The sequence below is a fragment of the Spermophilus citellus genome (assembly GCF_964194105.1).
Source record: "Spermophilus citellus genome assembly, chromosome: 14".
NCBI lineage: Eukaryota > Metazoa > Chordata > Mammalia > Rodentia > Sciuridae > Spermophilus > Spermophilus citellus.
Genome location: NC_138194.1, coordinates 26,943,521 through 27,015,609, shown reverse-complemented (window position 1 = coordinate 27,015,609; position 72,089 = coordinate 26,943,521). Strand labels below are relative to the sequence as shown.

Here is a 72,089-nt window from a genome sequence, read left to right as displayed (position 1 = left end):
TTTTTTCTTCCTCTTTTGAAACAATCATATGATCTTGGTTCTTTTTTCCAGTCTTATGGTATATTATTGACCAGGTTTTGGTATGTTGTACCAACCTTGTAATCCTGGGATAAATACCACTGAATCATGGCATATAATTTTTTAATATGTTACTAGATTTGCTGAATTAGTGGTTTGTTGAGGATTTTTCCATCTACATTCAGAAAGGATATTGGTTTATAGTTTTCTTTTCTTGCAGTATTTTAATTTACTTTGATATAAGCTAATGCTGGCATCATAGAATGATTTGGGAAGTGTTTCCTCCTCTTAAACAGTTTTGGAAGAATTTTTGAAAGGTCATTATTAATTCTTTTTTTTAAGTGTTTCATAGAAATCATTAGTGATGTCACTTGTGCCCAGACTTTTCTTCATGGACGGTTTTAAATTATTTATTCATTCTCTTAATTTGCTATAGGTCTATTTAGATTTTCTATTTCTTCTCGAGTTTTCTAAGTTGTGTATTTAAGGAATTTTTCCATTTAATTTAATTTGTTGGGATGCAATTGTTCATAGTGTTTTTCTTTAACCTTTTTTATTTCTGCAAGACTGCTCATGATATTTCCTCCTTTATTTCTGACTTTAACCATTCAAAGCCTCTCTTCTTGGTCAGAATGGCTAGGGGTTTGTCAATTTTTATCTTTTCAACCAACTTTTGGTTTTGTGGATTTTTTTTTTTGAAAATGACTCTTCTAGAAATTTCCATTCCTTCCCTCTGCCCCCACTCAGGGCATCGATTATGGCACGTTTACAAGATGATTAGATTGGATCACATGCCTCCTCTATATCTCAGGTGTGTCCCCCAAATCCTATAACTGAAGAGAAATGAACTGCAGGCCCTACTGCTTAACTCCTTCCTTCCCAGGTGTTATTATCAGACAAAATTAATGTCTGATAACTAAATTAATGATACTAAGTGAAATTTGCAATAAAACATAAAAGTTATGAACAGCAATGCTCTAAAAATATGGCAGTAACATTCATTAAACAGAAATTACAGAATGAAAAAGAGAAACAACAACAAAAAAGTGAGTGGATTTAATATATCTCATTCTTATATGACACATCAAGTAGACAGTAAATAAGGACATAAAAAACTAAAATAACATGGGTAATAAGTGCAATTAATTGACAGCTACCAAACTATATATTCATATTGGAGAAAATAAATTTTTTAAAGGGTCATAGAGTTATTCACACTGACCTTTTATTAAGCCACAGAAGCAAATTTAACATATTTCATAAAAGAAGAAAAAAAGAAGTGAAAATTCAGGCAACATTTTGATCGTAATACCAAAAGGACAGAAATAAATTTTAAATCAGGAACCATAAATTTTCTTTCTTATAATTTTTCTTCTACAAAAAAATCATCTCATTTAAGCAACTTCTGGATCAAAAAGGAACTATAAATAGAATTTCCTGAAATCAAGATAATGAACATTATATTTTAAGAACCTTTGGAATAAAATAAAATCAGAGCCCAGAAGAAAAATTCATAACACTAAATACTTTCACGTATTTTAAGAAAAGAGGAAATAAATTACTCTCCAATGGAAAAGTTGAAAAATGGCACGGATTAAACTGAAAAGAAAAAATTAAATATGGTTGTACAAAATAATAACAAGAAATAATAAAATAGCAGTTCATTTTTGAAAATGGGAAAAATTTCAAATATAAAAACTAAATAATCATGAGGAAGGAAACATGACATTAGAGGTAGAAATTATATAAAAGATTCCCCAATTTTTTCAGTTTTTCCAATTCTATTCTGGTAAAAAGTGCAAATACTTATCTTGCTGTGAAAGTACGGAGGCCTGGTAAGAAAAATGAATCCTATGAAGAGTGAGAATCAGATGTCAATTGAAAATGTTTAATATCACTTTACAAAAAGGAAGTCTCCTAAATTGTCATGGATTGCAAATACCTTAAAGACATTTAATGTGATTATACAGATAAATGCTTAACAACACACTTTCTAGAGAAAAGAAAATCTGGACTTGGCACTTGCCAATTTCTGTGGTGTAAATTCTGTTTTATGGTTGATTTAGCCTTGATGCAATGTTACTGAACAAGGAGTAAAGATGGACAGGCATACACCACTGTATAGTTTCTCCCACATCCAAACAATAGACATAAACTTGAGACCATGGATTATAGCAAAACTTAATAAAATAAGTAGGAGGTGATCCATTGTTTTAAGTATGTATTACCTTCATTGAGAGTTTATTTAAAGTTTATATGAATTTAAATTTTTACAGTGCCTGTTTTTAACATTTAGATCAAAAGATCCCCATAGTTTTAACAGCTAATTCTAGCATGTCACTTTAATTTTTGATTAAAGCAGCTCACCTCTGATAACTTATCTTAAAAGATAGACTTCCACTCATGCATGAACTGCAGCATTGTTTGTGCTATCAAAAGACAAAAAGAAAAAAATTCAAGTTTCCACTTGTGAGAGACTAGTTAAATAAACTCTGATATACCCACAAAGGGGAACGCTCTGAAGAAGTTAAAAATTTTAATTATGCTATGAAATGTAAAAACTGTATCTTGCTATTAAAAATACCTCCAGTATGTACTAGCTACAAGAACAACAAATAATGTGGAACACTGGATATTTTTGTATAAAAAAATGCAGAGAAAGCAATTTCATAAAAAAGTGTATTACATATGAAACTCAAAAAAGTAATTTACTTACATAGGATAGAGGTAGAATGGGAGGATAAAAATAGAATGAGAGGGAGAAACAACTTCTAATTCTATGAGAATTTGTTTATGGTAAATAGTTTATGGTTCATGTGAATGTACTACTAAAAATAATTGACAACCTTTTTAAACCCATTAAAAAACCCTTTGCTTATTTTCAATTATAAATGGAATTTTCTTATTGTTTACTATCTAACCTTAATAAATTGTACTACACTTATAATTTTAGATGGGGTGTATCATCCAGTTCATATCAATTGTTTTCCCCCAAATACATATTTTTGTAGCATTTGATTACACAATATCTTTCTTTTATTTATTTTTTTCTAGTAATATATTTTTTTATTGGTTGTTCAAAACATTACATAGTTCTTGATATATCATATTTCACACTTTGATTCAAGTGGGTTATGAACTCCCATTTTTACCCCGTATACAGATTGCAGAGTCACATCAGTTACACTTCCACTGATTTACATATTGACATACTCATGTCTGTTGTATTCTGCTGCCTTTCCTATCCTCTACAATCCCCCCTCCCCTCCCCTCCCCTCCCCTCTTCTCTCTCTACCCCCTCTACTGTAATTCATTTTTCCCTTTCCCCTCACTTCCTCTTGTATGTAATTTTGTATAACCCTAAGGGTCTCCTTCCATTTCCAAGCAATTTCCCTTCTCTCTCCCTGTCCCTCCCACCTCTCATCCCTGTTTAATGTTAGTCATCTTCTCATGCTCTTCTTCCCTACTCTGTTCTTAGTTATTCTCCTTATATCAAAGAAGACATTTGGCAATGGTGTTTTAGGGATTGGCTAGCTTCACTTAGCATAATCTGCTCTAATGCCATCCATTTCCCTCCAAATTCTGTGATTTTGTCATTTTTTAATGCAGAGTAATACTCCATTGTGTATAAATGCCACATTTTTTTTATCCATTTGTCTATTGAAGGGCATCTAGGTTGCTTCCACAGTCTTGCTATTGTGAATTGTGCTGCTATGAACATCGATGTAGCAGTGTCCCTGTAGCATGCTGTTTTTAGGTATTTAGGGAATAGACCCAGAAGGGGAATAGCTGGATCAAATGGTGGTTCCATTCCCAGCTTTCCAAGAAATCTCCATACTGCTTTCCAAATTGGTTGCACCAATTTGCAGTCCCACCAACAATGTACAAGTGTACCCTTTTCCCCACATCCTCACCAGCACTTGTTGTTGTTTGACTTCCTAATGGCTGCCAATCTTACTGGAGTGAGATGATATCTTAGGGTGGTTTTGATTTGCATTTCTCTGACTGCTAGGGATGTTGAGGATTTTTTCATGTACTTGTTGATTGATTGTATGTCCTCCTCTGAGAAGTGTCTGTTTAGGTCCTTGGCCCATTTGTTGATTGGGTTATTTGTTATCATATTGTCTAATTTTTTGAGTTCTTTATATACTCTGGATATTAGGGCTCTATCTGAAGTGTGAGGAGTAAAGATTTGTTCCCATGATGTAGGCTCCCTATTTACCTCTCTTATTGTTTCTTTTGCTGAGAAAAAAACTTTTTAGTTTGAGCAAGTCCCATTTGTTGATTCTAGATATTAATTCTTGTGCTATGGGTGTCCTATTGAGGAATTTGGAGCCCGACCCCACAGTATGTAGGTCGTAGCCAACTTTTTCTTCTATCAGATGCCTTGTCTCTGGTTTGATATCAAGCTCCTTGATCCATTTTGAGTTAACTTTTGTGCATGGCGAGAGAAAGGGATTCAGTTTCATTTTGTTGCATATGGATTTCCAGTTTTCCCAGCACCATTTGTTGAAGATGCTATCCTTCCTCCATTGCATGCTTTTAGCCCCTTTATCAAATATAAGAAAGTTGTAGTTTTGTGGGTTGGTTTCTGTGTCCTCTATTCTGTACCATTGGTCCACCCGCCTGTTTTGGTACCAATACCATGCTGTTTTTGTTACTATTGCTCTGTAGTATAGTTTGAAGTCTGGTATCGTTATACCACCTGATTCACACTTCCTGCTTAGCATTGTTTTTGCTATTCTGGGTCTTTTATTTTTCCATATGAATTTCATGATTGCTTTCTCTATTTCTACAAGAAATGCCATTGGGATTTTGATTGGCATTGCATTAAACCTATAGAGACCTTTTGGTAATATCGCCATTTTGATGATGTTAGTTCTGCCTATCCATGAACAGGGTATATTTTTCCATCTTCTAAGATCTTCTTCAATTTCTCTCTTTAGGGTTCTGTAGTTTTCATTGTATAAGTCTTTTACGTCTTTTGTTAGGTTGATTCCCAAGTATTTTATTATTTTTGAGGATATTGTGAATGGAGTGGTTGTCCTCATTTCCATTTCAGAGGGTTTGTCGCTGATATACAGGAATGCCTTTGATTTATGCGTGTTGATTTTATATCCTGCCACTTTGCTGAATTCATTTATTAGCTCTAATAGTTTCTTTTTAGACCCTTTTGGGTCTGCTAGGTATAGAATCATGTCATCTGCAAATAGTGATAATTTAAGTTCTTCTTTTCCTATTTTTATGCCTTTAATTTCTTTCATCTGTCTAATTGCTCTGGCCAGTGTTTTGAGAACTATGTTGAACAGAAGTGGTGAGAGAGGGCATCCCTGTCTTGTTCCAGATTTTAGAGGGAATGCCTTCAGTTTTTCTCCATTCAGAATGATGCTAGCCTGGGGCTTAGCGTAGATCGCTTTTAAAATGTTGAGGTATGTTCCTGTTATCCCTATTTTTTCGAGAGTTTTGAACAAAAAGGGTTGCTGTACTTTGTCGAATGCTTTTTCCGCATCTATCGAGATGATCATATGGTTCTTATTTTTAAGTCTATTGATGTGGTGGATAACATTTATTGATTTCCGCATATTGAACCAGCCTTGCATCCCAGGGATGAATCCTACTTGATCATGGTGTACAATTTTTTTGATATGATTTTGAATCCGATTCGCCAGAATTTTATTGAGGATTTTTGCGTCTAGGTTCATTAGAGATATAGGTCTGTAGTTTTCTTTCTTTGAAGTGTCTTTGTCTGGTTTAGGAATCAGGGTGATGTTGGCCTCGTAGAATGAATTTGGAAGTTCTCCCTCTTTTTCTATTTCCTGAAATAGCTTGAAAAGTATTGGTATTAGTTCCTCTTTAAAGGTTTTGTAAAACTCTGCTGTATACCCATCCGGTCCTGGGCTTTTCTTAGTTGGTAATCTTTTGATGGTTTCTTCTATTTCCTCAATTGATATTGGTCTGTTTAGGTTGTCTATATCCTCCTGTCTCAATCTGGGCAGATCATATGACTTAAGAAATTTATCGATGCCTTCACTGTCTTCTATTTTATTGGAGTATAAGGATTCAAAATAATTTCTGATTATCTTCTGTATTTCTGAATTGTCTGTTCTGATATTGCCTTTTTCATCCCGTATGCTAGTAATTTGAGTTCTCTCTCTTCTTCTCTTCATTAGCATGGCTAAGGGTCTTTCGATCTTATTTATTTTTTCAAAGAACCAACTTTTAGTTTTCTCAATTTTTCAATTGTTTCTTCTGTTTCGATTTCATTAATTTCAGCTCTGATTTTAATTATTTCTTGCCTTCTACTTCTTTTGCTGTTATTTTGCTCTTCTTTTTCTAGGATTTTGAGATGAAGTATGAGATCATTTATTTGTTGGTTTTTTTCTTTTTTTAAGGAATGAACTCCAAGCAATGAATTTTCCTCTTAGAACTGCTTTCAATGTGTCCCATAGATTCCAATATGTAGTGTCTGTGTTTTCATTTATCTCTAAGAATTTTTAAATTTCCTCCTTAATGTCTTCTATAACCCATTGATTATTCAGTAACCTGTTGTTCATTCTCCAAGTGATGCATGATTTTTCCTTCCTTCTTTTATCGTTAATTTTCAGTTTCATTCCATTATGGTCAGATAAGATGCATGGTATTATCTCTACTCCTTTATATTGTCTAAGAGTTGCCCTGTGACATAATATATGATCTATTTTTGAGAAGGATCCATGTGCTACTGAGAAAAAAGTGTAACTGCTTGATGTTGGGTGGTATATTCTATATATGTCAATTAAGTCTAGGTTGTTAATTGTGTTATTGAGTTTTATAGTTTCCTTATTAAACTTTTGTTTGGAAGATCTGTCCAGTGGTGAGAGAGGTGTGTTGAAGTCTCCCATGATTATTGTATGGTGGTCTATTAGACTCTTGAACTTGAGAAGAGTTTGCTTGATGAACATAGCTGCACCATTGTTTGGGGCATATATATTTATGATTGTTATGTCTTGTTGGTGTATGGTTCCCTTGAGCAATATGTAGTGTCCCTCTTTATCCCTTTTGATTAACTTTGGCTTGAAATCTATTTTATTTGATATGAGTATGGACACTCCTGCTTGTTTCCGAAGTCCATATGAGTGATATGATTTTTCCCAACCTTTCACCTTCTGTCTATGTATGTCTTTTCCTATCAAATGCATCTCCTGTAGGCAGCATATTGTTGGGTCATGTTTTGTGATCCATTCTACTAGCCTGTGTCTCTTTATTGGTGAGTTTAAGCCATTAACATTTAGGGTTATTATTGAGATATGGGTTATCCTTCCAGCCATATTTGTTTATTTATGTTACTGAATATGGTTTGTTTTCCTCTTTGATTATTCCCCCCCTTTACTGTCCTTCCTCCCACTGTTGGTTTTCATTGTTATTTTCCATTTCCTCTTCCTGTAATGTTTTGCTGAGGATTTTTTGGAGAGATGGTTTTCTAGCTGCAAATTCTTTTAACTTTTGTTTATTGTGGAAGGTTTTAATTTCATCTTCCATCTTGAAGCTTAATTTTGGTGGATACACAATTCTTGGTTGGAACCCATTTTCTTTCAGTGTTTGAAATATGTTATTCCAGGATCTTCTAGCTTTCAAAGTCTGTGTTGAGAGATCAGCTGTTATCCTGATTGGTTTACCCCTAAATGTAATCTGCTTCCTTTCTCTTGTAGCTTTTAAAATTCTCTCCTTATTCTGTATGTTGGGCATCTTCATTATAATGTGTCTAGGTGTGGATCTCTTATGATTATGCACATTCGGCGTCCTGTAGGCTTCTAGGATTTGGGATTCTGTCTCGTTCTTCAAGTCTGGGAATTTTTCTTGAATTATTTCATTGAATAGATTGTTTATTCCTTTGGTATGGACCTCCATGCCTTCCTGTATCCCAATGACTCTTAAGTTTGGTCTTTTAATGTTATCCCATATTTCTTGGATGTTCTGCTCATGGTTTCTTAACAGTCTTGCTGAGCTGTCTATGTTCTTTTCAAGTTGAAATACTTTGTCTTCATTGTCTGATGTTCTATCTTCTAAGTGTTCTACTCTGCTGGTAGTATTCTCAATTGAGTTTTTAAGTTGGTTTATTGCTTCCTGCCTTTCTAGGATTTCTGTTTGTTTGTTTTTATAACCTCTATCTCCCTGTATAGTTGATCTTTTGCTTCCTGGATTTGTTTGTGTATTTCATTGTTGAAGAGATCTTTCATTGTCTGATTTTGCTGTCTCATGTCTTCCTTGAGACTCCAGATCATCTGAAGCATGTATCTCCTGAATTCTTTATCTGACATTCCATCTGCTGCAGATATTACCTCTTCTAACGTTGAGTTGACCTGCATTGCTTGTGGTTCTTTCTTTCCTTGTCTCTTCATACTGCTCGCGTTTCTTTCTGCTTACTGAGACTGTTGTGTTGTTGAATTTTCCCCCTATATATTTGTATTACTCTTGTATATTTGCAAAGTCTCCCGCGCAGGCACGGGCAGGGGCTCTGCTCCTCCTCCAATTGGGGCACTGTGCCTACCACATCGGCAGGCTGCTGGGCCTGTTCTCCTGGTTGGTAGCAGTTGCGCCTACCTTGGAGGCGCGTAGGGCGGCTCTGCCACTCCCAGGTTGCTGGGCCTGACCTGCTGGTGGGTTGCAGGTCCGGCTACCTTGCAGGCACGGGGGGAGGGTGCACACCTATTTGTATTTAGACAGTTACGCGAAATGGAGGATGTAATGCTTGGGATGAAAGTTGGGGGGAAGGGGAAGGTAGGTGTTCTTGAAAAGAAAGAAGGAGAGGGAGATAGATAGCATAGAGGAGAATGGAAAGAGCAGTAAAACTTGGAAGGGGAGAGAGAGAGGGAAAAGGGAGAGAAAAAATTAAAATGAAATAGGAAATAAAATTAGGTCTCTGAGATCCATTTTCTTCTCTTCCCGTAGGCAAAGCTGTGCCCTCCGGGCTGAGTTTTGCCCTCAATGTGTCAACAGCAATCCCTGTAAGGCGGTTCCTGGGAGTCTCTCAATCCTGTTGATCCAGAGCCGTTTCACTTCTACGGCCCCTCCTCCCCTTCCTCCTGCCAGCCAGCCAGGTCCTGCTCACTGGAGGCAGTTCCCCAAGGATTTGGTTACACTTTCAGCCCCACCAAGTGCTCTATTTCCCTAACTACTGAGCACTCTCGCTGTCATTCATCTAAGCCCCAGTGCTGTGGAGCTGTGGTCTGGGAGTCAATTGTTTAATTTTTCCAGACCCCTTTGGTGGGCACACCTTCAGAATCTGGCAGCTAAGACCATTGGTGTCGCTGCTGGTGGTAATAGGAGTTGGGGGTCGAGGATCCCCTCTATTTCCCTTAGCCCCTACAGTCACAACCACACTGCTGGCGGTAGGAGGAGTTGGGGGTCTGGAGTGTCCTCTGTTTCCCTCCGCCCCTACCGTCACACCCTCTCAGTTTGCAGTTGGGGGATTTGGACGTGGGGAGTCTTCTCTGCTTCCCTCTGCCCCTACAGTCACGCCCTCGTCACTGGCAGTAGGGGGAGTTGGGGGTCGAGAGTCCTTTGGCCCTTAGGGTCACGCCCACGGAGAGATTTTGAAGTTTCCCGGTTGTTTGTATCTGGTGTGGGTGGGAGTCACACACCTGCTAAAGTAGATTCCGCTGGGAAGGAATCTCTTTGGCCGAACTTTGGTGACTTCCCCTCTCTGCTGTGGCGGGCCCCTGGCTCCTTGCCGGAGTGTCCGAAGGGAGGGGTGGAACTGGCTTGTCTCTGGTCTGACACAATCTCTGGTTTTAGTTCCCAGTTCGCTATTTCGTAAAGGGTTGGTTAGATTCCCTTCACGCTATCTGGGTGGGGGAGCCGTTCGCCGGGTGGGCGGGGCTGTTAGTATAGCCGGGAGGGCACGGGCTGTCTGCTGGGCCAGGCGGGGACACTTCTCGCTTTGCCGGGCCGCTGGGGGCTGCCTATAGAGCCGGGCAGCTGCTGCCACGTGGCTAAGATCCAGGACGGCGAGATGGCGGGTGCCGTCTGCGGGTTCGGGCGGGCCGCTTTCTGAAGCGGCTGGTGGCCGCGGGATTGTACCTCTGCACCCACCGGGGGGCCGCCTGTAGAGCCAGGCAGCTGCGGCCGCGTGGCTATGAGCCTGGCAGGCGTGGTGGCCGTTCGCAGAGCGAGAGCAGGGCCTCCCCGGGACGGTGGGATGGCGGGTGCTGTCTGCGGGTTCGGGCGGGCCGCGTCGCTCTGGGCCGCTGGCCGCTTGCAGAAGCGGCTGGTGGCTGCGGGACTGGACCTCCGCGCCCGTGTGGCCGGCCAAGATCCACTTGTCTGGGACAAACTGACACTTCTAATAAACCTACCAATTCCCGGCAGGTCCCCTCTTAACGGAATTTTGCTAGAAGTTCCTCAGTAGGTAGACTGCCGCTGTTCCAATGGGTCTTTCTGATCCCGTTAATGTGGAGACATTGGAATCGCTGCTTCCTCGCCGGCGGCCATGTTCGATCCCCAATATCTTTCTTTTAATTGTGGAATTGATACTTGCTTTAGTGTCTAAATATACCTCTTTTATAAATGAGCTTAACACACTGTACTAACATTAATGCAGTTTCTCAAAATAATTTCTACTGTGACCATTTGTCTGTTTCATAAAATGTGAGCTAGCTCTTGCACGATGAAGATAATAAAGCCACAGTTCATGCTTCAACGTTGAAGTGAATACTTGACATTCTTCTCACATTTTAATTTTATTCTTATGACTCATCTCTGCTTTCATTTTAACTAAAAATTTTGTGCACCCTGGGAAGGTGAAGAGATCACTGGGTTGGAATTCAAAAGAACTATTCAATTCCTACTTCCTCCACTTATTAAATGATCATGCTTATGGAATTTAACTTCTTGGATTTTGCTTTTTAAATTATATAGCTGATATAGTCATGATTTTTTTTTTTGCACAAAATACAGGAATTTATCATGACCAAATGAGACATTATTATCAGAAGTGCTTTGATGAAATCAAAGACTAACATAAATGTATGATATTCTTATTACTATGACCTCAAAGAGGTGGTGTAATATGATGCATAGATTTTTGAAAAGAAAAACAATGTTTTTGAAATACAGCTGGATTTAAATTTTGCTGTATTACTGAGAGTATTTATGTCATTTCTATCTTTGTTTACTTTTATCTCTTTACCAAAAAATATTACTTTATAGCACCTACTCCCTCTGCTGTTCATATGTACTTGTTTTCACATTTTGTTGAACTGGGAGCAGAAAAAAAAACAGAGATAAAATCAAACAGAATTCACCTCTGTGTTATCTGAATTATTCTTGTAATTATATCATTCTTTCTTAGATTATTCAAAGATTATTAATTCTTTCCAAATTATTCAAACATTCTCTCTCTCTCTCTCTCTCTCTCTCTCTCTCTCTCTCTCTGGCAGTTTGTAGAGGTATCCTTTGATTTTTTAAAATATTGCTCTTTGACTGCAGTCTAAAGCTTTTAATTTTAGTGGCACATGCAGTAAAATGCTAGATATTGAAGTTTTTTTTTTTAAGACAAAAGAGTCAGTTAGAAATGGCAATCCTGGACTACTTCAGGGGACTTTTGTTTCTAGTGCTAACTAAACAGTTGTAGAATCTAGTGCAAAATAAGTATGTTTGGGGCACACACTGCCTTCAGATACGTAGATGATTCTGAATCTGACACCTCTGAAATTCTGAATTCATAAATTTCATTAGGCTCACTGAATTTATTCTATCTTAATGAACATACACAGAGCTCTGTACCACTAAACGGAATCCAACAACTTGTTTTCTCTAGATTTATCATCCCTTGAGTTTTATCACTTAGGTCATAATTTTGCTTTAGGATGTATGTAAAAAAAAAAAAGGAAAAGAAAATGCTATCAAAGTTGTTAAGTCAAATATAACTACTTTCTCAAGGTAATGCCACCTTTCAAACATAAGCTATCAGTCTGTAAGCACTGTCTCTGGCTCCTAGCCCATCCACTCTCACTGCTTCTCTGCAAAATGTAGTATAGGATCTGATGTTATTCTTAATTTACTCAGACAACATAAGTTTAGCAGGTGCCAGAAACTGTATTATAAGTAATCACATCAATGTGAACATTTATTAAGTCAAAATGCTTTTTAGTTTTTGTATAAAGGACTTAGGATTTGGGGAATTTAAGGGTGGTAGCAAAAAATTCTGGGTGACCTTGTGTTTTAGGTTTGGTACAAGAACTGGCCAGCCAGCATGAGGTCTGTGTTCCCTCTGCAGAGCTGAGAGTATGCACCACTGCCTTGTCCAATAATTTCTGTATCAAGAATCGGGGGGGGGGGGGGATGAAAGCCAGGGTATTTGCTTGGGGTTCTGTATAGCCTTGGCTGGGCCATTTAAAGGTGATGAAGAAAGAAATCATTCAGGGACCGAGGAGACCCTCAGTTCCAGGGAAACCAGTTATCCTCTGAACTAGCAGTCAGTCACTCCCTCAATTGTCAGAACTTTTTCCTTCTTGCCCTAAATGTCCTTGCTTGCTGGGTTGCACACTAGTAGTTATGATAATTCCCGGAGATGAAAAGCTCTTGACCTTCGTGCTCTCCCCTGACACTCATGTCTTTGTACATCAGATGAAATCCTACGATGTTCGTATGAACCATGAGCAACACTTTCGCCTAAAGAATGTGCTCATGCCTTTACCATGGCATTTCCCATTCAGTTCTCAGAGGCTGGAGAACTTCAAGCCAGTGTTTTCCTATACACCCTGGACAGTAATGATGGTAGTGGCAAGGCATCCATTTGTCCTCTAGACTCTCTTGGGTGGATTATATCAGAGCTAGAGATGTGGATGTTAGTGAAAATAATCCCAAGGACTTTCCCAATGCAAACCAGGAACATACACACACTAGGGAAGAGAACATAATTCCCAGAAACACTCAGTAATGATTAACATATTTTATTGTTTGTGGCTTGGGGGTAGGGACAAGTGACTCTATTGGTCATGACAGAAAACAAACCAATAAAGAGGATAAAAAAAATGGTGAAAGAATTCCTCAGAAATCCAATATGTCTCTATAAAAGAGTTTAGATAAATAAAATGATCTGAGATATGATACCAAGAAAAACTCACAAAATTTTTCAACTTCCTACAAACAATGTCCATAGAAGCTAAGTAGCTGAGATGCAAAGTGGCTTTGATATGTGTGAGCCCATGGCCTGGCAGAATTGAATCAACTGACCAATCAGGAGCCTTCTCTCTTCACAGTGGCAAATGAGGATGCTGTTTAGTCAATATTCAGCCTAATCATGACCTATTGTATATGAAGTATATTGTCTATGACCTATTGCATATATATTTTAAAAACTCAAGGAAAGCATGGACTTTGATGATTAAAGGTTATAATGAACCTCTGCTTAGGGCCCTACTGTATCAATGTTGTTTTGTGGCACTAATGAATTATTTTATCCATACCAAGATAACTTAAAGATAAGCTCTTTCCTAAAAAAAATGAAGGCAGGGTGTGACAACATCATTTTAAGTTCAATCAGGGCATTCTGAAAGACATATGATCAAACATAAAACTGCAGTCTTTTGAAATGAGCTTAAAGAAAACCACAATTGCCAGGCATGGTGGTGCATACTTGTTAACCCAGCACCTCGGGAGGCTGAGGCAGGAGGATTGCAAATTTAAAGCCAGCCTCAGCAAAACTGAGGTGCTAAGCAACTCTGGGAGCCCTAAATGAAATACAAAATAGGGCTGGAGATATGGCTCAGTGATCGAATGTCCCTAAATTCAATCCCTTGTAGTCTCCCCTCCCCCCAATAAAGAAAACCACAATCAATTTCCTGCTCTGTAAACACAGGTGAACAATGCCTAGGGCACTGGGTGAGTTGCAACATTGTCCAGCTCCTTCTTTGCAGTAGGGTGAGCATAGATTCCACTTAAACCAGGAAACCCAGATCCTCAGGTAGGACAGATCACTACCTCAAACTCAGTAGCTAAGGAAGGTTTAATAAAGAGACTATATAAGGTATGGAAACAGTTTGGGGAAATCAGCAAGGATTTGATTCGGCACCCCAGAGAGAAATAGAAGAAAATTTTTACCTGAAGCAAAGAAAAAGCAGCATATCTTGGAGTTTCAAGAGAATAGTTGTGCAAAGAGGACTTTGTAGCAGGAGCTGGGCTCTTTGAGGGGGACACAGGTCCATGACAGAATCCTGGGGTCAGGGGAGAAAAGGGAGACAAAAACACAACTCTACTCTCCACCTGCCCTCTGGATTCTTATCAGGTGTCTCCCATTGTCCGGAGCTAATGAGAACCTTCCTGGACACAGAGCAGGGTGAAAAGGTGGAGAGTGGAGAAACAGGCAAACTGAGGATATCCAGCCCACATGGTTCTGGGGAAACTGGAAAAATGGTGCCCTCCTGCCCCAGAGCTGAATTTTAGATGCCCAAACAGGACAAAGGCTGAGAACTGGACATTGAAGGAAAGAGAAAGCAAATGCATCCTCCCCAAGGAGTGCAGTTCTCCTATCCCAATGCTGGCCACAGGGCTGGGCTTTTCTCTTCCTAAAGTTGTGATATAAACTGAGGAATGGCCTCTGGGCAGAATAGAGAGACAAGGGTCTTTCACACTGGCCATCTAGCACAGCCTCTGTCCTCAGGTAAGAGTTCCTTCCACAGAGAACTTGAAAGTCACAGGGGTCTTCAAGTTTTCATTTGCTTTATTGTCTGTACATTTCTATCTTAATGACATCCTCTTTGCCAAATATTTGTGTTTTCTGTCCTGAGGGTACTGGCGATCACCCTGTACTCCCTGAAATTCTCTCTCTCTCTCTCTCTCTCTCTCTCTCTCTCTCTCTCTCTCTCTCTCTCTCTCTCCTCTCTTCTCTCTCTCTCTCATCATTTATGCCAGCTCTCTTTACCAGTCTTCTTTGCTAGGTCCCTATGAAAGGGTATGGTTTCTTCAGCCTTTTCTCATCAGTTTGATTTCTCTCCCACACTCACCTCGGGTGCCTTCATTCATTTCCATGGCTCTAACTGCTCAGTGTCTCACCTACACTGAATCTCATCACCTCCACACGATGTACACAAACAAATACCTCCCTGGTGCCTCAAACACAACCTTCCAAAACCAAACCTCATTATGCTCTACTCAAAGCTTGCTGTGATTTCCCTCAATGTTGTATTTCAGTTAATTGTCTTGTCATTCACTTGGTCACCCAAGCATACGCCTAAGGTAATCCTAGGCGTTGCCTCCTCTCTAACTTCCACATTCATTCAAACTGCAAGTTGTGCCAATTTAATTTCCTAAATGGCTCTCCAAACTACCATCTCTCCATCCTCTCAGCAGCTATGTTGCTTTAGTGTTGAGTCATCTCTTACCTAGACGACTAGGAAAGCTTTAGCGCTGCTCTTTGTCTAAAGGCACCCTCTTCCAGTCGTCAACCTTACCTTTCTTGGAATAGTCCACTCACAGCCCCACTGCCACTCACTCCCCTCCCTGGGCGAACCACAGTCCTTTTAGAGCTCTGCTTCTGGACTGTGGCTTCCTGTGCCCCACTGCTAGCCTCCACGTGTGGTTCTCTCTACCCTCCGCAGGATCTCATCTTCTCACCATTCTGTGTTTGTGACACAGCAAGCTCCCCACAATGGGTCCGGCTCCGATACTACTGCCTTTGTGCCTCTGTGCTTTTTCATCCTAGTAAATTCTTGCTCACATCGAATCCCTACCTTCATGCCATCTTTTCTTCATTACCAGGGATAATCCTTTCCTCCTCTGGATGAATTTTGCACAGATATTTGATAGACTATTTATTGCCTTGTGTTACCAAAATTTCTTACTCCCTACCCTGGTGCCTGGCATGTGACTGTCAATGAATTTTCAAATTGGTTGGTTCAGTTCAGTGACGAGTTTCAATATAAAACAAGTTCCAGATTTAAGTCTATGACCATTTGAGTTTTTATTTTACCCCTCATTTATACACTGTATATCATACGACGGTGGCTTTTAGCAATAACAGTGAACAATGCTGATTCAATATGGAACTCCTCTCTTCTCTCTTCCCTTCCAGTACCTTCACCACACTAAAGACAAGCGATGTCAAAAACTCAAATCGGAGCTTGTCTCCCTCCTGTCTCAACTTCTTCAGTGGCTCTCTCTTATTCTGTCACTGAAGTCAAAATCGTTGGCAAGCCAATAGGATGTGCCATCTTACTTTACACCATGCTGTTCTTGACCATCAGGCTCAGACACCTTGACTGCAGTGCCACAAACAGACTCAATTCCTGCCCACCTATCTCTTTCACAAGTGCTATTCCCTGTTTGGAATGGTTCTCTACCTCCCCTCCCTCCAACACCTCTTCACTTGGGTAATAACAATTACAACTACATGTCAAGTTCAATGCCACTTCTTCAGAAAGAACACCCCTGATCCTGTCACTGAGTGTGGTTACCTGGCATCTTCAGGCCTTCAGTACGTATGTGCAGATGGTACACCAGCCACATGTACAATTTCTCACAGGATATTTGCACTCCAAAGAAGTCTAACTTAAATATTTGTGATGACAACTTACCCACAAGTGTATGTAACATGTCTCCAAGAGGCAGAATTGTTTTTGAAATGTGCACAAACTTGATGCATTGACTGTCACTCTGATTTATTTTTTTTCTTCTTAAAACTTTGCCTATATAACAGAGACCAGAGTTGCCTTTATTTAATTTTTAATTAATTATTCATAAAATTTTGAACATTTAGATTCTCTCTCTCATGCCTGAGTGCACCTTCCCTTTGAGAAGAGATCGACTTTGTCTTGGATGTTGTTTCAACTGCACAGCCTGCCTTTAATTCTGCCACTTGGGCCCAGTTAGCAATATGTGTTGAGACTGGCTGTGTCCTGGCTTAGTGTCCTGTGGTGGCTGAAACTGGGGTCTTAAGCAAACAGGGCTGCTCCTTTCAACTTGACACACATTTGCATCTGTCCACAGAGCCACAAGAAAGCAGATAAATCATGGTTGGCTGGTGAGTTATTTAGTCCTCTGACAGAAATGCCAGAGCTGCTCAGCACCTAAGATGCTTGGTAGCATTTACCAATAAAAATCTGTCAACATTTTTTGCTTTTTAAAATGCTTTCCTTGTAGTTAGAAGCTATTTGTATTGAGTAGAATGGCAAGCAGACATAAGTCCTACTGAGTTTATCATCCAGGCTCTATATCAGTATATAATAGTGCATAGCATTTTAGTAGTTTATCTGACACCACAGAAACAGCCAAACTTAGCAAACTCGGAGACTCTGGCAGGTTCCCCTGGCAACCAGAGTCGCTTCAAGGCATCTCAATGCTCTGCCCATGTTGACTTCAGTTTATTTTGGCCATTAGTTTGGTTAAGAAAAAGGGAGAAAATTAGGGGTACATAAATTAAACAAAACCACTTTTATTATAATCAGTGTTATTTTATCTTCAAAAGACTATCTCAACTAGTAGAGTTTTCTTTACCAATGATCAGCATTAGGACATCTTCTTACATTTTAGAAGTCCTGGCTGAGTTCTGCATCCTGCTTTAGTTATAGAAATATATTCCAGAGAAACCCTTTCATACTCATTATGTACAGTCTGTCTTCTCTATACATGGTTGCTGTATCTGTGGATCAACCAACTGCAGATTGAAAAATACATACTGCCAATGTCTTGGCTGGGCACAGAATCACGAGCCACCACACAGCTTTGTAGATTCAAACAGCAATTCTTTATTCCTGAACTCACACCGGCTTCCACACACGCTCTGGGGCAATCCCAGTTCTCCTCCGCCCCATTCACCTACTCCACGAGGCTTTTTTTCCAATCTCCTTTGAATCTCACAAGAACTCAACGGGAACAAGCAGCAGGAACACCCTAATCCCGGCAGCAATAATCTTCAACCTCCAACTTCCCTAAAACCCCTATTGTCTTAAACCCGGAACGCCCTAAACCCAAGGACCGGGATACTTCCTCAAACCTGATCAGCTCTAAACCCGGATCCGCCTTCCTTGAGCAAGGTCACCTTACATGCAATGTCAACAGCGAAATCCATTTAACATGGGGTACGCGGGCTGGGGATGTGGCTCAAGCGGTAGCGCGCTCACCTGGCGTGTGTGCGGCCCGGGTTTGATCCTCAGCACCACATACAAACAAAGATGTTGTGTCTGCCGAGAACTAAGAAAAAATAAATAAAATATTAAAATTCTCTCTCTGTCCCCCTCTCTCTCACTCTCTCTAAAAAAAAACAAACAAACAAACAAACAAAAAAACATGGGGTACGCTAGCAAGGAAATTTCGATGCGTCATTTCTACTTGGCAATGGCCCTCAGCAACATACATATTAAATTGTGGTTTTACTAAACACATACAGACTTTTTATTTCTTCTCTTTATTCCCTAAACAATACAGTCTGTTTGCATAACAGTTGTATTATGTCTAATATTGTATCATCTAAAAATGATTTAAAGCTTAGAAGAGGGCATAGCTTATATACAAATACTATGCCATTTTATATAAAGGTCTTAACCACCTGTGATTTTGATATCTGTGGAGGTTCTGGAACAAATCTTCAGAGAATACTGAGGGACAACTATATACATGAGAAAAGGAGATAGAATTTAAATTGATAGAATTGTATTGTCCGACTCTTAGAATTTTTTACAATTGTAAAACTTTACTTAAATCATTTAAAGTAGTACATTTTCCTTTCTTCTTTTCTTTGTTAAATACCTCCCTCCTAAATTTGTTTTGCGCTTGGGATATATGGGGTCTGCATTTGTCTCCTTATATGAAACAGTTCTGTTCAATAGGCACAAGGCAAGAACCTATTGAACATACGTGTTTGAACATATGGAACATATGAGTTTGAACCCAGATCTAGCCGTGTGAACCACCTATCTGTGTGCTAAATAAAGAAAACAACCACTGTGGAAAGTGAGTGCAATAGGAAGATAGGCACACTTTCAAAAGTGTGTACCACAAAGACAGTTGTGTCTTTAATGCATGAGATCATAGATAAATAGATAAGTAATAGATGAAAAGATACATGGGTAATTTTGGATTTCCCAATAGTTTTCATTGACAAACTATTTTTACTTTCTTTTCAACTCTAGTACTATTCAGTTTTTGCTAATTCCAAATAAAACGTCTTTGCTTGGCTAGTTTGGTGATAGCATAGGATCATTCTAGCAGGAAGTTAGTCTTTAGCCATAGGAGGTAAGATTCTGTTTGTCATCTTCCTTTTGGAGAAGTCATCCCTAGATACATGGAGGTTCCAGAAGGGCTGATTATTTTTCAAAAACATGGTACTTTCCAGTAAGAATTTGTACATAGGCAGGGCACCGTGGTGCAGGCTTGTAATCCCAGCAGCTCAGGAGTAACCCCCTCCCCCCACACACACAAAAAAAAGAATTTACAAACAGACTTAAAGGATACAAGATTTGATAATCTTGAAACTCAAAGTTGAAGTGATACCATTGGCCAAAGGGAAGCTTTTCTTTTGCTCTTCATATCATACTTCTCCAAAGAGTTGTGCATTTTAAGGCTGTGGGAAACTTCTGGTGACCAAATCTCCTTTGGGGTCAGGGTGTCTTGAAAGAACTAGGAGCCCTCTTCTACTGTGAGCTGATGAAGGGAAGGTCTGACGTGCCCTTTAGAGTGCTGAGGTGTGATCTTGAAGTTGAACTATGGAAAACAGTTTGTTAGGTTAAGACAGTGAATTCACTTGGGAAATTCACTGCCTAGTCCTTGTTCTCCTATCCCACCTCCAATACCCAATGAGAAAGGGGAATGTCCCCACTTTCTTTGCCGATCTTCACCTTAGTGACAGTCCTGGATCCTTGCCTTTGCCCCAGGGCCTCTTTCACCCAGCTGAATCTGGCAGTAATTCTTGGACTGGCACACTCACACAAGAAATTGTGGTGACTGAGTTTCTCTACAGAGGTTAAATTCTGGGCTTTAGAGTAAAGAAGGACAGTGTGATGGCTTCCAGGATTAATGTAGGGGAGAGAAACACCATCACCCTCCAGGACCAGGAATGAGGACTGGGTAAGGACAGTGTTTTGTCTTGTCAGGTAATAACACGGTATACAGTTAGTACCTATAAGATGCAGTTTAGGGGCAGCCTGCCACTCCAATTGAGGAAGACTGAAAGTTACAAAATGCACAGCCAATTCTATGCATGCACCTGAAATCATTAATATTTTAGGGCCTGGTCTTATTCTAACTGGATTATTTCACAACTTTATATGAATCACTCAAACAAACAAAATACAGATAAAATTACCATAGCTTTTCTCATTTAAAAAAAAAAAAAGATGTGTCAGACAATAAATTCTAAACACATTATTAATTATCCAGATGAACACTGGCACTAAATAAGCATGCCCCTTCCTATTACTGAATGTAAATGACCCAGAGCTCAGACTTAGGTCACGGGGGAGGCTTTAGAAGCATTAAAACAAGGCAGTGTGCGCCTCTAGGCAGTTAGTGCTCAGGGTGAGTCTTCAGGGCTCTCCTTGGGCAGCTGGGCTGCGGGAGGACTAGCTCTGAGTGGGCGGGGCCGAGCGCGATGGGCGGGCCTTGGGCGGGAGCCAGAGCCCAGCTCTCAGCCAGCTGGTACCCAGCGCCTGGCCTCATCCTACCTGCTTCCAATCTCTTTAAACTGCCTCCAGTAGTGGGAGCCCCGCACTGAGCAGTAGAGACGGGGACCGTGTTTGGCAAAACGCGCTCTACTCAGAGCGTCAGAGGGGTCCAAGAGCCAGTGACGCCGGGCGACAGGTGCACACAGACCCCGAAGGCTGAGCCAGACCAGGGAACGCGCGGTTCCACAGCGACTACTTCGTTTGCCACTGGGAACAAGAGGTGAGCTTTGGGCTTAGGAGGCGCAGTCCCAGCTAGGACTCTGTGCTCTGGGAGGGAGGGGGGGGGTCCCTTGTCCTTGGAACTCAGATCAGCAGTCTGCGGACAGTTCTATCGGGGGACAGTACCTAGGAATTGGCGGGGGGTCATCTTAGAAGCGAGTTCTCTCCACCCCTGCGGGTCACCAAGCCGGGCGTCAGCTGACTGGGAAGGCAGCGAGGTCTGTCCTCCCCATCCCGCCCCCCGGGGGAATGTGCGACGGGTTGAGCATCCTTGGGGCTGCTGGTCTCCTGCGCTGCCAGCCTCTGAGCGCTGGCCCCCGCGCGGGCAAAGTTTGCCTCTCCGGGTCCAACGTGTCCTCTCGCTTCCACAGCCGCGCAGGTGCCCACCTTTCCTCGACCTCCAGCTGCAGCCGCCCCGCAATGGAGACACCGGTCCAGATCTTCCGTGGGGAGCCAGGCCCCACCTGCGCCCCCAGCGCCTGCCTGCTCCCCAACAGCAGCGCTTGGTTCCCCGGCTGGGCCGAGTCAGGCAACGGCAGCGCCGGCTCCGAGGAAGCTCAGCAGGAGCCCGCGCACATCTCCCCCGCCATCCCCGTCATCATCACCGCGGTCTACTCGGTGGTGTTCGTCGTGGGCTTGGTGGGCAACTCGCTGGTAATGTTCGTGATCATCCGGTGAGCACCGGGGTCAGGGCGTGGTGGAGACAGGGCGAGGCAGGGAGGGAAGCAGCGGGATCCTGGAGCAGCCAGCCTGGTGGTGGGGGACTCCTCTGTGCAGGGTTCAGGAAATTCTGAGAGAGTGGCTTCTTGAAACAGACGAAGGATTTTTAGTGGGGGACTGCAGGCCTGAAGCGCCTCCAGGATTTAAGAGAGACCTACCCCGCTCCCCATCCCAGGGCGCCAAAACCCTCTGAAAACAGTGTGTGTGAAGGTACCAAGGTTCAGACTGTCTGGTCAATGTCTCTTGATCAAGAAGCCAGTTGGTTTTCGTGGCATTTTACCTGGTTGCCTGCTCCAGTTTGCAGCACTTTGTTTGCCCTTTAAATATTTCTTAAGATGAATTTCAGGCCCACTAAGTGCACTGAAGGCAATTCAGAATTTTCTGTGACTCATCAGACTGATGTTATGGCTTATGAAACAAACAAACAAACAAACAAACAAAATCTCATATTCTATTTAAGGTTATAATACTCCATATAGGAGCCTTTTTAGTACTAAAATGCTTCATATCTTTACACAATCAGTGACTGTTGTAAATTAGCCAACAAATATTCATCCTCTAAACTGTGGACTGTGGCGATATTTTTAAAATTGCTTTGCTGTTTCTTGCCCGATGATGAGATATTGAAGGTTCTTATTTTATTGCTCTTTTGTGGAATTTTGTTGATGTTAACTTCCAATAAAGTTCCAAATATCCACATATGTGCTAAATTTCTGGTAAGTAAACTGATTCTTAATTTTAAATAGACAGAAAAGGGAAAAGATGTACTTTGTTATGTATGCCTTTTGAGATATATGTGCTTCACTTTCTCGAGACAAAATGCTTAGGAAATACACCTTGGAGAGTGTATAAGAAAGCTTACATTCCTTCCTGTTGTCCCTAAAAATGGAGGAGGCAAGTTGCCCTGATTAAGGACATTGAAAGGATGAAGAACTAATTATTTCTTCTTCCTCCTCCTCTTCTTCTTCTCTTCTTCTTATTCCTATTCCCCTTCTCCTTCTTCTTTTCTTCACCTTCATGTTGACTTTAGTTTTGAGGCAGAGCCTTTAATTGTGAACTTTAAAAACAATATCTACAGTAGCATGAATCTTTCTACTGGAAAGTCACCATAATTAAATTTCCTCTTTATCTTTTTGGTGGGGAGGGAGCTTTGAAATGTCAGGTCTTTTATCTCCATCTATACTCAGAAGTTAAAAATCATCAGCTAAGCCTTTAAATACATATTATAAAGCTCACTTTATAGTTAGACTCTGTAGCATGCTACCCTTAGTTTCCACATTGCTTATCACATTTCACAGCAATTTCTATGTGATGAGTAAATAATATGAAAAAATATGTTAAAGACAAATCATTGGTCCAAGTCATTAGTAATTTCAGGACTGGTTTCCATTCAAAGAGAAAATTACACAAAAGAACAGACAACTGTATTCTACATTGTAATTAAAAATTTTAGGAGATCTTGGTATAGAGGTCCTTTTCTTTTTTGGTAATGAACCATTATACAAAAAGAGGACTCTGACAACCACATCTCCTCTGTTTCTACTCATCCCATATTAAGTGCTTAAGTGAAACAGGTACATCTTATTGTTACTCGAATGAGTACCTGAAATCTTGAGTTTGAAAAGAGCTTCCTAGCTGCTCTTCAATGTTTTAAATGGCTGTAGACTAGAATTAAAAAGAATGGAGAATCCTAAAGCAGCACTTAGATGCTCTGTGCAAAGATAGACATGTTGGGAGGAAGAAAGGAATTCTTGCAGATTACATAGGACTTTATTGGATAGACTTCCCAAAGATAGCCACTATTAAAATTTGTTAGATGGAGATAAATTCAGCTAAAAATATTTTAAAAAGTAGTTCACAGAACAATGTCATCCAGTCTCCTACCACATTCTCACTATTTAGAGGTTAAGTATGACAATAAATGAAAATGAAGTGTTACACTGCTACCCTGGAAAGCCAGGTATGACAGTTCACTTAAATTCATAGCCAAGAGGGTAAAAAAAAATGTTTTTAGAATTTGTTCATGCTGAGAGATGATTCAAGACTTGAAAAAATAAAACCTTTGAAGAAAAGGTGATGGGCTTGGGTTTACTTAGCTCAGGAGAAGAATAGGATGATGATTCAAGAGAGGGCAACGAGAAGGAGGTTTGATATGCTTTTCAGGACTGAGCCAAGTCAAGTGTGGAATCCACATGCCATTCTTCTAATGGAAATTGGGGGCTTGACCACTTTGCTTGAAAAGATGGAGGATCGCTTTTGAGAAAGACACTGCTTTAAAATATTATACATAGAAAAAGTTCCTAGTATAACTTAGTCTTAAAGAAAATCCTTTTAGAGGTGACAATTAGGTGCTTAAATGAAGGGCAGTTTATAGGTCTAGGATGGAAAGCTCCAACTTGGGGAAAAAAATCAGAACTGTGGAACTAGAGCTTTGGAAAACTAGAGCTTGATGACTATTTTTAGACCTACCTTACAGATAGTTTTTCCCACCTTGAGCACCTGGGAATGCTGCCCAGTATCTTCTGAAGATATTTAAAGTTTCAAGGTTCTCATCATTTATTGTGCACCAACAATCATGACCCACTAATATTAGGGCACATCAACATTTCACTGTGAACACCCTAAAATCCATGTACTCCGGCCTCTTCCCCTTGCCAGACTTTGGGAGCTGTGATTCTTGGATGTGCCCTTGGGTATGCTTCGCAAGTTCCTAGTGCCATGTCACACTTTAGTAAACACTCTTGTCTACCACACCTGTACCCTGGACCTTGGCAGGCAGCCCTACATCTGACATCTTAAACATCCAGTCTCCTACCTTTACCACAACTTTCCATGCTTAACAAATGTCTCCTGCATTAACAAGGATGATTAAAATTTAATAAATGCTTAATATGTGTCATATAGGAAAATCTATCTACTTCATGGGAATTATTTTATTTAATCTTAATAGCAATAGATATATTATTACAATGCCCATTTAACAAATTAGAAGACCAAAGCAAGGGCAGATTAAACAAACTAAGGTCACTCTTGTTTTTCTATGTCCCTATCCTATTTTCTAACATGAGCCAATTTCTTCTCCCATTTCCTATAAAAATGGAAGCCAGAATTAAATATGCACTGGTTTCCAAACTTTTCATCTGACTATATTCTCTTTTAACAGTTAATGAATGACCTTAACCAGTAGGTCACTGAGGGAGGAGAATTAAGTCTCTGTGGTCTCTTCTCCTGTGTATATTGATATCTACCCTCTCTACATTCTGTTCCATCTCAGGGGAAGAACTTCTTTATTTCTATACCAGTTCCTGTGTTTTGACCCTCATATCCTCTGGAGGCTTTGTTATCCAGTTATTTCCTTTTACTCTATCTGAAATCTCTTCCTGTCCACTGTCTCTTGTCCATTCAGCACATGAACATGCTCAATATCCACCAACCCTCCATTCTTCTGAGTTCCTCTAGCTAATGTCCTTTATCATCCTGTGCATTGCAGATAGGCAGACTTCTTGGAGGAATAATTTATCCTCTTGGTTTCATTGTCTTCCCCATTCCTCTTTTTCGTGGCTCCACTTGGTTGCTTTGCTTGAGACTCCTGTACCAAAGTTATGGCTTTATGTTTCAGAGGCTTGTTGGAGTTTGGCTGGTGCCTGACATCTATGGAGGTCTGGCATGCTTTGCCCAACCTTGGGTTTCTCTGAAAACCCTCATTCCTCAGTTTCCCCCTCATCTTCTGGGCTTCGCTTCACATATTCCTCTTCCTCTGATGTTTTTCCTAGGGTCTTCTCAGCTGTCTTATGTCCCCACTTGACATATTCTTTGTATTAGTCAAGGCTTAACCAGCTAAGCAGAACCAGTAGTGGACATGCATGCTAAGAGATGTCTTGCAAGGAATTGGGTTACATGGTTGTGGAGCTAGCTGGCTGGGCACATCCAAAATCCGTAAAGGACAGGCTTCAGAGAGCTGGAAAGGACAGGCTGATATCCACAAGTAGAATTTCTTCCCCAGCAAACCCCAATTCTGCTCATAAGGGTTATTTTCTGATATATCAAGCCCACTTAGATGACCTAGAATCATCTCCCTAAGGTCTAGAATGATCTCAGCTAATTATGTCCTTTAATCACTTGTAGAAAACACCTTCACAGCAACACTCAGATAGGTGTTTGAAGACCTAGTCACAGCCTGGTTGAGAGGATACAGCAGACTGTCCATCACACCCCCTTTCAATGGCTTGGTCCATTCTTGTGACTTTAACTGTCAGGTACATTCTGAAAAATCCTAAATCCAATCTCTGCCTCCCAGTTATCCATCCCTTCTGCAGACTCAACTAACTTTCTTTCTGGATGACTCTTTGAGAATGCACTATTCAAAGCCCCAGACAAGGCCAGTGTTCAACAGGGAGCATCAAATGGTGAATTATGCAGACACAGCATTGCACATTGGTGTTTTTTTTTTTTTTTTTTTTTTTAAAGAGAGAGTGAGAGAGGAGAGAGAGAGAGAATTTTTAGTATTTATTTTTTTTTTTAGTTCTCGGCAGACACAACATCTTTGTTGGTATGTGGTGCTGAGGATCGAACCTGGGCCGCACGCATGCGAGGCGAGCGTGCTACCGCTTGAGCCACATCCCCAGCCCCCACATTGGTGTTTTTGTTAATACTTTTCTACATGTGGTTTGGGGAACATTATCTAAGATGGGCTATGGTGACATAGCCTACCCTGGTCTGCAAGGACTGAACTTACCAAGTGCCACAAATTGGGTGGCTTAAATAGCCGAAAGTCATTGTCTCAGTTTTGGAATGCCAAAGTCTAAGGTCAAGGTATCCACTGGGGTGGCCTTCTCTGAGTTCTGCTTTTTTTCTTATAGATATCTAAATTCTCCCTGTATCCTAATATGGTCTCTCCTTGTATCCAAATCTCCACTTTTTATAAAAGCAACAATAATATCAGATTAGGACATACCCAGATGTCCTCATTTGACCTTATTTACTTCTTTGGAGGCCCTGTCTCTGAAGTATTGGTGACTAGGACATTAACATAGTAATTTGAGGAGGACACAGCTCAACCCAAACACAACCCCTTCTCCCTCTATTCTCCTTAAGAGAACACTCTTCTCAAGCTTCAAATTCCATAATGTTATGTTTATTTTTGTTTAATTTAGAGGAAAGCTATGAATAAACAAGGAAATTTTTACTTAAAAAAGCAGGATCAGAAAATTCTTTAATTATTGGTCATAAGTTTTGCCTTTTCCTTTTCTCATTAGTTCTCACTAATTAGTTGCTAGAGTTCAGTCCTCCTGACCTTGCCCTGGGAGTAGAAGTCTTATGCCTCCTTCTCCTTCAGCCTTAGCACATTGAAATTTCTCTACAGGGGTGCCTTTATAAGGGACTCAGAGGAAAAGCAAACCAAAAAAGACTATGGAAATTGTTACACTTGCTAAACTCAAATTTCTTCTCCAAAGGCAACAAGCAACCCAAGTTTTCTGGGTGTGGAGCTTGATCTTCATGAAGGCACCTATTTTCTTGCTCATAATTGGAGGAAAGAGCATTTTTCCCTCCGCTGTTGAGTAGAAGTTCCATGCTTCTCTCTCCTAGGTTCTGTGGCATGTTCTACTCACTCAGGGCACTGCTGGGCCAGTCTGGTCCCTTGGTAACTGTATCAAGAGCTGGAGTTGTATGTAAAGGAATAGGGTAGCCCAGAGTGTCTGTCACAGTGCCTGCCTCTTTTCGTCCCCCTCCTTGAAATACTTATTGTCATCACTGCAGTGGTGTGTATATAAGTCTCTCACAGGCTCACAAGTGTCACCATAGCCCACCTTAGATAATGTTCCCCCAAACCACATGGAGAGAGGTATTAACAAAAACACCAAGGTGCAATGCTGTGCCTGCATAATTCACCATTTGATGCTCCCTGTTGAACACTGGCCTTGCCTGGGGCTTTGAATAGTGCATTCTCATTTTTCCTAAATCCTGTTTTGGAATCAGCGTTATACATTTCCTTTGATGCAAACGTCATAGAAATAACTTCAGGAATTAAAAGCCTATCTTTCACTTCTCAAGGAAATTTGTACCTTTTGGACAGCCTCTCAAAAAAGAGAATCAGTTTCATTGCAATTGCTTATATGGATTAGCTAAAATTATTTTCCTACCCTTGGGGTGTGTGATTGCAGAAGAAGTCCAAAACCTGGTGTAACCATTTCAAGGGTCAGAGATCAAGCAAGTGTAAGGAGGAAGGGAGGGAGGGGATTTAGGGGGAGGGAAGGAAGGAAATTCATTTGGAGACCTGGTATAAGCTCTTAAAACTTTAACAAACTCAAAAAAATTTTGTAGCCTCAAAAATTACTTCTCAATTCTATTGGCTTTACAGTTTTTTCTGGTGTCTGCCTAACTCTTCATTTTGAGAGGGGTTTATTTTTCTTTGGAAGAGAAGAGTTCCTCCTTTCATTCCAGATTAACTTTTGGATGAACTCAATTATTGTCCCAGGAGGCTCTGAGCCCTGTATGGCTACAGGACAGATGCCTTTCTAAAGTTTGGCTCATGTGATTTTAGTGGTACAAGTAATATAGACTTAGAACTGGGTTAATAAGAGAAAGTTTCAGAATAACATTTCTTTATTCCTCAGTGGAAAAATCAAACAGTAGTTCCCTCCTCTTGTTTTAGAGGGAATTCCAGTTTATGTCTTAGATAAGAAGAACTTATGTAAGAAGAATAGATTTTAGGAATGGGATAATATTTTAGAAGGCTTGTGGGTTATTATTTGTTTGATGTTTGCTGTACTGGTTAAGCAAATTGGAATTTAAATGAAATATAAGGAAAACATGATGAAATGAGAGATTCCAAAGAAACTAGTCAGAAGCTGGAGGGGGAGGCCTTAAGTTTAGGCATGACTGGAGTTAGGAGCATGTAGAGATCAGGTACCACAATAGGCATGATTTTCTTAGCTCCTATTGAACATTAGCTCATTTAAATTAACAACAAACCTATGAAATAAGGATTGTTAGAGCTTTTTTATTTTTATTTTCCCAGATGGGACATAAAACTGCAGAGTTTCAAGTATCTGTCTGAGGGCCCATGATTGCTCAATGACCAATCTAATATCTGAGCCCAGGGTCTGTCTAACTCTAAATCTCTCTCTTCTTTCTGCCTTACTGTGTTGCTTCCTACCCAGGGAAGGAGCAACTTCATCTGACAGAGGGCATAGCAGGAAGGGTAATCACGGGGCCTCTCTACTAGTTCACACTCTAAGACTTGACCCTATCTGGATCAGATTCATATGTAAAGATATGGAGTGGAATTAAAAAATATCCACATACCTCTAGGCACTAAGTAGCTTTGCACTAGGAAACAACATGCTAATTCATAATTTTAACTTTCTTCTGGGAGCTGGCAGACATGATAACTTTCACACTGCATGCACAACTGGGTGCACTCAAATATTTGTCCTGGGAGTTGAAAAGGTGCACCATGACACCACTGTAACTAGTGAGACAGAGGCATGAGCTGTTCCTGGGGCACTGGGTAGTCCTGTGAAATTCCTACTTGGACAGTCCCTGTATTTCCTGGCTACTGCCCTTCAGGGGCAGACTGCCAGGGTTCAGTGCAGCTGCACACCTGGGATCCTGGCTGTGCATTGCTACTGTGTGCAACTGCAGTACAACGGCTCAGGAACTCAGGTTCCTTTGGAATTCTGCTCAAGACTTTTGCTCTATGCATGTGAAGGAGTAATGCAGGGTAACTGTAAGGGTCGGAATCCTATGTGAATATGACTCTTTTAGGATATTACAGACTGAGGAGATATCAGTAAAATCATTGGAGAAACAATGACTGAATTTCCTTTCTTTTTAAAAAATAAGTAAACCACTGCCCTTTTGTAAACAAACACAATTCCACTAGCAAGTAATCCAGGAGGATATTTAGCAAACTAATGTTATTGAGACAAACCAAAGCTATCTGGAGAATTAGTGAAACAAAAACATGCCTGGTAAAGTCTCTTTTTAAATGTGAGAAGTCACATCAGGACCATAATTAGTATTCCTGATCATTTTATTTTCACTGAAATTTTTAGAATGACTTCTCTAAAAAGTAGTGTTAGGTACACAGCAAAATTGATTGGGAAATATAGATTTCTCATATACTACCTGCCCCTCACAAGCATAGCCTCCCCCATTATCAATATTGACACCAGAATGGGACATTGGTTATAACTGATGAACCTATATTGGCAAAGCATTATCACCCAGAGCTCATAGTTTACATTAAGGTTCATTCCCACCAAAAGCTTTTTGAGATCTAATTGGCAAATAAAAATTGTATGTATCCAAGATGTACAAGGTGATGGTTTGTGCTGTAGTTTAGATCATGATGTCCCATGCATTGAAGGCTTGGTCACAATTATGTGGTGATGTTAGAAGGTGGTGGAGTCTTTAGGTGGTGTGGCTAAGTGGGAGGTTAGTGTCCTTGAAAAGGATATTGGGACTCTGGCTTTTCCTGTCTCTCCTTCTCTGCAATCTCTCTCTCATATCTATCTACTTCTCTCTCTCTCTCTCTCTCTCTCTCTCTCTCTCTCTCTCTCTCTCTCCAAACAAAGTGAAATCACCTCCATTGCCACATGCTCCCACCATGACATATCATTGGCCACAGACACCCCCCACCAAAATAAATGGGCCAAATAACCAGAATCCTCTAAAACTGTGAGCAAAAATAAATCTTCTTTACAAGTTGATTATCTCAGGCAATTTTTTATTATGAAAGAAACCTAACACAATTGAAATGCATATACATTGTGAAATATATCATGTGTTAACATGATAGTGTTAACACATCCATCACCACACACCATTTTGTGCATGTATATGGGTTTGTGTGCTAGGCAAGGAAACTTAAGACTTACTCTCTTAACCAATTTCAAGTATTCAATACAGTATTAATAACTATTGTCTGAACATTAGATCCCCAGAATTTATTCCTCTTATAACTGAAGGTTTTTGCCTTGTCATCAACATCTCCCCGCCTTCCCTCAAACTTTCTGATCATTTTAAACACAAAATCTGGAATGCTATGTATCTGGAAAACATGCCTGGTAAAGTGAATAACCATGTTTGTTGGAAATGCAGAGGATACCCAAAGCTTGTCTCTTACCATGCTGGTCTCCTGCTGTCAGCTAAAAAGGACTGCATTTCCCCGGTGCTGCAGAACTTTCCTCTTACTCAGAGTGGTTACTCATTGTTGGGATACAGCTGCCAGCTCTCGTGGGTTAGTTTGATCACAATCTTCTTTTTAACCAAACAACATTGCAAGTGTATCTCATGGATATTTAGATATTTTGGTATGTTAAAAAAAATCTACTCAGAAAAATGGCCACTAATCTTTAATTTTTTTTTTCTTTTTTATCACATTGGTACTAAGGTTTGACTTCCCACTGTCTCACTAGTTTATAGTTTCAGACAAGTCACCTACTTCAGCCCCTTGGGGGGCTGTCTCTTTGCCCCCCAAATGGGTATGATTGGCTTTCCATGTACCAAACAGGCCTGTCATATTTAGTTTTATAAGTAATCTAGAGATGATTTAAAGTAGATCAAGGAGGTGCTCAGGTTATATGTAAATATGGCACCAATTTATATCAGGACTTGAGCATCCATGGATTTTGATGTCTTTATGGGTCCTAGAACCAATCTCCCATAGAAACCCATGAACAACTAGACCACCTAAGGAAAACCTCAAATACCATAACATATGAGAAAGTGTTTTGTCCATATAGGGTCAGTATGCTAATGTTTTATAATCATATTATCCTCTGGAGCATGCCCTGTTTTCTCATGTTAAATATCTTCCACGCCCATGATGCAGATTTGGCCACACTTATCAGAATGCTTTCCAATCGATAGCTGCAAGAAGTGGCAGAGTTCAGAGGATTACCTTGTTTCTTTGATAAAACACCTGACCCCTTAGGAATCTTTGTCATAAGATGGTCCTGAGTTCCTATATTTATTACATGTGGATTCTAAGAATCCTTGAGAAACATGGAGAATACTTGCTAAGATTTTTTTTTTCTCAGACTTTTCCTTTCCCCAAAAAAGTAGGGTCAATGGCATCAAACAAAATTGCGCTATGGGTTGTTAGGGCTCTGGCAGGTAATTTAATAGCAGCAATAGCAGCAGCAGCAGCACTGTGCTGGGGACAGTGTCATCTGGCACCCACTGCACAACTGTCAAGGACCAGCCCACTGCTAAGTAATTTTCTGTGTGTGCTGTTTGATCATCACGACAACTTTGCCAAATAAAAAGAAGTTTCTGAAATAGTGTCTGTGACATAAGAAATAATAAATGTTAAAATGATTTTTGTCCTTTGGAGTTCAAGGTCTTCTGGGACCTAATATACTATTCCCATCCAGTCACAAGCCACCCCCCCACCCCCAATCCTCAGCAGCATCCCTGAACCCGGAAATCCCTTTTCTCACCCATTCTTAAAGGAGACACTAGCTTCTCTATCCAAATCTTTCTCAAAGTTGAAGGTCCTGCCACATCCTCTCTTCTTTCAAATATGCCCTGATTTCACTGATCTCTCTTTTCTTTCTTTAGTGCAGATGATAATTTGAATTTATATATAATTTGGGTTTGAATGTTGATTTTATTTTTCAGTTATCCTCAAATGATAACATGTTGCTGTCTGTGGGGTAGGCACTGAAAGAACATGTTGAGAAAATGAAGGGATGAAGACAGAGGAGGGGATGTGAATATAAATGGAGAGAGACGAGAGGGTGTGTGTAAGGAAACATGGGGCACGTTGGAGGTAAAGGCTAAAAATAACAGGAATCAATAAAGCTGAATGTGTGCTGGTGATCAGTCATCAAGATTAAAGGCTTATTGTGCTATTGTTGTGAAGGTGAAATAGAGTTCCTGATTAAAAAAGCATCATTGAAATTACAAAACAAAAACCAAGCTCATGCAATAGACAGCAAAGGAGGCCAATGATTCACTAATCATCTCTTCCTCCTGTGTGTTGCCGGACCATAGCAAGCAAATGGAAAAGGACAGGAAGCCCTCATGACTGAGTCATAAGGACAGAGATCCTCCTTCTGGCCCCTGTGTCTAGCGTGGCAAGTGTCACGTCTCCTAGGAACTCTGCCTGATGACCTTTGTTCCTGACACATCAGCAGATAACTTTGGTCCTCTTACCATCACACAAGGGCCTATGGATGTCACGTTAGAAGCTACTACCCCATTCTCTATAAAGAGAACACACTAAGATGTCCTGGGGGAGCATTTCACCTCTCTGAAACACTCTTCCCCTGAGGTTCACACTTCCCCGCTCCCAGGTTGACCCCTTTTCCTGACCTGCCCCTTGCACCTCATCCTGTGCATTGTACTTTGATTTGTAACATTCTCAAGTTTAGTGAGGACAGCCCCCAGACTTTGCTCTTTTAGTGCCATATGCTCCTGCGGTGTGTATGCTTAAAAAGTGCAGCCACTTGCTGCCAACCCACCTCCAGTTTTTCCACACAAGCCAAAGCTTCCCACCCAGATGGTGCCATTTTACTTGAAATGCTTGAGAAATTTTGTAAAGCAACATGGATGAAATAGAAAATAATGTCATCTCCTATCAGAGCCACAAAGCTACCTTTTTTTTCACCAGTGAATATACAGTGAATGACATATAGTCAGAACCGACTCATGTTTTGTGTTTAACTATAAACCTGAGGGCTCACTTGGATTGTCTCTGGGGGTAAAGGTCTACTTTTAGATTCACATGTTCACAGGATTCAGTCCCAGGTAGTCCCTAAGAGATCATCAGCAAGTATTGATTGAACACATAGTTTATTCATCACTTTTAGTTATACCTGGGATTTCTCCTCTTCCAGTGATGTAGGTTTATAAGCATGTGTCTTTAGAACCCTGGAAGTGAGGTTTTGCCCTGACATCTGATACCCCTTCCAGTTCCTCCCACTGAGGTCCCACCTCTCATGACAAAGCACCTGACTTACCTGTGGGGAACTCTTCGGATCCATGAGGGAAAAGTCATACATCTCAAATGCCAACTAGAAGAGAATTTGTTGTGAGAATCAAGTAAGACACATGAAAGTCAAGATACTGCACTCAATTATAAAGTACTGGAGATTGATGGGTTTGAATTTCTGCTATGCCTTTTATAACTCTGAGAATTCTATTTATTTATTTATTTGGTACCAGCGAATGAACTCAAGGGTACTTAACTGCTGAGCCACATCCTCACCCTTTTTTATTTTGAAATGGATCTCACTAGGTTGATTACAGCCTTGCTAAGCTACTGAGTCTGGCCTTGAATCTGTGATCCTCCTGCTTCAGCCTTCTGAGCTGCTGGGATGACAGGTGTGTGCCACTATACCCAGCTAACCATGAGAATATTTGAGGAAATTCTGTGATTGTTAGTTGCCTAACCTATAGAACAGGGATATGAACATCTACCATATGGAGTTACTATGAGGACTAAATGAAATAAAGTCTGTGGACTGTATGAACAGTGCCTGACACAGGGAGCTTTTTGAAATGAGTGGTTATTATGCTTGTTGTCCATGCTCATATTTCTCATTCTAAGACTGGATGACAGGATTTGAATTCTGTATAAGGTCAATTTTTATGCAGTTCTAGACAGTTTTATTTTATGTATGATTCTGTCAGTTTTTCTCCAGTGTATCGGGTCTCAGTCTTCACTTTTACTCCTATCTTTTATATTCACACTGAATTGGGTAAATCTGATTGTGAGCATTACCTATAACTACAGTCCTCTGTTTTCTGTGCTAACTGGTGGCCTCCAACCACATGGATGAGTTTGAGAACAAAAACTAAATTAGACATGTTCTTTGGATCAGATGCATTTCATTGATTATTTCTGGAACTCTATGGGATAAACATTATATTTTTCTATTTTATAATTGGAGAAACTGAGGCTCAAGGTGGACAGTGAGCCCCTCCTATAGTTTGGATCTTGAATGTCTCCAAAAGTCCATCTGTTAAAGGTTTGATCTTCAGGGTGGTACTACTGGGAGGGTAGTGGAGCCTGTAAGAGGTGGGACCTAGTAGGAGGATTGGTCATTGGTGGTGTGCTCTCAAAAAGGACTGCCGGTTCCCAGCCCACTCATTGTACTGGTGGTGAGGTGAGCAGTTTGCTCTGCCATGTCCTCCTGCCATGATGCACTGCCTTGCTGCAGACCTAGAGCAAGAGGTCGGCCAGTTATGAACTGCAGTCTCTGTGAGCCAAAATAAGCCTTTTCCCTTTACAAATTGATTACTTCAGTTATTCGTTATAGGGAAGAAACACTAAACACTAACATGATCCTCTAAAATCTACATATTGTTGGAAGGAAAAATAAAGACTTGAACCCAGGTTTCCCTAACGTTATAAAGCAAGGACTGGTAGTCTAACTTCATAAGAAAGTGGGAAATATAAGGGTCACAAAATCTGAGAGTAGGCACCAAAGGTATTGCCTGTTGGAATCTTGGTCAGTAGCAGGAATTTGGTGGTGGGGGTGGGAGAAAGTTGAAAGAGTACAAGATAGGTGTATAAGCTATATTTTTTTCAAACATAGAATCACATTTTTAAAATTTATTTATTATTTATTTATTTTCGCATTACAATTCTTAATAGAATCACATTTTTAAGAAGACAATATCTGAGAAAATCACATTTCAGTCTTCCCCATTAGAAACTTTTGGCTCTGAGTAGAAATACTTGCTTGATACACAAAACATATTTTTAAATAGAGTACTTATTTTCTAGATTAAATCACTCTTTTAGTAACAGAACATTGAAATGGACACCAACCCAGCCTTTACAATGCTTTTCCATCCAACTATGAGTGTATCCACTTCCTAACACGATGAGAAGGGAGAAGGGGATTGGATGGGGAACGTGGGCATGACTCTGGGGGTGAAGTGTGATCCTATGAGTCAAGCCATCGGCTGCCCTTATCTCATGAACTGCCAGTTAGGTTTTATTGTCCCTATTTATCAGGAACTAAAACTCAGCAAGTCACATAGTGAGTTCAGACTCAGAACAGTAGTACTTCACGTTAGACTATTCTGCCACTAAGGGAAGCCAGGGTTGCTCTCTCACTGAATTTTAAAAGATGTTTCTCATGTGGAAATTTATATATATAGAAGGGGGCCCAGATGAATTAACTGTGAGAAGGTCTACGACATCTGAGGTGTGTAGAAAGCAATGGTTTTACCTCTTGGTCTCTTAATGCTGTATGGATTTTGGAAGAAGCATTCTCCAAGCAAAATAAGCAAAGTTCAGTTTTAAGTGAAAATGGAATTGCTCTAAACTTTTGTTATAATATAAATAATTTGGACTTAAAGGCAATCTTTAAGACCTATGTTGAAAATTACTGTCTCCTTCATTTAAAGATGAGACAAGTATGTGTTGTAAAAAAAAAAGTCTGTTGAGATTGGAGTAGAGATGGATTTATTTCTCCTCTGTTACAGAAGTGCTGTGATATGTGTAAGAGAACTCAGCCCAATTTATTTATAAAATACACTTAAAATGACAAGCTACTGACATGCTGAAAAACAAAAACCAACAAATATAATTTTGTTTTAGACTTTGCAATTGGACATTTATAAGAATCAAAAACCATTTTTTCATGTTCAAAAGATAGGATAATTACAATGATTAATTTCTTAAAAATAACTTTGAGGAGAAATGTTTTATCTTTGTTTTACCTAAGGAAGGGAAAAGGATAAAGTGTTTAACATGCTAAAAGTCAAACACCTCTGTCGAATTAGAATTAATTGTCAGTCACAAAATAAAGACCTTTACTAAGTGCAATTCTGTTGAAAAGATCTACGTATTCATCTATTTATCTACCCATGCTACCTTCATTATCTTTTTTTTATTAAATATTTTAAATAATTATTATTATTAAAATATTTTTTAGAAAAACCTCTAAAATAAAAAACTCAATAAACTCAGAGATCTCTGCCCAGTTTTCAACTACTCTGACTGTCTGGAATACTCCTTCTAGATTTACAAAATGATATTTAAAGAATAAGTAAATAAATAGGCAAAATTAATAACCCAAAGCAGTCACAAGCACATTCACCTTATGACTTTGACTTAAAAGATGGAGAAAAATGCTATTGCCTCTTGTCTTCTAGATACACAAAGATGAAGACAGCGACCAACATCTATATATTTAACCTGGCTTTGGCGGATGCTTTAGTTACTACCACCATGCCCTTCCAGAGCACTGTCTATCTCATGAATTCTTGGCCATTTGGGGATGTGCTGTGCAAGATAGTCATTTCCATTGACTACTACAACATGTTTACCAGCATATTCACTCTGACCATGATGAGTGTGGACCGCTACATAGCTGTGTGCCATCCTGTGAAGGCTTTGGATTTCCGCACACCCTTGAAGGCAAAGATCATCAATATCTGTATTTGGCTCCTGTCATCTTCTGTTGGCATATCTGCAATAGTCCTTGGAGGTACCAAAGTCAGGGAAGGTAAGAATCATCATTTTAATTCCATTTATTAAAAAAAATAACTTCTAATCATACAAATTTTTAATTTGGGAGCAAGTAGGGCACATATCTAGTGGCACATATAAAAGTAAAAAAAATGAAAATATAATGTCTGATTTTATAAAATCATTCTGTGTTCCTTTCCACCTCTAAATGCAGAATGGGATATCAACATTACCAAGACACAGATACCCACCATCTCCTATTCTGGAAATGCTTATCAGAATCTGGATGGGTGGAATGAAGCAAAAATCTACAGGCTTGTGGATTCTGAAAATATAATCTGGCAACTCCATGACACGCTGCTCTTTCCTTTTTTTTTCTCTCCCTAACAAGAAACTGAATCATTAGAGACATATGCTAGATCTCTTCACCTTTATCCTTCAGTGTTAATCTCCACATCATTGTGACAGCTTCATTGGCTGTAGGCCATTCAAAAATCGAGTCCACAGATGGATAGTAGTTACAGATGAGCACAACCATTCAGTTTGGACATATTAGTTCTTGCCCCATGCAAACAGGATAACTGATGTTTTCCCTGTATTTCTGGGCTGTATTTTAGAATACCTTAGGGACTTTAGAATATACTGCCACCCAAGTCCTGCCTCCAAGGTTTAATTGACCTCTAAATCTGGTTGTCAAGATTTTTAATATCTCCTAGGTGACTCTGACCTGAGCCAAGGTGAGAACTACTGTTTTTGGAATAATTTTGCTTTACTAGTAAAAGACAAAGCTATGGAAAATATCTTTGGTTTTAATAGAAATTTGCTGAGCAGAAGGCAGCAGAACAAATCACTTTGAACTTTATAAATGCTATTTAATGTTTCCAGCAAGTGTCTGAATGATCCAGTTTATTAGGGAGGTTTGTGATACCTGTGATTACAGATTATCGAATATGTACAGCAAAGACTTTCCAATAATAGTAAAAAGATAGGTGCTAAAATAATTGTCGCTTATCTTTCATGCACAGTTTGTCTTTGGTTTTAGTCAGTTTTTTTTTTTAAAGAGCAGTTTTAGGTTCACAGCAAAATCGCATGGAAAGTACAGAGTTCCCACTTACACCCTGTCCCTCACACAGGCACAGCCTCCTCCATCATTAACATCCCCACAAGTCCAGAGCTCAAGTTAGGTTCATTCTTGGTGTTGTATCCTGTATGGGTTTGATACATTATAATGACATGTATCCATTGTTTTTAAACAAAGCATGTTTTTTTTTCCTCTAAAACTATAAAATGAATTTCCAGCTCAACCACAGCCAATGAGTGATAAGCTACATGGCAAATTTTAAGAAATGCCTAACTTTCTCTATTAGAGAAGCTTTTAAAAATATGATTAATCACACACAGGATTTTGTTTTTTCTTGCCTACGGCAAATGGAAATAAATTACAAGAAAGTCTTCTGACACTGAGGTGTTTGTATATCAAAACTCCAATTTAAGAGCAGATGCTGCTGTTAAACTAGGAGAGTGAGAAGAATGGCCTAAATAATAAAAGAAGATAGATGATTTTCCCAGGGAAAATAAATAAACAATTTTTATATTTCATGTTACACTTGTAGACTTATCCGCTGTATTCCTTCTAATCTCTGTCGGAAAATGACATCCTAGAAGAAATGGATTTCAATTAGGCTTTTGAAAGAGGAAATGAAGATAGATGCGGTTTTTTCCAGGAAGGAGATGTTGTAGATAAATGTGTGCAGATGCAATGGAAGAAAAGATACACCAATGTCAGCAGAGATTAATTTGTGCAGCATAAAAAAGAAAAATGGGAGAAAAATTAAAGTAGTCTTATAGGAGGGTTCTGTTCTTCCTTTTTTTTTTAAAAAAATTCAAAAATAGATTTTGTTGATGTGATGAAAGACCGCCCCATTTTCTGCATTCATTTTGGAGCATTGTAGTGCATGCATGTTAGGACTCTTAAGGGCAGTCCAGATACGCTCTCTGTACTGGATCAGGGCTGACTGACATTGGTGGTTCATAGTCTCATGTTTGTAGAGAAGGTTCACTGAAAGGGAATCAGTCATCAATCGCATTGGAATGCATACACCTGGACAAACACTGGCTCAGCTAATGCCTCAGAGTTTACAGTATTACTTTTTTGGTAAGAGTACAGATTCTGGAAAAATCTGCCTGGAATTGGATCCTGATTTCACCATTTACAGGCATTGTCCCTGTGGAACTGTCACTTAGATTTTTGTGCCTCAGTTTTCTCATTTGCAAAATAAGGTTAACAGCAGAGCTTACCTGTTCAGGTATTTTTCAGATCTACTGAGTAGATGCATGGAAAGCTGGCAAAGTGGTCCCCAGTGTGAAGTAAGTACTTGATAGATATCAGCATTGTCATCCAACAGAGTGGCCTTTCATAGGTCCAGGCTTATTGCTTATGTTTATCCACCTTTGTCAGGATATTCATTCAATACTGAGGGCTCTTTTATATAGCAACATTTTCACTCTATAAACATAGAGTGATATTCTACATCTGATATTCTACATATTTTAGGTGCATATATTATATACTTTGAGAATTCATACTGTTATTATGATAGCTAAGTATTAGTATAAAAACTGCAAGCATAAATAGCATCGTTATTAACCAAAAAGAATACACACAACAAAATCTTCAGTTTGGCTATAAAATCTAACTCTGTAATTATGGAAGCCATAAGATGTTGGAACATGTGTCAGTAGAAGCTGAGACCCTCTGATATTAATATAAAAGAAAAAGACTGCTTTAATTTTTTGATTCATGCATAATAACTGTACATTCTTATGAGATACAATGTGATGCTTTAATACCTGTATACTCTGTGGAATGATCAAAATGGCATATCCATTACCTTAAACATTCATCATTTCTATGTGGTAAGAAAATAGCTCTTGCTATTTTGAACATGCATTATTGTTCACTATAGCCAACCCACTGTGCACTAGAACACCAGGACTTGTTCCTTTGTCTACTTGTAACTTTGTACTTGACCAGCCTGTCCCTAGCCCATGACTCCCCACTCTTCCCACCTTCTGGTAACCACTTTTCTGCTCTCAATTTCTAGGAGATCAGTTTTTCTAGATTCCACATACGTGGAGTTATGCATTATCTGAGGAAAGACTACTTTCGGAACTGAGGAAATTGTAAAGACAACCTGAAAATGCATAGTTTTTCTGGAAACTGAATTTTTAATGAAAATGGGGGATTTGGACTAGAATTTCTTGATGAGTACCTCTTCTTGATGGTATAAATTCCAGTTCATTGATATTTCTGGGTGATATTTCCAACTCTTATCATCAATACTTATTTCCTACACTGCTGTAAAATTGGCTATTGTTGATTATTTCACCTGTTTATCAAATAGTTATTGAATTCCTCCTCCATGCAAGATGGTTAAATGATCATTCCGAATCATACAATAGCCCTTATATTGCTTTGCTTGACTTAGACAGGTGACTCTGGCATACTCACTACTATAAATCATATGTATTTTCTTTTTTTTTAAGAGAGAGTGAGGGGAGAGAGAGAGAGAGAATTTTTTTTTATATTTATTTTTTAGTTATCGGCGGACACAACATCTTTGTTTGTATGTGGTGCTGAGGATCGAACCCGGGCCGCGCTGCATGCCAGACGGGCGTGCTACTGCTTGAGCCACATCCCCAGCCCATCATATGTATTTTCAAGGTTTTGATATTCACATGGAATATAATTGTTTATTTATTTTAAAACGTATTCTCTATGCATTATGTCTTCCAGGCATCACCCTTTGCTAAGGGTTGAACATTGGCTAGGTTCCTACCCTAAGGTTCTTACATTCTACATTGAGAGAAAAATATTAGGAAACATAACACATAATTATGGATTAAAAAAACTTTTGTCTAGGAAATAGAGTGAGTACAATACGTATGGTAATTTGTAAGGGAAGGACTGAGAGAGACTTCTACCGAACTGCCTCTGAGGTGACATTTAAACTGAGAACAAACATGAGAAAGAGATAATGCAGAATGCAAAAGTTAAGCAGGAAATATGCCCCCCCCCAAATGTATATTTTGACCTTCAAGGAAACCATTACCAGATTCAAGAGAAAAATAAAAATCTATAGTAGGATATTTATATTAAATTGACATTTAAAAAATATTATCCACCAAAAGTTTAATAGATATTTTTCTTTCTATAACAGTGATGGTAAATTAAAAAGACAATATTTTAAATAATTTCCTATAGAAGTTAAAGAAAAAACTGAAATGATTCCTTGTTAGTTTCTGATAGTCTTCATAGAAATAGTACTTTGGAAATGACTTTTTAGGGAATCAAAATGACCACTTACTCTGGGAGCTTTCATTTACTACTTAAAGTTCAAAGATTTTTATGAGAGCCATCTTTATTGGTGTCCAAAGTGATTCCATATTTTGTATTTTACAGTACGTCTACTTGAAATTCTAATAAGAGACATTTAGTTTTGGTAAAGCCTATTTGATTAAGATCACCACAAATTATTTTTGAACCCATTTATAATGTAGCAGTTTTATTAAAATATATTTGTTGTGCTATTTTTTAAACATTTTTTCCTTCTAAATAAAATATTTTTAAACAAAAATGACACTGACAGTTCTGCTCATGACTTCTTCATCTGTGAGGGAGGACAGTGCAAAGTGAAATCCACTTGTTGTGTGTTTCCTGACTGCTCAGGGGCAGAAGGAGGTGGGGCTGTCTGGCCTTGGGGAATGGGAAGTCTGGGGGATGTGTAAGTGGACCGCCCCACCCCATGAAAATAATTTAAAAACTACTGATCCTGGGTCTTTTTTAATATTAGGGTCACTCCAAGGGAATTCAATCTAGCAAAGAGAAGCAGAGCAAATTAAGCCATTTTCTAAGCATATGTGTACACAACACACACACACACACATATGCACACACACATGCACACACACTTGTTTTATCCGAGTTACATAGTAATGGTAAAAATGAAAAATGTGCCTAATTTATTTAAAGTTCCCTTGATAATGATGATGATTCTATTTGTATTTCTTTGTTTCCTATTAATCTCCTTCTTTTTGTTTTTCTTATTCTCCTCCCCAAATTTATTAATGTTTCAGCAACACCCTTAATCATAATGAGCATGCTTGGTTCCCTTAAATCACAATTCCTGGGTCATCAGGTAGACAAATTTCTCCATCAGTTTTTATGGATCCACATAAAGTGGTGGATGTTTTTCAGATAAGTTGGTATTTGTTAATTCAATGGCTAGATTTGAAATCTTCAGTCATTTATTACAAATAGACATTAGCTTTAATTGCCAGAGCCTTAGGTCTGGGAGAACTGCTAATACACAGAGATTTGAATAAGTGCCAATGCTGTAAACTAACAATATAGCTCTCTTGAAAGCCAGCAATGCCAAACCGACTTTCACAGCTGGATAAGTCATACTGCTAGCTAACCTTATTTATTCTGTTAAGCATCGTGTACCAATAAATGGCTGTTTTCCAGCTTCTCGGTTTTATGCACAATGATAGAATGGTTACTATAATATGGCATTTATTCCTCATTTGCTTGAGGTAACATCATCTCACTGTCTTTGGTCCTTTAAATCAACGGTATTCAGATGCACATTTAAAACATTTTATTGCAGGCAACACTAACAATAGGCTTCTCTTTGCGGTTCTGGTTGTCTCCTCTAGATGTGGATGTCATCGAGTGCTCCTTGCAGTTCCCAGATGATGACTACTCCTGGTGGGACCTCTTCATGAAGATCTGCGTTTTCGTCTTTGCCTTTGTGATCCCCGTCCTCATAATCATTGTCTGCTACACCCTGATGATTCTGCGCCTGAAGAGTGTCCGACTCCTTTCCGGCTCCCGAGAGAAAGACCGAAACCTGCGCCGGATCACCAGGCTTGTCCTGGTGGTGGTGGCGGTCTTCATCATCTGTTGGACCCCCATTCACATTTTTATCCTTGTGGAGGCTCTGGGTAGCACATCCCACAGCACAGCCGCCCTCTCCAGCTATTACTTTTGCATTGCCTTGGGTTACACCAACAGCAGCCTGAACCCCATTCTCTATGCCTTTCTTGATGAAAACTTCAAGAGGTGCTTTAGAGACTTCTGCTTTCCCATCAGGATGAGGATGGAGCGTCAGAGCACGAGCAGAGTTAGGAATACAGTCCAGGATCCCACTTACATGAGGGATGTGGAGGGGATGAATAAGCCAGTATGACTAGTCGTGGAGATGTCTTCCTACGGTTCTCCAGGAAGAGAAGAGTTCAACGATCTAGGATTTACCCAGATTACGACTGCAGTCTGAGAGGAGAAGATGGGTTTTTTATAAACATTTAGAAATTTCATGGTCTGAAGGTGCAGGCTGCATGAGAAACCCAGTCAGTGGAAATATCCAAGGCTGTAGGGATGGAGGATGAAGGGTCCAAGGCACAAATGCAACTCTTCTCTACAGCAGGCAAGCAAGGCTGATTCCCAGTTCCTTTGATGAACAAAGAAATAGGACTTTTTCTTCCGGTTTCCTAAATTTAGTTCAATCCCCATTTGCTGTGGCCTTTCTATGCAATGTGGCTTCAAAGCTCTATTTAGGAAAAAAATAAATAAAAAGAAAAAAATTTACCCCAAACATTAGCTTCAGAACTGAGTAGCATCCAATTCAGATGTTCAACATGGACAGCAACAATCTAAAAAGAGAATGAGAACCATTTTCAGTGCCTAGCTAACTTTCTGCTGGGTAGACCCGTATTCATGTAGCTCTATGGAAAAAATTCCACCAAAGTAGGAATTGGACCCACAAATGAGGCATCTGATAATCACATATGACAGAACATTGTCTTGACATTTAAGAATTTATTTCAAACATGCAAAATGTGGTTTTCTGTTAACATAGACTAATATCTTGAAAACTACAGTTGCTGACTTTTGTTTTGTTTTAGCATGCTATTCAGATAAATAATATTCTGATAAAGCATGCATTGATATAAAAAACATAAAGTGGCTTAAATGCCACTAGAAGTGTATATGATTTCGTCTGTAAATAATAGTCTATGTTGAAACAAGAAATGGGCTTCCTTTTCAGCCAGGACATTCCCCAGGAGCACACTAATGATATCCCTTGCATTATTAAGAGTTGATACTGACACATTTTTGCTGCAACATAAACTAGTCTCTGGAAGTCAGTCATGAGGGATTTCTTTCAGACTCCTGAACACCATTTAGTCCTTTAGCTATGCTCGTAACACATGTGTTAACAAATTCCCCAAACTTTAACTCACTCCCAGGTTGTAAACCTTGGCAGGATCTATTGTATTTGTGGAATCTCTTTGTGGATATAGAGGTATCACTAGATTCTCTCTATTCATGGAAGGTAAGGTGTTTTGATTATGTGCATCTCAAGGTATTATTTGTGGCTTTCATCAGGGAGTAAAATTGTTCCTAAATGTGTGCTGAACAGGGACATTATGTCACTCAGGGTTCCTGGACATAAGTTGCATGGTGTTCTGTGAAGGGCATGCCTGCTGAGGATAATGCCATAAGCAGTGTATTTAGGATAATTTTGCTAAAACTTCCAAATGACATATAAATTCTCTCTTTCTCCCTGGAACTTATGGTTTCAGAGGTAATGGCTTTTTCTGTAATTTGCCTGGAGAGAAGAAAGGGATAATTTAGAAATGACACCCATCTTGAAACCTGTATCTTATTAGGGCAGTACCTTTTGGAATTTACTAGGAGAATTTAATGTGTCGCCCCGTATAACTGTAGGTTATTACTACATTTAGACTTTTGTTCACTTTATGCTTTCTCTCTAGCATATATTCCCCTTCCTTCTGGAAACCTACCCTTGCTAAAGGTTTCACCTGCGGCTTTATAGTTGTAGTTTGATCATGTTTGTGTCCATTCTAGATCTGAGCTCCGATGGTATAAGGCAACGTGGAAGATATTTTTCCTAATGAAAATGAAGAGAGGTTTTGAACATTTCTGAAATTGTATTGAAAACTCCTAGGTGCTCCTGTATCCTTGAAACTGGATGTAGATGATTAAATATTGATTGATGTGAACACAGTATTTAAAAATCCTGGCTACCATACATTGCTTAGGATGTCTATAGAGAGAGGAGTTCCAGGAACAAAGTCTACCGAAAGAAGAAACAGGAAGACCTTTTTAAATGAAACAGCTAAACCCAGTAGATTTTCTTGGTGGATTCTCACCCAGAATGAAAGTATAAAAGAGATATAATTTGAGGATGAAATTATGGTAAAGTTCTCTTTAAATTAGCACACCACATGTTCCCCAAGTGTGCATTGTCATTACTGAAGTTGGAATCTTTCTCTGATAATCCTGCATCTCTTCATGTGTAAGTTGAAGCCCCAGGAGGAAGATAAGTAGCTTCTGGATTATTGTTAACACTGACTTCCTCAAACTGAAGGAAGAGAAGGAAGATGCAAATGTCATTTTAGGGTACTGCTTTAAAGGAATGATAAAGTGAATTACATAGGGTAGGAAAAGTACCCCTTCTATAAATGTGTTTCTTTGTCCAAAGCATGTCTGTTTGCAGGTATGTGTGAGTGTCAGTGTGTGGGCTGCTATCCTTTCCTCTTTCCAGACAAAGCGTTTATCCAAACCTCACTGCCTCTCAGATATCTCCTGATGTTCCTGTTCTCCCACCTCAGCAAGGAGGGCACTCCCGCTGTGTCTCTGGCCTTGACATTGACTATCCGTGTGAACTCTTTCTTCCTGTGCTTAAAACAACTTTGGGAAGACAGGATGTAGTGAGGGGTCAGAGAAAATGCAGAGAGATGAACCAGCTACGCAGGAGGCAGCAGTGAGGAGGAAACTTACAACTCTAGCTGGGACGAAAGTGGAAAACACTCTTAGTGCCCCTGGTCTGCTTATGAACCTAGGATCATCCTCTATGTAAAGAGTTTAGGGTCAGGGCTTACCACTAAAAACGAAGTACAGTTTGAAAATACTTTTTGGGAAGAAATCAAGAAATTTTCACAGACAACTTAAGAAAAATGGTTCCATTTTGTGATATATTACATTATTGAGAAATAAACTTTTATTAACTTGCATCAGACCATTTATAGATGTTTCATCTACTACTGGGACCCAGATGAATAACTGGAATAAAAGGAACACATTGACTGGTTTTAAATGAGAGCATTGTAAGGAAAATTGTGGCAAGGTTATACGTCCGCTCAAAGAGATTTCTTTTCTAAGCAAGAGTTGTTTGGATGATTCAGCATAAATAGGAAAATCCCATCCAAAAAGAGCATAAACTACTTGTGCCAAGATGATTTTCTTCTCTGAAAGAAAAGTATATTCATACATTCATCACTATAAGGTATATTATTTATATATAACACTTTTAGAAGGTGATAATTATGCATTGTATATATGATTGTGTGCCTTGCAATAAAACCAAAATCATACCTGCTTAAAGTCACAATAGTCTATTACTTAATAAATCATTTATACTTCAATGACTTTAGTGATACTGTAAATCATCAAGAACAATGTTGTGTTTCTCAAAACTATAAATGTTGTGTTAGTTTCCGTTCACAACAGACTGTGGGTGATTAATGGAATGGAACAAAACATGTAGTATTCTAAACTATGACCTTAAATTCCCAGACCTGGGCTGGGGTTGTGGCTCAGTGGTAGAGCGCTTGCCTAACACACATGAATCACTGGGTTCGATCCTCAGCACCACATTAAAATAAATAAATCAAATAAAGGTATTGTGCCCATCTACAACTAAAAAACAAATATTTAAAAAAATATTCCCAAACTTATGGAATCACTTAGGAAATTCACCTCTCATAGTAACGCTGTCAGGATACAAGAACTGATGTTAAATACTGATCTCCAAATGAAAATCAGCTTCTTCAGTGTGAAAACCATGCAAACTTCAAAATTAAGCTGTCTTACCAAAATCAAACTCAACCTACAAACACATTTAGCCATCTGCCCTGGGGTTGCTATAACCACACCATTGCCATGAATGTTTCTAAACCTCATGGTATTTGTACAGATGAACAAAGAACAATTTTTAGAATCAATGTCTTGACAAAAGAAAGATTTTATAAGTAGAAACACAAACTTAGAGAAGTAAAAAGGGGCCATCTTGCCAAGTGGGAAGAACATACTAGCAGATAAGTTTTCATTTTAAAACAACAAATCTCTTACATTGTTTATCATTGATCCATAATTCAATATCATAAGTAATTGGAGTGCAAGTGTATCATGGGATTCTACCTCCAATATTTGGAGGAGACTTTGGTCTATTTAATAAAATAGTGACAAAAATAAATTGGAAATATCTCAGGATATGAGGACATAAATAGTTTTTCATTTGAAATAAGATCTTTTTGCTGGATACTGAATCTTTGGGTATATAAATGATAGTGTATGTAGGATGTGACTAGAAACTTATTTTCTATGGAAATTGTTAATATATTTGTAGAGAAAACTCAATATGCAACAAGTTTCAGGTATTATGATCACTTTCTGAACTATTTCGCAGCACTCTACACTCTTTCTGATGTTCTCTGAGTTTGGGGAGACTAGTGTTGACAAAGAAATGGACATTATAATTGAAATGTTTTCAACAACTGGTGTTGGAGAGAATATTATCATATGTATACTAGAAACTGATAGATTCTGTATAAACAGAGATAAGCAAACCACATACTCTTTTGATGTTTGCATTCTAAAGAAGATAAGAGATTGAGCCAGTAAATGCAGCAAACTGCAAAAGGGGAACAAATCAGTAGAATGTAATCATTTCTAGAAGGTATGTTATTCATCTGCATGGGTATATTTTTTTTAAATCACCTTGCTTATAACTTTATATTTGGAATTACCACAAAAGTTAAAATAGCAGTTATCTCAATATTTGAAGATAGTTAATTATTGTTATTTTCAATTAGCCTCACTGGAAAAAAACACTAGATTCAACTGGTTCTACTTTCTTACAATTCTAAAATGGCATGCGCCTGAATTCCTTGCAGGGGACTTCATATAGTCATCTGACACAGTGTAGACACATGCAGTCTGGTGAGTAGTGAGGACACAACTCATTTTTATTGTCATATATCATTCCCATCAATTGCTGTGAAACATAATTTGGACATCACTGCATCCAAAGAGAGCCTGACAAATCACAGGTTTTTATTCTTCCTGCATAATGAGAAACCTAGTCCAAAGACTTTGTTTCCTTCTCCAAAACTAAGTTATTAATGGATTGTCTCATCACCATTGATTGGTTCCCTCTGGAAGTGAGAATTTTTATTTGAAGGGGAAGAACTGGCCTTGTTACTCTTTCAACCAAGGAGATAGCACATCTGGTACCAGGGGCTCATCTGTGCTATAGCTCAGGCACCTGAAAACCTCAGATGATGGACATAAATGGATTTAATGCTCAAATGAGGATGTGAGGGCTCTCTTTCTCGCTTGATTTATTTGTTTTGGTGTCTTCTCAGTTGCTTCATGTTTAGGCCATCTCTCTCAGTATGGCACTGACAGCTCCAGGCTCACATGGATCATAAAGCTCATAATAACTTAGAAACACAGTTATCATATTTCTCTCTAGAACCCATCTATCCAAGGAAATAGATTCTAACTGTCCAATCCCTGAATCAATTGTTACTTCTGGGAGATGCAGCACTCCATTTGGCCAGGAGTAGGTTATATGTGCCTGTGTGTATTAGCAGGGAGGAATCAGGAATGGTTCGTTTTCTTTGTGCTTCGTACCATGGATTTTAATTGGAAGGAAAGATTCTATTCCTAGAAAAAAGAAAAGAATACTGGAAAGAGAAACACAATCATTATCTATCACAGTATTCATCAAACCAAAGTTTTTTTTTTTTTTCATTTTGTCAGTGTCTCTACAGGAAGGAAGGAGAAGAATCTGGTGGGAATAAAAAAAATGGGGAAAGCAACTTTGAAAGGAATGTACATGTAAAAAGTAATTGCAGGTGGAAGTGGAGGTGGAGAGTGAGCAGAGGTGTGGGATGAGCGAATGAGAACAGCAGTATTGTTAGCATAGGCTGCCATAGAATAGGGGCACATGGAGTTCTGACAGCCCGTGCTACTTCCCTTCTGTTCTGGAAACTGGGGTCCAAATTCATGCCAAGAAGAAAACCTACACCTAATATATTAATATTCTCAAGTACTAATTCTAAATAACAATTGAAATCCAAATTTGCATGTGTTGTGTTAATAAAAGTGAATAGCATATCATTAAAATCAATAAGTAAAATTTAACATGTAAGCCACAGGGTATATAATCCTTTTGAAGAGTTTTGACACTGACAATATTTTATAAATAGTACATGGCAGTAGCTGTTAAAAATAAATGAGTATTTGTAGTTGTTAGAAGTGAAAAAAAAAACCTCTAAAAATGTCACTGCTAACACAAACCACTCTTTGGAACAATTGATTACCTCTTCTAACTAAATTAGTGCTTTTCCTGCGCCTTCTATAAAGACAGGCTCTTAAAGACATGGGACTTTGTCATATGGGGGATATCTGTCCCAAAGTAATCTTATGAGCATCAAGTCTAAATTAGGTACTACTTTGAGGGACATAAACCCAGCTATATAGTTGACATGGAGAAGGCATTCCAGTTCAGGGACAGTAAGGAGAAAAGACATATTTAGTTCCCATAAAAAGAAGAGGGTTTTGCCATCCACTTTGTAGTGACACAGAGATGCAACCTATGCCAGCCAGAGCACACTTCAGTTTGAGTGTAGATGAAGAATATTTGTACTCTGTGAGGTATAATGGGGAGAACACCAATAAAAACTGACTATGTCAGGCTGGGTTTGTGGCTCCAGTGGTAGAGCACTCGCCTAGCATGTGTGAGGCACTGGGTTTGAACTCAGCATCACATAAAAATGAAATAAAGATATTGTGTCCACCTAAAACTAAAAAATAAATATTAAAAAAACCTGACTACGTTATTAATTTTTAGTGTCCCCCCCCAACTATAAGGTTCTTTTCCATAGCCTGTTTTCATTTTGGAGTTCTGCTGTGATGAACACACTGTAACACCATGAATCTCGCAAAGTGCTTTGCCAGCTGTGCTTTCTTCGTTCTGTGAGGCATTTCCTCTCCCAAATTTGTTTTCAAATACAAAAAAAAAAAAAAAAAAAAAGAAAGAAAAAAAGAATAGATCATAGCTTTTCTCTTTTTTTGTTGTTTTTGTTTATTTGGGGTATCGGGGATTGAACTCAGGGACACTCGACCACTGAGCCACATCCCCAGCCCTATTTTATATTTTATTTAGAGACAGGGTCAAACTGAGTTGCTTAGTGCCTTGCTTTTTGCTGAGGCTGGCTTTGAACTCGTGATCCTCCTGTCTCAGCTTCCTAAGCTGGGTCTATAGGTGTGTACCAGTGTGCCCAGCTCTTTTTTTCCTTCCTTCCTTTCTTTCCTTTTTCTTCTTCTTCTTCTTCTTTTTTTTAATGGTTGTTGTAGTTTGTATCTTAAATGTCCCCCAAAGGCTCATATGCCAAAGGCTTGGTCTCCAGCCTGTTGAATTTGTGAAGACTTTAGGAGGTGGGGCATGGAGAGAGGAACTTAGGTCATTGAGGCCATGCCCTTGAAGCGGGTATTAGGAATCCTGCCCTTGTTCCCTCTCTTTTTTTCTTCCTGGCTGTGATGAGATACATAGCTTTGCTCCACTGTATACTTCCTGCCACGGTGCTCTGCCTTGCCACAGGGCCAAGCAACCATAGATTGAAACTTCCGAAAATGCCCATATCAACTTTTCCTTACATTTAAAAAAAAATGTTGTTTTTAGATATACAAGACAGTAGAGTGTATTTTGACATATTTTGCACATATGGGATGCAAACCATTACAATTTTGATCCCATTCTTGTGGTTGAACATGTTGTAGAGTTACACTGGTTATGTATTCATACATGAGCATAAAAAAGTTATGTACCATTCATTCTACTGTCTTTCCTATTCTCCTTCCCCCTCCCTTCCCTTTATCCTTCTTTGTCTAATCCAATGAATTTCTATACTTCTCCTCCCCACCCTCTCTTGTCAGGGTTAGAATCCACATATCAGAGAGAATATTTGATCTTTGGTTTTGGGGGGACTGGCTTATTTAACTTTGCATGATATTCTCCAGTTCCATCCATGTAAAACAAGCAAATGCCATAATTTCATGCATCTTTGTAGCAGAATAAAATTCCATTGTGTATATATGACATAGTTTCTTTATCTATTCATCTGTTGAAGGGCACCTGGTTGTTGGTTCTGTAGCTTGGCTATTGTGCATTGAGCTGCTATAAGAATTTATATGGCTGCATCACCATAGTATGCTGATTCTAAGTCCTTTGAATATAAGCTGAGAAGTGGGATAAATGGGTCAATTGGTGCTTCCGAGTTTATCTCCATACTGCTTCCAGAGTTATTGCACCAATTTGCAGTCCTACCAGTAATGCATGAGTGAGCAGTTTATCTTAAATATTTTGTCATAGCAATAGAAAACTGACTAATACAATTGTTCTGTACATAAGAATTTGCTTCTAGAAGTGCTTTTTAGGAGTGGAGGGCATTTCCATTTAGAGAAATACTCAAGCAAAATTTATTATATTAAAATATTAATATATTTTTTTTCAGATTATGTCATCCAACTATTTGTTCAAATATAATTAAGAATTTAAAGCCTTGGAAGCTTGCTCTTGAAACCAGCAGCCTTGTAAGGAAAACCAAATAAGCTCTTACCAGGAGACCACTTGTGAAAGATCAGTCAGGATTCTAGCAAACAGGGATTACTATCTGAAGGACAAGTGAGTGAAGACGTCTCCTTAGAAGTCTAGCCCCTACCCAGACAGTCATTTCCAGCTTTTTAAATTTTTTTTAGTTGTAGATGGACACAATACCTTTATTTTATTTATGTATTTATTTTTATGTGGTGCTGAGGATCAAACCCAGTGCCTCTCCTGTGTGAAACGAGCACTCTACCACTAAGCCATATCCCCAGCCCTCATTTCCAGCTTTTGACCGCTTCCCAGCTAAAGACCCAGACCTTATGAAACAGAGCAAGCCATCCTTGCCTTCTCCAAGTCCCTTACCTACAGAATCAGTGAGCATAAAACACAGTTATTTATGCCACAAATTCTGTGGTGGTTTGTTGTGTAGCAATAGTAACTGGAGCACGCACAGAAAGCAGGCAGATTTCACCCCATTCTTCCACTCAAAACCTCCCTGCTCACCTCTCCATACTGCATGTGCACCCAAATGCTCTTCATTGTGATAAAAAGTATCATCCCAAAGAGATTTAGCCTTTCTTCCAAACCTTATTGGCTCACCAATTCCCAGACTCTTTAAGGAATAGTAAAATAAATGCTTAGAGTTCTGAGAAACTCACCCAATACACATCCCAAGTACTTTAGCTACTTCTGGTCAATAAACAGCATAAATGAACATAATTAAAGGCAGCTGAGTGATGGCAGATAATGATGAGACAAAATTTTTAATAATGTAAACTAGCAATGATTGTAGACACTTTATAAGGACACAAAAAAAACAAATTTAGATATTCATAATTATCACAATGAAGAGTTTGTAATAAAAGGTAAATTTATTATTACATATTATTTCACATCCCTAAATATTCTTGTAACAAATTTCTACCAACATTATTATAGACAACACTGGGGGAAAGGTTAAAGATCATGGTTTGGAGACGTAGAGAAATTTGGATTTGGAATCACCTCCATTTACTTGCTTTGTGACTTTGTGTTATTTAATAGTTCTCAAGTCTTTGTTTCTTTCTGCACTAAAAAAAGAAAGATAAAAATACTTACTTTGAGAATCTTATGTCAAATATATTATTTGGAATTTTGGGTTAGAAATCTGAGATACAAATAGAAACATGGGTTTTTGGTACCATGTTAAAATATACTTCCCAAAGCCAATTACATAAAGTTTAATAAGTGTGACGAAACATTAAGGAGCCCATGATTATTTCTTCTCAGAGTAATACCAATTTATTCTGAGTTAATTCAGGTGGGGATTTTAGAGTACATGATCAAATACAGAAGCAAGTTTATTAATACTTTCCAGTAAAGTAAAGTTGGGGGATATTAAAGTCAGCTTTATAAAACTCACAGTTTGTAGTGTAGTTTAGAGTGAATTTCCTTGAAGACCAATGATAGATTTTCAGGTAAAAATGTAAGACAAAATGGGGGATGGGGAAGGGACATACTTCTTTTTTCATTATTCTCTATAAAGAAAGACATATATTCATAGATTCCCTTATTTTATTATCTAGCATACATATATAGTTATTATCTTCAAGCACATGCACACTCACACTCTCACTGCAGTTCATTGTGGGGGTACGAACTGTAAATCTGTCTGGCAAAGAGCATAAGAAGATGGCATCCCCTGAAGAGCTGAAGGCATGCTTTAGTCAGCCTTTTCTGTCATTGTGACCAAAAGACCTGACAAGAACAATTTTAAAGGAGGAAATGTTTATTTGCAGATCGTGTTTTTTCAGAGATATCAGTCTATAGACGGCCAGCTCCAGTGCTCTGGACCCAAGGTGAGGTGGGACATGATGATGGAAGGGTATGAAGGAGAAAAGACCCTCAGAACGTGCCCACCAGGAAGGAAAAAGAGATAGAGAGAGAGAGAGAGAGAGAGAGAGAGAGAGAGAGAGAGAGAGAGAGAGAGGAGAGAGAGAGAGAGAGAAAGAGAGAGAGAGAGAGAGAGAGAGAGAGAGAGAGAGAGAGAGAGAGAGGAAGAAACGAGGGGGGAGGTATTTCTCTTCTTAACAAGGACAAAATATATACCCTAAAGGCACACCCCAATGACCCACCTCCTCTAGCTACACTCTGCCTGCCTAAAGTTACCACCCAGTGACTCTCTATCAGCAGATTAATGCATCATTTAGTTTAAGACTCTCATAACCCAATCATTTCACCTGTAAACTTTCTTATATTGTCTCACACATGAGCTTTTGGGAAACACCTCATATCTAAACCATAATACATGTGGTTTTGTTTATTTAGAAAATAAAAATAAATACAGTTTTTAATCTTTTGAAGTGGACATTAAGTTTGTATATTAGTTCACATTGCTTTACTTTTGTGAAATATTTCTCAATAACACCTTTGCATGTATATGAGTATATATGTTTTATATACATATATATATGTATATGTGTATATGTATACACACACACATATATATATACACATATATATTTATATATGTGTAAAACATGCATGCACAAACATATGGAGAGAGAACAACCTTCAGAAAACAAGAATATTAATATTGCTATGTGTTTGGTTATATTGTGAAACTGGTAGGTAACTGTAAAGGTTAATTTTAATAGTGAGGTGTTGTACCAACTGAATGCTTGGTTTATGGAGTCCTTCTTCCAAATATAATTGTGATTACTAGTGATGCTTAATACTTTCACTTTGATACCTAAGGACACCTGTTAATATTGCTCAATTGTGGGAATCATAACTCTATTGATCACTCCAACAGGAAATGCTTTCTTTATCCTTAGAGTTCTTATGATATTGTTCTGTTTCATTCATATAATATTTGAGCTCGACTATCTTTTCTTCTAGAGACATTTGAGATCATATTCCAATTTCCCATTAGCTACCTCCATATAATAATAAGCTCTCTGAAAATCCTATGCATAATTTTTATCTCCTTAAGAGCCAGTACAGAACTTGTTCTACTTTAAAATAGGTTAAGTATTCGGAATATATGTATAAATGGTCTAATTTCCTACTTACAAGCTAAAAGACCCTTAACAATATGAAGTGATCTTTCCTTTAAAGAATAATGAGAATGAGCAGTGGATTAGGAACCCAGAATGTGGGCTCTGCTTTAACTAGCTGTAGATGTTGGTATTAACTTTCACATTAAGACCTCTTAATTTTCCTCTGTACAACCAGAAGGTGTAAACAATGACCAAGAATATTTTACTGTGAGTAAGGTTAATTTTTATCCATGTCTTTTTACCTCTCAGATTTCCTGTGGTTAAATTGAGGTCCAGGGGCTGTCAAAGCTGTTTCCTGCCTCAGGCTTTGGTCCTGGTAATAACAGTATTTTTGATACACTGAGGCTTAGTTGGAAATGATGTTGTAGGAAATGGTGTCCCAACCCTGATTGGGAGAGCTGGCTGTTGTCTTGCCAGGCACCTCTGAATGCTTTTTTAAAATGAAGAAAGAAAAATAAAACTTTCCTGAGAATCTCACTTTTTAAAAAGCTTTTCTATGACATTCCTGGTAAATTGAGTCCATGTAGAATTTGTGATCAGTGCCAATTTAAAAATTGATAGTTAAAAGTAAAGTACATATATGAAGCTCAATTGTGTGCCCCCAAATATTGAAGTCCTTACCTCTACTACCTGAGAACAGGACTTTATTTGGAGATATAAGCTTTAAAGAGCTAAGTTAAAATAAGTTCATTAGGATGGGCCCTAATCCAACATGACTGGGCTCTTTAAAGAGCACATTAAGACAGATACATATGGAGGAAAGATGGTGCCATAGACGAAACCAGCCCTGCTGACGAGATGGTCCCAGATTTCTAACCTGTAGAAATACAAGAAGATAAACTTTTGTTGTTTACTCAGTCTTTGGCACTTTGATATTGTAGCCTGAGATGACTAATAAGATATATGATAAATCTGAAAATCTAAGTAGGTAGACAATATTCTTTAATTGGAATTTAAACATTAGTATGCAAGCTGAGAGTTTTTTAAAAAATCTGAATTTCATCAGGTTTGTTTTCAATGAAGTGCTTCAATTTTAAGAGTCATATTGTATTCTGCCAGAGTTCATAAACCATTGGGATTATGTTACATGATTATATAGCACTGCAATTTTGGGCATGAATACATCTCATTGAATGCCAAAGATAGGCCAATGAATATGCCTTGAAACACTGATAAAGAAAATAATTTCTTCATGACTGTTAGCATGAATCACATGAGATTTGAGATCTCTAAGGTGGTAGGTACAAAGATCAGCATCAATTTCTCTATTCTTTACGTGAATTTTGTTATTCATCCCAAATGATTTGATTAAGATAAAGTACTTATTCACTGGGGAAATGAATGGTGCTGACATGGTATACCTTTGTAAAATATCATTGCATTTTATCATTATTAACCATTACTATAGGATGCAACAATTGCTGACTTCTGGTACGATCACAAAACATTGGTATGGAAATGATTTTAAAAATAATCCCTTTCCTTTCTTATAAAGCTAAACATAGTATTACCATGCAATCCAGCATAAGGGTTCCCAGATATTCTGGAAACATGCCCAGTGAAATAATTTCCTTAAGGTAGCAAAGATGACCACTCACAAAAGTGAATATGAATGTGCATAGCAGATTTATTCACATTTATTAGAAATTAGAGCATCCAAGAGCATTTATTAGAAATTAGAGCATCCTTCAATATTGAATGGATAAGTCATGGTATATCCATATAAAGGAATATTCTTCAGTGATGACTGGAGTTATTAAACAGCCAAAAAACACGATGAAACCTAAATGTATTCTAAATAAAATAATCCATTCTTAATTTTTATTTCATACATTCTGATTCCAATTTTATGATATTCTTAGAAAGGCAAAATTATAGAAACAATAAAAGGATCAGTGGAAGCCAGAGGTACAAGGGGAGGGAGAAAAGGTTTAATCAGTGAAGTAGAAAAGATTTTTAGGACAGTGAAATAATTTCCTTAAGATAGCAAAGATGGATAAATGACAGTATGACATGTGTGTATTGGAATTGAAAAATTAAATCCATGGATGTGAGCCATATTCCTCCTTTATTGGTATTTTCAGACTGGCAAGGAATATTGTTATTCCATGTAGTAATAAATTGGAATTGGAGGCATCAGCATGACTTCATGTTTATTTTAATATAGGTACAGATTATTACATATAGAAAAATTTATAGATACATTGTATTCATGAATTATTAGACACATATACATTCTTGTTCTGTCAATCAAAAGGCTCTAAAACAAATTACATCCCAGTAGCAAGGAGCACATCCAGTACACAGATCACAGTTCCTAATGTCATTCTCCATCACAACCAACTAGGGAAGGTAATATAAAATATTATCCTGGAACATCTCTTAGTTCAAAAATCAAGATTATGCTCAAAATAAATAAATAGATCAATTTTCTTAGGAGATATAGATGGGATGCAGGAACCAACAGAAAGATATCTCAATGGCCAAAACTGGAACAATTTGGGCAACAAAATAAACAAAGCAGCACTAGATTATGAGTAGAGTAAATTGTATAGCATAAATATCCATGAGCCCATGGTGGCACAAATATAACTTTGAATAAATAAATGAATGGAAAGAAAAGGTGAATTTCAAATATTTTATGTAAATAGTGCTCCTGTAATGAAGTATCGTATAATTTCCTACTCCTAAAGTATGGGCTATTCATTGTGACTGTGTTCTAGAAGTATACCATGGAAAGAAGCCCAAAAGAGTAAAGTAGAGAAACCTGACAAACACTATCTCATCCAGGTGCCCAAGATCAACATTAAGAATGATGTCATGTAGATAGTTCGCTTGACAATTTGTAGTGAGAATAGCATTTTACCTTGGTTTTCCTTTTCAAAAATAAAGGTAACTCAAGTTTTCATCATGATTTTAAAAATCAGACAAATACCAATTGAAGAATACTCTACAAAATACCTGAACAGACCGGCCATGTGCCTGTAATCCCAGCAATTTGGGAAGCTGGTGAGTTCAAGGCCAGCCTCAGTAACAGTGAGGCGCTAAGCAACTCAGTGAGACCGTGTCTCTAAATAATATACAAAATAGGGCTGGGGATGTGGCTCAGTGGTTGAGTGCCCCTGAGTTCAATCCCCATTCTACCTCTGCACCCCACAATAACAACAAAAACCCTGAATAATACTCCTTAAAACTTTTAGTATCATAAAAAATAAGGAAAGTCTGAGAACTGTGATTTTTTTTCTTGACCGGTCAAGAGGAGCCTAGAGACATGACGTCATCTACCTTTTGCTATTTTACTTGTTACTCTATATTTTGAGCAAATGACTTAACAAAGAGTTGAAGGATATTAAGCAGCCTAGATGGTCGAATTCATGTATTATTAATGTGATAAATGGATGTGTGATCTTCGTTATAACTATGACCGACTTTCTTTCTAGAAATAAATATATTGTGAGAAAATGGGTAAGGTTCAGGAAGCAGCAGTATTCATAACAGATGAAATAGTAAATATATTTGTGTTTTCTGAGCAATGGAGATGTCCCATCAGCCTCTGCAAGATGCAATTTCAGATGTCTATGAAATTGGAATTCTCTCCATAAGAGGAATACTTGGTTCATCTCTGCTGACCATGTCATGTAAGATCAGTTCTAAGCTTTGGTTAAAGGAAGAACACTTTGTTTACATAATCCAAGGAGAGAAAGGAAGATATTTTCTTTTTAAGCAACAAATGATTCTTTGTCACTGTTATCAAGAGTCTATGGAAGATGATTCCTACATCTCCTAGGTGCTGCTAGTGGCAAGGGGCATATATTATTTACCAGTGAGAGATAGTGCTGTGATTTGGATCTAGAATGCTCACCTGCCAAAGCTCATGTGTGAGGAAATGCAGCAATGCTGAGAGGTGAAATGATCACATCATGAGAACTGTAGCCTCCTGAGTGGATCAATCTATTTAACAGATTAATAATATGAAAGGACTATTGGGTAGAAATTCTAGGCAGGTATAGGAATGGCTGGAAGAGACAGATCACTGGGGATGTGGCCTTGGGTTATTTCTGCCCCTGCTTCCTCCCCTCTCCTCCACTCCTTTCCCTCCTCCTTCTTCTCTTCTCTCCTGCCCCTCCTTTCTGGCTGATGAGTTGGAAAGCTTGCCTCCATCACGCCCTTCTGCCATGAAGCACTGTCTCCCCTCAGATCCAAAGCAATGGAGTCAGTCGACAATGGATGGAGACCTCTGAAACAATGAGCCAAAATAAAAATTCCTCCCTCTAAGTTGTCACATATTTTGGTTAGAGTCACAACAGCTGACTAACACAGGAGCTACCTTGGTTTTATGTCAGTGGGCTCAACACTTGTCTTAGACTTAGTCCAGAATTTTATGTAACAAGCATGAGGAAACAAGTCAAGTGAAATGTTTCTCAGACTGTGGATAACCTCTATATTAAACTTTCCCTTGAGAAAAGTTGTTTCCAAATTGGCATACCACACATGAGCAATGAGAACTGGAGCAGTTACTGAATTTCATATCGAGGACTATACAGTTTTCAACTGTGGATAATGCTATATAAGCTTTGGATTTTCATGGATTGAATCTAAATGTCAAAGTCATAATTATAGTCGCCATGGTGAGAATTTCTGTTCAGCTTTAAGTTCTCCTTCTGTGATATTTGGGACTGGCATAGACAAAAACAACAACTGCCAGTGATTAGGTGTTTTTGTGGGCTGGCTACTGTTGTAAGTGATTTTCACTTATTAACTTGGGAATTTAAATAATACTATGAGGTAGGCATTACTACTGTTTCTATTTTATAGAAGAAGAAATTAAGGCTTTGGAAGGTTAGACCATTTGTACAAGCTCATGCATGTGTTAACTGGTAAGCTCTCGAGCTCTATAGACTTATACTAAATATTTTTGTAAAGAGATGCCTCTATTCTTTGAGACTTAAATCAGTGAAGGTGATCTCAGCTCTACAGTCAGACAGGTTCCATCAGAAAAGACAGTGATGGTCACTGCTATGGTTTGAATGCATACTCCTAAAAAGTTCATGTGAAAAAAAAAAAAAATCAAGCCTCAATGCAGTAGTGTTGGGATGTGGGTTTAATGGGAAGTGCTAGGTCATAAGGACTCTTAGGAGTATATTATTGCTGATAATAAAAGGGATTGAGCCCCGGGCTTCCGCCCGGGCGGGAACCGCCCTGTGATGTCATCGACCCGCGCCGAGCCCCCGTCGCGCTTTCCGCTCACTCCTGGCGCCAAGCGGGGAGGAGTGTTAGAATCCTAGCTGCGGCCAACCCTTGGGACCCGGCTTCCACGCCGAGCTCCGCAGGGCTACTGTTGGGCCACTTCGTGGCTTCAGGGTTGGTCACTCACGAGATGTTAAATATATCCAAGAAAGCAGCTCCTTGCTTTGAGAAATTCTCCAGACTACAACAGATCACAAATATTTAAGCTGAAATCTATCAGAAAAGCCTGGAAATTGAACTTCTGAAACTAGAAAAAGATGCAGCAGATATTGTTCATCCTTTCTCTTTGTCTCAAAAGTGTCATGGTCTACAAAGTATGAATAATCACCTGGAAGCTGTGCTGAAAGAAAAGAGGTCCCTCAGGCAAAGACTGTTGAAACCCATGTGCCAGGAAAACTTACCTTTGGAGGCTTTTTATCACAGATATATGGTACATTTGCTGGAGTTGGCTGTGACTTTCATTGAGAGATTGGAAACCCATCTTGAAACAATTAGAAATATCCCTCATTTAGATGCAAATCTAAAGAAAAGGAGCAAGGCTTTAACCAAGATGGATGTTTTGGTGACTGAGACAGAAGAACTGGTAGAGAATAAAGTGGCGAGAACAGCAAAAGGAGATTTCTTCTTGTATCCCTAAAATATTAGCTGGAGATAGTTACCTTCAAAAATATGATATTATAATTTCTCCTTTACCTTTTACTTCTAAAGGTCATGCCCAAACAACTAATATCAAGTGATCATCAATTTTATTTTCCCTAATTATGTATAGTCATATACATCCATTTCTAGTTGATTGTGACTTGGGTATTTAAAGGCTTTGCTGCTAGCACTACTGAAACTGCCCGCAGTATATTGGAGTACCAAAATTTCAAGTTCATTAGGACCTGACTTCTTTCTGATTAAAAGACTCAAAAACCAAAATAATAATAATGATAATAATAATAATAATAATAATAATAATAATAATAAAGGGATTGAGACGGTGAGTTCAATCTCTCATTCCCCTCACACTCTTTTTGCTTTTCTTCCAGGGAATGCTGTAGCAAAAAGGCCTTTGCCAGATTCCTGCTACTCAATGTTGACTTTCCAGCCTCCAGAACCATGAATCAATAGATTTGTTTTTATTATAATTTATAAAACAATTTCACATATTCTGCGAGAGTAGCAAAGGTAGACCAAAACAATACCACTGGAGGATGAGCTCTGGGAAACTGAGGTCTTACTCTGTGGCTGCATTTTGCCATCAAGAGATAATCTCCCCTGTATCAGTTTCCCATGGTTGCCATGATAAAGCCACCGACTGGATAGTTTAAAACAATAGTAATTTTCATCTTACACTTCTGAAGACTAGAAGCCTGAAGTGTGGGTGTTGATAGGGCCATGCTCTCTCTGAAGGTGCTAGGGAAGGACTCTTGCTTGTCTTTTCCTACTTTCTGGTGATTGCTAGCAATCCTGGATGTTCCCTCTATTGAAGACATATCACTCAGATCTTTGTCTCTGTCACCATCTGGCCTTTTCTGGGTGTATCTTCTCTGTGTTTATTTTCTCTTCGTAGAAGCACACCAGACATTCTGGATTTAGGGCTATGCTAATCAGTATGACTTCACCTTTGCTTGATTATATCTACAGAGACTCCATTTCCAATAGTCACATTCTGGGGTTCTGGGAGGAAATGAATCCTGGGAATGAACATTATTTAGAAGTTGGGCATTTACCTAAATATTCAGGCTCCTTAGGAATTCTGTGATAGAATAGAACCAAAAGTCTGGGATCCAATGACCACTATGGTCACTGGGACCAATAGGGCAACCCTAGGGCCACACATGAGCAAATGTAATGGTCTTTTGGGATTCAGCTCACAAATATTGACAAACCAGACCCCAACATGGATACAAATGAAAAAGCTGAGAGCAGTGTTCATCAATGTCACTTACAAAATACCACAGTCACTCAGAGTAGGATTGCAAGAGTTTTTTAAAGGTTAAGTTTAAACAATAAAGTTGGTTCATTTCTATTTTGAAGCTTGAGAAAGATTTTATCTTGGAATTCAAGATATTTCAGATTGTTTAAATGGTAACAAATTTTAAGCAATTAATAGTCACCATGTAGAAATGATAAAAGTTTAAGGTGAATTATTCTGAGTTGATCACTATTCATAGCTTACATAAAGCAATCACGTTGTTTTATATATATATATAATGAGCCAATCAAAAACTCAAGTCAAATAATAAAACGGAAAAATATTCAAAAACAATTGCCACCATTCTTTTGTCAACAGGTAACCTAGCATAACAAACATGGAAACAGAATGCCCATGGCTGAATTTCATTTGAGTCTGTGTTTGATTCATAAGCCTGTTGGTATTGCAGTGTCCCTTTTTATTCTCTTTAACTGTGAACTTGGCAGCATCAATAATTTCCTAAATGTAACTCAGAGAGGCATGACATCTGGCAATTAAGAGCCTGATGGTTAACACAAGTTCCAGAGACACCATGGTAATAAGTCTATATATAGATGTTTCCACTTCCTGCATCTGCATATTGGAGAATAAGGTGCTGTATTTTAGATGTATTTCTTTGAGACGTGGAAAAGTCATCAACACGCAGTTCAGCAAAACAGCAGAGGTTCTCTTCTGCTCTCTCCCTTTTTGCATTTTGAGTCTTGCAGGACCAACTTTATTGTTAGGAATTTATCAATACACATGGTTTATTTCAAAGATCTATTTGGGGTGAGTAATGTCCCCTTTTAGCTGTTTTCACTACTGATAAAACTTAGCTGGGTGAAGGTTAAAGAAGAGAGCTTAATCTTCCCTATTTTGAAATGAAGCACCAACTTGCAAGATGACAATGAGTTCTACACCATGGATAGAGACACCCTCTCTTTTATTATTATTATATATAGATTGACAATGGGCAATAGGATATCTACAAAAGTTGGTGATGCTGTTATTTGAATCCTCTCCTCCCCTCCTGCCTCCCTCTGCTTTTCCCTGACCCTGCATACCTGGAAGCTTGTCCACTGGCAGAAATGGCCTGAGTGACTTACTTGGCTGAGCAGCATACTTAGTCATTATAAAAATAAAAAAAATCTGCACCTGATATTCCATTTTTGTACTTTGAAGGATAACTCACTGTCATTTGATCAGAGGGAGAAGAAAGTAATTATTCATCTTATATTAATATCTTCAAGGAATAGAGAAGCATATTAATGAAGTATGTAGGAGCTTAGACTGTTGAGCCAGACCTTCTGGGTCAGAATCCTAAGGCTGCCACAGAACTGTCTAACTTCAAGACTGACCTCACAGGTTAAATAAGGATACTGATAGTACCGACAATGGGGAGCTGAGTACAAGTTAGAGTGGCACTAGCTATTATAAGAGGTAAAAGCACAAATCCCATGGTTTAACAAGGAGAACTGTGTTTCTAGCTCATAATAAGTTAATAGCAGATATTTCTTTTTTTATTTATTTATTTTTTGTTTTCGGCGGACACAACATCTTTGTTGGTATGTGGTGCTGAGGATCGAACCCGGGCCGCACGCATGCCAGGCGAGCGCGCTACCGCTTGAGCCACATCCCCAATAGCAGATATTTCTGATTGGCAAACATTACTTCTTCAGGGACTCACTGTGTATGGCTCCACCCCTTCACCACAGAGTAACCAAGGTATGATGTTTACATTCAACCTCAGACAGGCGGTCTTCATGAGTCATGCCTATAACTGGGTATTTTTCCCTGCCTCAGTTCCATTGGTCAGATTCAGTTCCATGACCACAGTTAAGTCCATGATTAACTAGAAAATAACCATGCAGCTGGGAAGAGGAGGAAGTCAACAAGTGGACACCTACCCTCTTTCTGTGACAAGATTTAAGCAAAATAAATGAATCACAAACAAACAGAGGTGACATCAATAATACACTAGAGAATAACACTAGGCACCTTAAACATTATATGCATACTCTTTAAATGTTTCTTAGCATTTTATTATGTAAATTTCCAAATGTATGAATTGTTGAATCAATTTAATCATAACCACCTTCGATATCTACCATCTAGACTATATACTCATATTTTGTTCTACTTATTTTTATCATATTCTTATCTATATATCCTGCTTTTCACACATCAATTCACCTTATTTATTGAAAGCAAGTTGTTTTGGTACATTTCCCCAACAAATACTCCAACATATCATCACCTAGGGTTTAACATTATTTTATGGTTGTTTCTTTTGAGGCAATTATTACATAAAACCCAATACACAAATCTTGAATCTAGAATTCAATGACATTTAATAAATGCATGCGCCAAGGATGGAGGATGCAGCTCAGTGGTAGAATACTTGCCTAGCATGCATGAGGATCTAGGACTGATTCCAAGTCCTGTTAAAAAAAATATCCATTCAATCACATAGCTGTTAATGAATAGTGCTACTGCCTTAGAAAAATTCATTCTTGGCTTTTCCCAACCACCAACACCCTCCTGTCACTCCACCTACTCCCCACCTGAAGCAATCATAGTTCTGATTTTCCACCATAAATTACCTTTATTTATTGCAGAATTTAAAAAAAAAAACTAGCATGACAATGTATGCAGGTTTTTGTATAAATGAACTTCTTTCATTTAGCATAATGCTTGAGAGATGTTTTAGTTAGCTTCATGCTACAATCATGGAATACAGGCAAAAAATACTGTTGAACTAAAATACTAAAGATTGTCTTAAATATTAAATATGCTTATTTTTCCTCTAAAGAATACATCAGACACTTTAGGTATACAAATATAAACTCTCACATGATTTAATTAAGAGTCTTGTATTACACATGTACTTCACATTTATATTTTCAGGCTTAACAAGCAACTATTAAAACTAAGATCTTGTTCATCGTTATTTTCCAGCAGAACCTGGCAAAGTGCCTTGCTGGTGCTCAAAAAAAGACTTGACTAATTAGTAACCAAACAGAATAAAAGGAGAGGTTCTCATTGTAATCATTTTACCACTGGAAGATGTGTACTTAAAATATGAGAATGAACAAGTCTTCTAGAACATTAACCTTCATTTTATTTTCAAACACATTAAAATCACAAATAAGGAAATATTTGTGCCTACTTGCATTAGCTTCTATGAGTTTAAAGGCTAAGAAGAAATTCCAAATGTCCAGCCAACTAAAAGTTCAAGTGTTCAAGATTTAATTCAACTCTGAAGAGTCAATAACATGTCTCTATCAACCACATATCCTGAATTTTTCCATTATGGTCTTTATTTTAAATTTCAGTTTAGGTGTCATCTTTATGGATTCCAAGAAGATAGTCACTCTTTTCCTAACCAGATCTGGATCCAGGTAGAAAACCACTATGAAACCATTGGTCCTCAGATTCTTTCTACTTTCTTATCTTGTGTTTTTGTCTCTAGAAAATTCTCAGTCCCTAGATTTTATTTCTTAAGCCAAGTCACCTTAGAAATCTATATTGTATAGTATTGGCTTAGTGAATTTATTTCAATTCTGTTTCTTAGAAAATCCAAAAATCGAGCTATAATACCACACCTACAGGCTATCCTGTAGTTTGCTAGAGATATCTGGATTTACGTTTGGAGGATTATGGCTAAGAAAATTCACACTGTTTCTGTAGAAGGATCTCATAGAACTGGGATCCAAACCCACCTCTTGACAGCCTCTCTTTTGTACTCAACAAGTGTTTATTGAATAAATAAATAGGCAAATGAATGCACAAATGCTGTAAGATAGAAAATACAAGTATCTTGGCAGTAGTAGATCTATATCCTGAACTATTTACTAATTGAATAACCTTAAATTAGTCCTATTTTTCCTCACTTAGAAAATGAGAATAATAATTACCTCTCAGGATGGTTATAAAGAGATGATGAGCTAGTTTATATTGAAATTATTTATAAGAAATTAAGCTCTAAATGAACATTAGTTATTATCAACCTGATAAATAATGATCTGCCAGGTAACAACCAGGAAGCTTTCCTGAATCTCAAATTAAGACTTTCTAACGTATTTGTTTTATTGTACTTTAAGGGATCTGTCGAGGGTGAATTATTGCCTTTCTGAAGAAAGCTATGCTTAAGCTAAAGTCTGTGTGGGAAGGAAGCTCTAATCTCACAATGGAAGCTCTGATCTCACAATATTGAGCTGTCTGGCAATGCCTGGCTAGATCTGAATGCCAGATATTTTTGGTATATGTTGAATCAAAATCCAGATCTATTTTCTGGGCTAGAATTCAAAGGATTTTTGTTGAGTTTAAAGTGTTTATTCTTGAACACAAAACATCTTCTCCATAACATTATCATCCCTGGGGGGAAAAAATCTTTCAAGAAAGTCTTTGGAGAAATTCTCTGTACATTGTAAAGCTCAATCCCACTAAATAATATAAATAATTACATGCTGAGAGATTCTTCCAAACTATTTCCTTAAGTATACCTCATATATTGTAGAGCCTTCAGACTAAGGTTAATTTTGCTCAGAACCATTTTATAATGGAATAGGTCACATACTAAAGAAATGATAAGATTAGTCATTGCCAACACACTATAATGGTTGTGAGCTTTTGCTGCTTAATTTAATTAAATTTCAGCTTTGTATCATATACTTAAAGTTTACAATGTGTTGTTTGGGTGTACTTGATACATGTGTATGTAGTGAAGTGATTTCTGCAATCAAGCAAATTAATATGCTCATCATCTCCTGGGGATAACTTTTTTTGCTTTACTTGTAGTAAAAGTATCTAAAATTTACTTTCTTGGCAAATCACCATTATAAAATGCAATATTATCAATTATAGTCCTCATGTTATACATTAGCTCTCTTGAATTATTCATCCCCCATACCTACAACTTGAGAATCTTTGACCTTCACTTTTCATCTTAGGCTCATAGATTTAAAGTGTTAAGCCCACTTGACAAATGGAAATAATCACAAACTGAACTCATTTAGGATACATACTGAGCAGTCTGTTTAGTCCAGGTTAACACAATACAGGGATATGAGAAGATCATCCTGAGACTTGTCCATAGGAAATCACAAGTAATTAATAATATGCCAATTACTTAGATGTAGATTTATATTCTCCCAGAAAGACTTCCTGGGTTTCCCTGGCACTCATAGGTGGATTCAATTAGTTCTTATAGGTGGATTCAATTGGTAAAAATCCAGAATTTTTCATAGAGAAGATCTGAAAGGACATTCTTTGTAGGATTCTTTTGCTGAGTTTATTCTGCTGTGCTCATCAATTAGCCAGCTCTGTTTTCACTGGGATATAGTGCTGTTCTCTGCATCTATGGCTATTGGATCACCTCTTCTGAACCTTATTAGAGAGAGGGGGGGGAGGGGCTGGTAAGCAAGTTTCTTTCACCTTAAAAATTCTGAAAAACAGTGTCCATTCACCACCTCCTTTTGTTTTACAAGTACCCTGTCTATAATTCCTCACTTCTTGTTCCAGTATGCTGGTTCTGCACAGCATTCCATAGAAGGAAAAGACCTGAGACACCTGTTAACCAACTTTTTACCAAAGAAGAGACACAAACCCTGAGTGGGGCTCTTTTTTACTCTTGTGGTGGTTGCAGGTGACTAAGATGTGTGCTCCATGGCTTCTCAGAAGACTCTCAGAAACTCTGTTTCTCTTCTTTGGTTCCCTCTGTACTCCAGGCTGCTGGACCTCATCCCTCCTGAACCCCTCTTTGACTCTGCCTTGACATCTTCTCTCCTAATTCTCACACTGTCTGTGGGCTTCCTCTCAGGGTTGCTAACCTGCTCCTTAGTGCCCTGTCCCCACTTTACCTCAGAAGCTCTGAGACCAGCGCTACCTCTCAGCTGTTTGGATAAGTCCCCAAACTCCACCTAGGGTTTGATCTAGTCTCTACATTTTTGTTTCAAATCTCACTATCTCTAGTGAGATGTTTTTCTTCCACACCCTTTTCCTTTGCAATCTTTCTACTTCTGTCATAGTTATCATAATTATTCTGGTCACTAAAGTTTCAACTCTGTGTGACAGCTTTGGTGTGATTGATGCTTCTCTATAGCTGGTCACCAAATGAGCATGACTTATAAAGTCCCCCCTTTTTCACTTACCTCGTTCAAACTGTCATTTCCATATATCTTCTCACGTTAGGTCTCTTATGCCCAAAACTTGAAAAAGAAAATCTATAGACACTGCCAGGCAACAAAAGGTAACTACAGGTAACTCTTTGAGCTTTTTCTTTTCTTTCTTCCTTTTCTTTTTTCTTTTCTATTATTTATTTATTTTGGCACCAGGGATTGAATTCAGGGGCACTTAACCACTGAACCACATCCTCAACCCTTTTTATTTAGAGACAGAATCTTGCTAAGTTGCTTAGGACCTCACTAAGCTGCAGAGGCTGGCTTTGAAAGCGCAATCCATCTGCCTCAAGCTCTCACATCCCTGGTATTATAGTCACATACCACTGTACCCGGCTCTCTGAGCCTTTTCTAAGAGCCAGGTTCTTTATTGTACATATTTTACTTCAATTAATCCTAACAAAAACCCTATGAGGTAGACATTGTTATGATTCCTGTCTTATAGGTAGAAAATGAAGTCTCATGGAGGTTAAGAAACTAGGCCAAATGTACACAAGAGTATGGAAAATGCTGGGATTCAGAGCACATCACCTGCCTTCACAGCATATGGCCCTGTCTCCCACTTGAGAGTGGCCTGGAATTTGCAGCCATAGTGTAGTCTCCTAGGTGTGCACCTTCATCTTTCTCCTTGGACCTTCCCAAGCATTTTAATTTAGTTGCCTATATCTTGGGTGCTCTGGTTCCTGGGTACTATGAGAGCCACAGGATCCTGAGCCCCAGCCCCTAACTAGGAACACTGATACCTGCTTCATTCAAGTTATTTCCACCTGTCCCCATCCATAACCTAAGTATTGACCATGTTCTTCCTACTGCTATTAGAACTCAACACCTACCTGCATAAGGTGCCTGCTCTTGCACCTCATGAAGTATAGGATGCATGGAACTTTTTGTATATTGCAATTTGCACTTATAACACTTCTGCTAAGAATCCTTTCCAATTTGAATATCACCCTGACCAGTACTGAAGACCAGTCAATTATGACATTGTCTTCCTCTCTTGTCTTTCCCTAATTAAAACCCATATTATTTATGCCCTGTTTTTCAGCCAAATTAATTAACCTGCACTCCCTGAGTAGCCAGGCTGGGCCAAGCCCCAGGACTGCTTTCATGTCCCCATCCTTTCTGTTTCTCTTTCTACCTCCCTACGCTCAGGCTAGTTCAGGCCTCAGCTCTCCTAGAGGGTCTTCCCACACCTCCACAGTCCTCTGCTATCTTGTATGCTTTAACAACAATGTCTTGTTTTCACCTTCACCACATTAAAGGATGTGCATTAGATCAGTGATGTTCAAGCCTGGCTAAACAAGTCACCTGACAAGTATTCAAAACACAGATGACAGGCTCGTGCTCCAAGCCCTACTGTTCACAGCCAACCAGCAAGCCTTTTTTGAATCCATACTGCTTATGCATAATAAATGATAATTATTCATGATGGTCTGAGCTTCTTTTTTAAAAAAATTTTCAATGAATTTATAAATTACAGAGTATGAAAACTGTCTGGCCCAGTGCCTGACACATAATAGGTATTCAGCAAATGCTAATTATTTCCTTACTCTTTCTGTCAGTTATCACAAGCTTTCTAGCCTTCATTTGTTTAAATAAATATTTTAGATAAATTTATGTTTTCTATATTTCTTCCTGTTCTGTATATTTATGGCTTCTTCAGCCAAAGATTTTCTGGCTCGTTTTTGACCTTCAATTATCCCTTGAAGACTCTTTTTTCGCTATTTTGGTATTAAGTTCATTAGTCTACATATTTCGGAAACTTCCATACAATTATATATTCTGCCACTTCCTCTTTTTCTACTTTTAGCTTAGATTCATGCTTCTTAATTTTTTGTGGGGTGGGGGGAGCTTTAATTCTCTTTCAGCAAGTACCAATGAAGTAGATCTTGAAGTATCAGAGCCATTGACTGTGTTTTATAACAATTTAATGTATTTAAATTATTTTTGTTGAATATTAGAGGAAGACCTTGGAACTTCCTAAATTTTAAGTTTTCTGTTGACAAGCAGCTCAGATATAATTGTGACTTTTAAAATTGCACCAGGCACAGAGGCACACCCCTGTAATCCCAATGGCTCAGGAGGCTGAGGCAGGAGGTTCACAGGTTTGAAGCCAACCTTAGCAACTTAGCAAGGCTCTAAGCAACTTAGAAAGACCCTGTCTCAAAATATAAAATAGGAAAGGGCTGGGGATGTGGCTCAGTGAAGGGCTCCTGGGTTCAATCCCTTATTAAAAAAAAAAATGTACAGTTGCTTTGGTATTTGCTCCTTCCCATACACAGCTTCTTAAAATTTTATAAAAACACCAACCAAACACAGGTTAGTGGATTTAGTAAGTTTACCTTTTTAGTTCCTATTCACAGCAGCCACTATTCCTTTGACATACCAGATAGACTGTGCAGTGGCCTACGGTAAATTTCCACTCCCAGGGTTGAAAAGTTCAGGTTCTCTGGGCACTCTGTGTTGTAGTGCCACTTGTCCCAAATTTGCACCTCTCCAAAGTTGGGTTACTTTAAATGTACCAAGACAACATCATTTTCTCTTTCAAGGGGGAGGAAGAAAATCACTGTATAAATCCAGCAGACCAGGCTGTGAAGTCGTTCCTCTTCTCCCATCTCTTTATGCTTTTTTCTTTTTTTTTTTTTCAAAAGAGACCAGATCCTAATCTGAATTAAAAAAAAAAAAAAGAAAATAAAAATAAAATAGTGATGGCTTCTAAGAGAGTAAGCAGGGAAACTGGAGGTAATGTTTTACTTTCTGAAAATTGTGTGCCTCACAGAAAACACCAAAAATCACAAGTCTACTCTATAAAATCCAGCAGCTAGAATTGCAAAATCCTTCATCCAAGAGTGGTGGACGGTAGGAAGGGAAGTAGGAGGGTAAATGGCACAGGGAGAAAAGCAAAGCATGCAAATCAGTCCAGGCACAGGATATATCAGTCGGCTTTTTGTTGCTGTGACCAAAATACCTGGCAAGAACAATTTAGGGGAATAAACGTTTATTCTGAGCACATCATCTCAGAGACTCAGTCCATGGTCAATCAACTCCTTTGCTCTGGGCCTTAAGAGAGGCAGAATATCATAATAGAAGGATGTGGGGGAGAAAATCTGTGAGCTCTTGGCAGCTGGGGAAAGAGAGGAAGGGGCTAGGGATAGATATAACCTGAGGCTACACCCTCCAGCCATACCCTACTTGCCTACAATTACCACCCAGTAGTCTGTTCAAATTACTAATGCATCCAATGGATTAATCACTAATGAGGTGGCAACTCTCAGAACCATTTTTTTGCCTCCAAACATTGATGCATTTTCCAACACATGAGTTCTTTGGAGGCCATTCCTAGATCCAAACCATAAAACAAGGGCTGGCACATGCTAGGAAACAGCTGCAGAAAAACTTGTGGTATTTGAAGACTCACAGTTGTCATAAAAATCCACACATGGGTGTCAGGAATATTCTGCCGCATGGGCATCAGAAACAAAACTTCCATTTATTTAGAGGAAAGGGATTGTGAAGAGGACCCTTGGCTTCCCTGGTGGAGAAGGAAAAGGGCCATCATAGCCTTCTTGCAATCCTCATATCCCCTTCAGATGACAGGAGATGAATGCTGTGAAGGCAACTTCTCTATAGAGGCTGAGCTGCTCCAGACAGACAACTTGGAAAGCATCTCGTAGAAGTTCACTGCTTAAGAAGACCCACCAAAAAAAAAAAAAAAAAAAAGAGAGAGAGAGGCATAACCAGAAAAGGTTTGCTTGGCTTCATTGGTGTTGGGAATGAACCAAGGAAAGAAGATAGGGAAGACAAAGCCATTGCTAATGTTTGAGGACTCCATTGCTGTGAGCAAAGCCATTTGTGAATCTAATGCAAAGTAATAAGGTCAGTTAATTCT

The 72,089-nt window shown here is 38.7% G+C and overlaps 1 protein-coding gene and 1 pseudogene across 2 annotated transcripts; both read left to right on the top strand.

Moving 5' to 3' along the window:
- Positions 1–21,293: 21,293 nt before the first annotated feature.
- Positions 21,294–43,519, top strand: OPRK1 (opioid receptor kappa 1; the record flags this gene model as incomplete). The annotated part of the gene is made up of 3 exons (XM_081265687.1): positions 21,294–21,547; positions 36,717–37,069; positions 42,751–43,519. 3 exons carry the CDS (start codon positions 21,294–21,296, stop codon positions 43,281–43,283), a joined length of 1,140 nt encoding a protein of 379 aa, XP_081121813.1. The 3' UTR covers positions 43,284–43,519.
- A 16,606-nt stretch (positions 43,520–60,125) lies between these two features.
- Positions 60,126–60,873, top strand: LOC308633766 (HAUS augmin-like complex subunit 2; annotated as a pseudogene). The gene has a single exon. The product of its transcript is annotated as an HAUS augmin-like complex subunit 2 (transcript).
- The last annotated feature ends 11,216 nt before the right edge of the window (positions 60,874–72,089 follow it).